At 41.5% G+C, this 51,114-nt stretch overlaps 1 protein-coding gene and 1 long non-coding RNA gene across 3 annotated transcripts; one reads left to right on the top strand and one right to left on the bottom strand.

The window, feature by feature from the left end:
- Positions 1–12,755: 12,755 nt before the first annotated feature.
- Positions 12,756–16,147, bottom strand: LOC118558215. Of its 2 annotated transcripts, none has more exons than XR_004928228.1 (6): positions 15,921–16,147; positions 14,362–14,475; positions 14,148–14,271; positions 13,493–14,072; positions 13,093–13,212; positions 12,756–13,015 (listed from the first exon to the last, which is right to left on the bottom strand). It is a non-coding gene; the product is annotated as an uncharacterized LOC118558215 (long non-coding RNA). The 2 variants fall into 2 exon arrangements; XR_004928227.1 differs by having other exon boundaries at positions 14,148–14,294; positions 15,921–16,145.
- Positions 16,148–26,763: 10,616 nt separating this feature from the next.
- On the top strand, positions 26,764–50,169 carry LOC118558214 (NLR family CARD domain-containing protein 3-like). Its single transcript, XM_036128706.1, has 9 exons — positions 26,764–26,852; positions 27,085–27,204; positions 29,051–29,129; positions 29,289–29,517; positions 29,656–31,447; positions 31,688–31,861; positions 42,675–42,848; positions 49,440–49,486; positions 49,634–50,169. Exons 1-9 carry the CDS (start codon positions 26,764–26,766, stop codon positions 50,167–50,169), a joined length of 3,240 nt encoding a protein of 1,079 aa, XP_035984599.1.
- The last annotated feature ends 945 nt before the right edge of the window (positions 50,170–51,114 follow it).

Below are 51,114 nucleotides of genomic sequence, written 5' to 3'. Positions count from 1 at the left end.
CACACATGGCTGTGTTCAGACAACAGAGCACCTCCTCAGGCAGTGTTGCATTGGATCCAAATGTTGTTCGAAGACCCTCTGATTTCCCGACGTTAGTGGCGGTAGAGTTTGCTCCACCTGCTGCTGTGCAGTTTATGCTGCTTGTGGTAGCTAATGCGGACGTGACTGGGTTGGTTACAGAAAAGTAACTTGACAATGTTACCTGTTGTCTGCCTCTTGCAGCTGATCTGTGGCTGTCCGCAGTGGGGTAGTGGTCCCTGGAGAAGTGGGTATAATCTCAATGTTTGCCCTTTAAGATGTAACTCAGAAAAATGCTGTTTTAGAAACAATGACATTTAAGACTGCTCTATTTAGTTTACCCAAAAATCCAACACTAGGGTTTACTCATTTTAGCCTAATATATTTAGCCTAAAACATTTAGATTAAAATATTTCCTTGAGCTACTACATGGGGTGTGAAAATAATGTCTTTTTTAAAGATTTTATCCAGCTTCTGGCAGGTAATCTAAAATTTTCTTTATATTTAGGGATTCCTACACTATATCCAGAATTAACATTTCATTACTTTATTGTAGGTTTTTCAATATACATCTAGATGATAAGGCATATGGAAAGTCCTAAATTGAATGAGAAAGAGAATCTATAGAAAGAGATAAAGGTAATGACAAGGAGAGCATTAAAACTCACTTTGTCTTTGTAAATCATGAATTGTCAAATATACCAGTTGAAACACCCAAAGAACTGCTGATCCTGTTGATTTAGACACCCTGACAATGAATGTTTAGCCCCTCGATTTTAAAATGGACGGTGATTTTAAAGTTGACAGTCAAAAAGGGACCTCAGTTAAGTAATTGTTATCAGGTAAGGAACAAAGCTATGGTAAAATCTATTCTTTCAAGGCAAAAATATGGAAACACTACTCTAAGCCTTCATTTCATCATGGCTGAATTAGTGTAATTCTCTTTATCTCTGAATCGGTCAGTCCTCACTCAGATTTCTGCAGCTGGTTCAAATGCTGCTGCACACCTTTTAATGGAAAAACAAAATAAAGCATATTGCCCCATCCTGGCCTCCCTTCACTGGTTGCCTGTTTATCTTAAGAGTTCAGTTTAAAGAACTTCTGTTTGTTTTTAAGGATTTAAACAGCTTACTATTATTATAGTAGTTGTTTTAAACTGTTGAGTCTTTACCCAAGTCATTTTATTAGATGTTATTTTGTTTTACCTCGTGTTAAAGTTCTCTTTAAATAATGATGACAATGATGATGATTATGATCACAAGAAACTTTTTCATAATCACCCAGAAGCTGGAAAGAAAAGAGAGAAAAAGATTTTTCACACCTCACTTAGTAACTCAAGGAATTATTTTAAACTAAATATTTAAGGCTAAAATATTTAAAGTGTTTATTGGTTGTTTTTTTTTTCTTCAATCCCACCGTTATGTTTAGTAATTTCTGACAAAAGCTGCAGCATTTTCATTTAATCCATTTCAATGCAGTATTTGCAAGCCCTACTCTGATTGGATGGAAAGAAACCTGTATGTGATTGGCTGGTGAGGTGAATAGACACTATATATTGTGTCTATAGGAGAAACAGCCCAGCGAGCACACAGCTGGTGTTGAGCGTGGAAGTAGCAGGTCACGGCAGACAAGGAACCGAGCGCGAGCGAACAGTGGTTTGAGAAGAGTTTATCAGAGTTGAGCGCGCACATGATGATTAAACGCTGAATACCTGTCTCACTGCGCGCTCAAACAAAAGACACAAATATCGCTCCAGAAGTGGGCATACATAGCGCTGACTGAAAAATAAGTGGCTATACGCCGTATACCCTCGTACACCCTGGACTACACTGTCCGACTTTATGTGGGATCGTAAAACATTGACACCCATTGTGCAAAGCTTAATTTTTTTAACAAACATGGCAAAATCCTTTGTCATCCTTACCGTTGACAGGCTGCAGCCATGTCCCGAATTCCTTGTTTTCCATCCACTTTTGTTGAAATTTCCATTTTCCTGACATTTTCGGACTTCCGGATCACCACAATGGCCGCATAGAGAGCGAGCTCCTGATCGAACCGGAGCAATTAAAGAAATTCCCCCCATAGAACCCAAGTAAATATACCAATATAATAACTTAGAAAGGGGACAAGACCATACCACTGTTTTGAGACATAAACGCCGACTGCAATCAGGAGGGTAAGGGAGAAGAGACGCAGCAACAACTAGCAGCTAACGGGTCGAAGCTAACAAGCCACGAGGATCAGCGTCTAAAAATGGCCGCCACTGAGCTAATCCTGCGAGAACTTAAAGGGTTTCACCAAGAAAATAAAGAACAATTCGAGACGATAAAAGAAGAAATCACCAAGATAAACACAAGGATGGAGGAGGTGGAGGGACGTATGGAGAAGGCAGAAGAAAGGATCCTAAACACGGAGGAGGTCATCACAGCTATGCTAAACTACACGCTAAGCTGGAAAACAAAGTGACGGACCTGGAGAGTCGATCCAGACGTGAGAACATAAGGATGTATGGGGTACCGGAGGGATCCGAGAAAGAATCGACCATGATCTCATTTGTCGAAACCCTACTCCGTCAAGGTCTTGAGTTAAATGAAGACACTCCTGAACTCCACATTGAACGAGCTCATCGGTCAGTGGGACCGCAGCCACCAGCCGACGCGCCACCGCGCTCCATCATAATCAAGTTCTTAAGCTTCAGAACCAAAGAGATGATACTCCGCAAAGCCTGGCAGATGAAGGGGTTTATATGGCAAGAAAATCCCATAAACCTGGACCACGACTATCCACCTCTCATACTTAAAAGACGAAGAGAATATACAGAGATACGCAAAGTATTGAAGGAAAATAACATCCACTTCCAGACACTATTCCCCGCGAAGCTGCGCGTTAGATACGAAGAAGGAACCAAAACCTACGATACGGTAGAGGAGGCATCAGGGGATCTGCAGAGACGAGGCTTTGCCGTGTCAACCATCAAACCTCCGGAGAAGCTCATGGAAAAGGTGCAGCAACTGTCCTGGACAAGAGTGGACCGACGAGCGACGAAAGGCGTGCTCAAAGCCGGCTGGTGTCCCGGCTACAAGGAGAAGCTGCGAGCCTTCAGAAGAACACCTGCGGCCCCCTCCGGAAACTAGCGGATCTTCCCCGGACCAAAGACGGCGGGAGGAATTGTGAAACTTCTACAACCAAATCTGCATCTAGTGGTAGAAATTAATTATAGAATACTTCGGTTTGATCGGGACTTTTTATGTTCTCCCCAACACGCGACTGTGGCACGTAAGGGCCCCTCCCTCCTGTCCGAGGAGGGGGGATTTTCCCTTCGAACCCCTTGTGGGGAATCAACAGGGTCAGGTTAATAGACCCCTACCTAGGAAGTTACACGGACATTTTGTGTTCAGTTTTATGTGTATTGTGTTAATTGTTAGTTCCATGCTGGTTCTCGCGGGGAGGGGAAAATACACCGTATCTGAGTGAGATGAAGGGGGGGGAAATCACATAGATGCAAAACGGATCTTTGAAAATAGCATCATTTAATATAAATGGAGTACTCAATCAAGTTAAGAGGGAAAGAATCCTATCAAAATTAAAGAAAGATAAAATACAAGTTGCTTTTTTGCAAGAGACACACCTCAATGACTCAGAACACGTTAAACTAAATAAACGAGGATTTAAACATGTTTACTTCTCTTCACATGGATCAGGGAGGCGGAGAGGGGTGGCGACCCTCATATCCAAAGCGGTTAATTATGAGCACATTTCAGAATACAACGATAATGAAGGAAGATTTGTAATGGTTACAGGAAAAATAGAAGGAACTGTGACAACTCTTCTTAATGTGTATATCCCTCCTGGAAGTGATTGGTCTCTTTATAAACAAATAGTCGATATAATGACAACAAAAAGCCAAGGGATTTTGATATGTGGCGGAGATTTTATTGTCCGATTAAACCCAAAAATCGATTCATCAAACGGGAAACAGGACGCAAAAAACATTAGCAAAAGATTAAATACCTGGATGAGTGAGGTGGGGCTTGTGGACCTCTGGAGAGAAAGAAACCCAAATAGCCGAGATTATTCACATTACTCACATGCTCACGTCTACTCCCGCATAGATTACTTCTTTATGTTCAAGGGAGATCTTTTAAGGGTTGACAGCTGTGAAATAGGACCTAATACTCTCTCAGATCATGGGCCCATATATATCTCAATCTATCTGAATAATAAGAGAAGGTCCACTTTGTGGAGACTGAATTCAAACATTTTGAACAAACCGGAAATTAAAGATAAACTGAAACGTGAAATTATCTTATATTTAGAAAATAACGATAATGAGGATGTGACTCCTCCTATAATCTGGGATGCATTAAAAGCAGTGATTAGAGGTAAAATTATATCCATAACCTCATATGAGAAGAGAATCAGAGAAAAAAAAACTTCAGGGATTAGAAGAGGAAGTGAAAAGATTACAGAGAGAACATGCGAAGTCTCCCAAAGATGACAAAACCAAACATAACATTATAAAACTAAAAAAAGAAATGGAAGAAATAAATACCCAGGAAATCCAAAAAAAACCCTTACCTTTATAAAACAGCAATATTATGAGGCAAGTGAAAAATCCCTGAGACTTCTTTCATATAGGTTAAGAAAACAACAAGCCAACAGAACTATACACAAAATAAGAAATAATGCAACAAAAGAAATAGAAACAAATCCAGATGAGATCAAAAACTGCTTTCAAAAATACTATAAAACATTATACACCCAACCACAGACAAGCAACGACAACCAGATTGATGCCTATCTGGAAAAAATTTATCTCCCAACGATCACTGATGAACAAAATAAGAAATTAACATCCAAAATTACAAAGGAGGAAATTCAATCGGCAATCAAAAGAACCAAAAAGGGAAAGTCTCCGGGGACAGATTGTCATGGTTTTGACGTGTCTAACCCACATGCAGAATATACTCGAGAGGCGCAGAGCATTTTCAGATATTTATTTAAAGCAGGGGAGCACTAGCCGATCTCAAGCGATTTAGGGTTCTCGCAGCCAGGGAAAGAAAGTACAGCCGGGCTCGGGCGGTCTGCGGACAAAGGAGAAAGTTAGATCAGCTCACGGAGCAACGGGAATGGTGTTACTTAGTTTCCGCTTACCGCCGAGCGCCGCGATCTAGCCGGGGGGAGTGAAGCGGAGAGACGGACCCGATCTGCGACCCTCCGAGATGGCAGATGGTGGTGGAGAGACAGGCGGGCGGTCAGGAGGAATCCGTGCGGGGCCCGAGCAGCAGGTGAATGGATGGGTGGTTTGAGGAGAGCTGGAGTAACCAGAGCGGTTTCGTAGTTGTCCACGGATTGATTCGTTGGAGCCGAATGGGCACCGGAGACAGAGCTCACGGAGGAGCGAGGAACACTCGGGACGAAGGGGTGACCTGAGACGCAGGAAATATTTGTTAAAACTCAGAAAAGGAACGTTGTCATGCAACAAGGGCCTCTTAAGCATACCAACACTTGGCTACACTCTGGCATCGTCCAGCAGTCCAAGTGCTGTCTTTATAGTCCAGCTCCGCGCTGCTGAACGAGCCGCAGGTGTGTACCACGCCCACCTGTCAACTCCAGCCACCTGTGGGGAAAGCAGATCATGCGGGGCCGGCAGAAAACTGCACGACGCTTCCCGCAGGGTCCTGACACAGATGGATTCACTACAGAATGGTACAAAATTATGCAAGACCAATTAATTCCAACATTAGAGAAAACGTTTAACTGGGTTTTAGAAAATAAAAACATCCCCCCCTCATGGCGAGAGGCAGTGATTTCAATCATACCGAAGGAAGGGAAAGACAAATTGGAATGCGGGAGTTATCGTCCTGTAAGCCTTCTGAACAATGATTATAAACTTTTCACCTCCATCTTATCAAAAAGAATAGAAGGTATATTACCAGCTTTAATACATAAAGACCAGACTGGCTTTGTTAAACAAAGACAGACCCAAGATAACATTAGGAAAACATTACACATTATGAGTGAAGTCACACAACGAAAACTAGAGACGTTGTTATTAAGTTTAGATGCAGAGAAAGCATTCGACTCGGTGGTCTTTTTTATATAAAGTACTCTCAAAATTTGGATTCCATACAATGATAATTGACACATTTAAATTGTTATATACTAAACCAACGGCCAGAATTAAAATTAATGGATATTTGACAAATTCATTTACTTTGGAAAGGGAACGAGACAGGGGTGTTGTGCGTCGCCGCTTCTCTTTGCCTTGTTTATTGAGCCTATGAGCCAACTGATCAGGCAGAGACTGGATATAAAGGGGGTTACAATGACAACTGGGGAGCAAAAACTGTCCTTGTTCGCTGACGATTTACTGATAAATATAACACAGCCCACACAGACAATCCCAAAACTGATGAAGTTGCTCGAGGAGTTTAGTTTCATCTCTGGTTACAAAATTAATATAGATAAAACTCAAGTACTAACATTTAACTACGATCCACCGTCATCAATTAAAACTATGTACAACTGGAATTGGGAAGCTGCGTCTATCAAATATTTAGGTGTTACACTACCGAGGGATCTCTCAAAACTGTTTGATATAAATTATGGCCCACTAAATTTGAAAATTAAATCTGACTTACATAGATGGAATGTTATTCCTTTTTTAAGTTTAAACTCCCGCATAGAATCCATCAGGATGAACATTCTTCCACAGTTGCTTTACTTATTTCAATGTCTACCAGTCAAAATCCCACCTAAACAGTTCTTAGAATGGGATAGATTAATAACGAGGTATTTGTGGCAGGGTAAAAAGGCCAGAATTAAGTTTAGAACTTTGCAACTAAAAAAAGAAAAGGGTGGAATGGGCCTTCCCTGTTTACAGGAATACTATCATGCAGCCCAGCTGAGACCCTTAGTCTGCCTCTGTTCACCATCATACACCGCAGCCTGGAAGGAAATAGAAGGCACGACAATAAAAGGAATCCCCATAACAGCCCTACTTAGTGATTAAAAATTATGGGAAGAACAGCAGATCCCAGAGAACTCCATCACAGGTAGCTTTTTCATGTCTTGGCAGGAATTGGCTAAAACTTGCGGAGTAGGAGATACGTCTAAAATCATGAGGTGGTGTGCTTATGACTCAGATTTTGCACCAAATAAAATTGATAACAGATTCAAATTATGGATCTCAAAAGGATTAACTTCCTATCATTCATTTGTCCACAAAGGGATATTTCAAAGTTTTGAAACCTTAAAGAAAAATCATGATCATCATGAATGATTTCTTTAGGTAACTGCAGGTGAGACATTATTTTAATAGGAATTTTAAAGAGGTATTGAGAAAAAATTAGTGAAGTTTCATGGGGGTATTTTTGTCGCAAATTAAACCCAGATCAGATAGCAAAATTATCTCCAAATTATATAATGCCATACAGTTGTCTAAACATGGGAATACAGAATACATAAAGAAGAAATGGAAAAAAGAAATGAAGATTATAATCTCACAAGAAGGCTGGGAGGAAATATGTCGATTGCAGTGGGTCTCGACCAGATCAAACACATGGCGGGAGTTCTGCTGGAAAAACATCGTACGTTTTTTTGTTACACCCATTCAGAGACGATAGAAAAACAACGGGGATGCCTGCTGGAGACTCTGTGGGTCTAAAGGAGCCGACCACTTCCATGTGTTTTGGGACTGTCAGGTCATAAAACCATATTGGGAAGAGTTCCACAAACATATTGAAAATATATTCAATGTAAGCATTCCATTCAAATGTGAAACGTTGTATCTGGGCAACTTACAATTGGACACATGGACCACTAAAGACAAAAAAACTGCTGGCTATACTACTGGCAGCCAGTAAGAAGGCCATCACAAGGAAATGGCTGAAACCAGATCCACCCACTATCAACGAATGGATTGAAATTGTTTTCCAGATTTATGTTATGGAAAGGATCTCTTATTCCCTCCAAATTGAACTAGGAACATTTTATAAGATCTGGACCAAATGGACTGAGTATGTAAAACCAATTAGATCCGACTTCACTTGATTGTTCTTGTGAAATATGTGTCTTACCCCCTTATGTCTTTGTACTTATCATTACTTGAGGTGGTGTAATTCCCATTATTGTTCGATTCTGCTCATTTTTGTTATTGTTTATAACTAAGTTAGGGAAATTCTGTAAAAATACCAGAAAGGCAACATGGATAAAATCACTTGGACTTTATGTTTATATCCTCAGATACAATCTTAAATGGGTAAAGCCAAAATTACTAAATGTGATGGATATCTGTCTTTCTAAATAAAAAATATAAAAGAAATTTGCATTTTCCCCATTCTCTAGCTCTTCCTCCGGCTCGAGCTCCGAACATTGTAAAAACATACGGCTTTACGATCAACCGGAAGCAGTTCAGTGCAAACCTGCGGAATCAGTTATATCTGATAATATATCTGACAAAACTGTTTTTATGACCGTATTTTTTTAGAAAAAAAAATAATGCCACCAATAATCACATTTAATTACTTTTAATGCTAATTAAAGCCTTAATTTTAAAAAAATTCATTTAATGACTTAATGCCCCGCGGAAACCCTGCATCAGAAAAAAAAAGTCTCCATCATTCAGATGTGCTGCTGCGTCAAATAATAGTTTCAGTTATGGGCCACACAAAATCAGTCCAGGGGCCAGAAATGGCCCCCGGGCCACCCTTTGGACCCCCCTGCTCTAAATGCTGAAGCAGATCCAGTTTGGCTGAATTCATCCACCTGCAGCTCGGACCCATCAGAACCTGACGGGTCCTGGGGAGAAGTCCATTTAGTGCTGATAACCGCTGACAGGAAGCTGCAGTCAGATTAAAGCTGCTGATGAGGCTTTTTCTGAGGAATTACCTGCAGTCTGAATGAAAATCATGACAATAATGGTTTATCAGGAGAAAAAAAGTTCTGACTTCTGGACCATTAGACGGTCCGGACCAACGGTTCTCCTGAAGGAACCTCAGTCCTGAACGTTTTACGTGGAAAACATTCATCACGTCTGCAGTAAATCATTTAAAACCTTCAGTCACCGTCCTGACTGCCACCATCTGCTGCAGGTCCAGGTCCGAATCGTCTAGGCCTCCATCCCTGGTGTGTATCTGGACCGAACCGGGCCGGTCCTGCTCGCTGCTAAACGCTGCATTCAGACCCTTTTTATGCATCTCAGCGTTTCCTGTAGCTGCGAGCCGCCAGCAGCTGATTCTCAACCCTCTGATGATCTAAAGCAGCTCCTACGGGCCTGTTGGAGCGGATCAGAACTTTTGGTACCAGCTGACACGGCATCAATAACCCAATCACACATCGTCGCCTGAAGCCGGGCCTCATTAGGAGCCACGCTGGTGTTTGATCACTAAAGCATTTAGCTGTGATGGCTCCATCAGACACACACACCATGTTCTGACCCGGTCTGACCCGGTCCAGATCGCACCCTCTGGGTCCGGTTCCCTGCAGAGCTGAGCAGTCTGGATGGATGGAGGAGTCTCTGTCTCATGCAGGGAACCTGTGGAGAGGCAGGAACTCTGACATGTTGCTGATGTTCTGCAGGCCCGTCTGACCCGGCTTGTTGAAACATGTCAGGAATAACCGGATCATAATTCCACCGTGGAGCACCTCTCAGCACCGGCTGCATGTTTTTCTCCGACCAGAACCAGAACTGTTTGTTTCCTCCTCAGGCTGAGAGGCCACCGAGGCCGTCCTGGTACCAGAGCCGCTCCAAACGCACCCAGAGGTCCAGATAAACCCGGCCTGAATCTGACGGTCTGGAAGGAAATGAAACCATAACAGTGAGAATGGACTTCAGAACCAGAGGTTCTGAGGAACAGATGGGTTCTGACTGCCGGCCCAGATAAAGGCGAGGCCCGCTTCCATCTCAGGGTCGCTCCAGATGAACGGCTTCACTGGACACGGTTCTGTCCAGATGAGGAGATGGAGCTTTACCATCTATGCTGGTGTTTGTGTGTGACCCGTTTCCTGTTTTCTAGTGTGACTGGACCTAATGGAACCAGAACCGGTACCTAAAGCTGCAGGGTTCCAGGTTTGGGTCCAGGTGAACCATCAGAACCAACTTAAACAGCTGCAGGTTCAAATCTGGAAAAGCAGAGAGTTTCTCTAATGCTGCTTTTAGCCAGAACAACAAAGCTGTAATAGGAACAGCGGGTCAGCGCTGCAGTAGAACCAACAGAACAGCACCGACCCAGAATATTCAGGCACTGAGAGACAAACTTCTGAGGAGAGTTTGTGACTGAAACTGTCTCGATATCAGAGGAGAACCGGCAGACTGGTACCAGAAAGGCAACAGAAGCCCAGACAACCACTGGTCCCATCCAAGTTCAGCAGAACTTAGAATCCAACTCATCTCCATCGTCTTATTTCTACTGCAGTAAATCTGAATATCTTAGTTTAGGGGTTAAAATTCTGATTCCATTTGCAGATCAGATTATTTAGCTGCTCAGATCAAGGAGAAATAAACTCATTTTACTTTTTGTTCCTTTTTGCAGTGTTTAGGTACCAGGTTACAGGAACAGAATATTTTCCTTCATTAGTAAACGGACCTTCTAATAAAACCGACCCACCCCTGAAATAAACGTCTGGCTCCACCAACGTGATTCTGGACCGAGCTTCAGACAGACGGACTCAGATCTGGTTCTGCTCAGTGACCCGGGTCCTGAGGCAGCTAAACAGGCCCAACCATGACCCGTCCTCCACCGTGCTCAGCAGCTGACACCGGCTCTGTTTTTAGCTTTCTACCGTCTCGGTGCTGTAAACGGTCCAAAGCACTTTGGTCCCCAACTGTTCCTTCAGACGCAGATTTAGGAACCAGAGCTGAGCTTCGTCTTCTCTTTACTGACGATTTCAGACAATCTGTGAACCGTGTTGCTGCAGCAAAGTTAAACTGGGGTTAAGATCAATTAGTTTATTCCATTTGTGGGAATTAGGCGCTTCTGTAACTCAGCATCCTGTGACGGACTTTAAAACCCAGAGAGACGACATGAAACCTGAACTAAAACCTTTAAACGTCTGAAAGCGGACCCGGCTGGACGAGTGAGACCCTGCTGACCCGTCTGGGTGGTTCATGGACCTCAGCGTTTAGTCTGGAGGAGGTTAGTAATGGATGCAGATGGTGAAGAGGAAGGCAGAGCAGCTCAGACGGCACAAAGGGCCCAGATGTGAGGGAAGTGATGCTAAAACTGCATCATGGCCGCCTCTCCATCATTCACACCACACATCAGCACTTCCTGCTTCACCACCGTTCTCAAAGACTTCCTGAGCTCCCACATGGATGAGGCCCACTTTCACCGCCACCCTTCCTCTCCCTCATCTTCCTCATCCTGTGGTTCCGCTCGTCTCTCCTGCATTCATCCTCTGTTCCTGATCAGGATGCCTCAGGACGACGGCCTGCGCTCTGCTGCAGAGATCCTCCAGCAGGTGGACGTCCAGCAGCGCCTCGTCCTGTTAGTCATCAGGATCGCTAACATGGTTCTGGATCTGGAGGACCGTTTGGGACCCATCAGGTCAGACTGTGGGAGAAAAGCTGCTGAGGGACTCTGAAGGTGGTTTTCTGGACCGGTGGACAAAGCTGGACCGGCTCTGTAATTCACTGACCATTGATCCAAAGAAGTTATTGAGGTACTGGTTGGTGAAAGAAACTAGGTGTGGACAGCGTTCTAAAGATAAATTTAAGAACCTCATTAGCTCCACCCACAGGTGATGATGGGTAAAGTTCACTGTTGAAACTATTCCATGGTGATTCGTCTGCTTGGTCGACATTGAAAGAAATATGCATCTATTAGCAAGACATTAGAGAAAGACTCTAGTATGGGTTTGATTTTTTAAATATCTGTTGATGTCATTATTTAAGATATGTTTAATTTCAATATATATATATTTGAACATGTAATTTAGTATGTGTTGTCCATGGATATTTTTGTCCTTTTAAGTCAGAAATGACAATTGTTACATTCTAACTGGTATTTTTTTTTACAGGTGAATTCTGACAAATACAGGAGCATTGTGACATTTGTCAATGTCAACCAGAGTTACTAGAAGCTTCTGGTTAGTGAGCAAAAGTTCTACCTAAGAAACAAGTTGTGTCATTTCACAATGCTGTGATGTCAGGCACTAAATAGCTTCTTTCTATCAGTCCATAAATCAGGAGACAGAAACAGTTTGTCTGGTGGATCAAATCCGGCAGAAAAAGATGAAACTCAACTGGCTGCAGATAGATTTACGTCAGTATTTAATAGAAAGAGGACGAAAGTAGATCAAGTCAATATGTTCACAGAGCTTCACTGACAATCAGAACTGCTCTCTGACGGTCTCATCAGGTCAGGGAAGTCTGAGGCCAAAGGTCAAGGTTCAAGGTCGGGTCCAAAAACTCTTTCCATCCATCGGGTCCAGCAGGAAAAGCCCAGCCTAGGAACTAGAGACGGACTTTTATCGGACCGCTTCCTTTAAACAAGAAATTATTTTGACAGTCAAACTTGATTTTAAACTAAAACGATCGTTCTTCCTGTTTTCTCCAACCGAGCAGCAACAGAATCAAACATCAAAGCTGCATTTGGAGCTTTAATCCATCGCCAGAGAAAACTGGGATGGAGTTTAAATACGATTTGTTCTCGTTTTTATTTATTATTATTCTCATCATTATTAAGTAAATACGATATCAGAGGCTGGGATCTGGACATGCAGACTCTACCACAAGCTGCTTGGTTTCCTGCAGAAATCTGCAGCAGCAGCTGATGAAGAGGAGGAGGGACGAAGCTGCGGTTCTGACGTCAGAATGAAGGTAAACGTGGCGCCGCCTCCAGCAGGAAACCCAGCAGGTGGATTCATGTCAGGAGAAATGTGGAGCAGCTAAAACCACTGACCTGGTGAAGCCTCTTATTAATGACGACTTCTTCACCTTGTCAGCCGTCTCCTCCATGCTGTCCTCCATCAGACTGGAGTCTTGGTCTTCACCCTGCTGGACGGATGTTTTAGATATCAGGGATGACTGAGACGTCAGCAGCTACACGGCTAAAGGCGACTCCTTCCCACCTGAAGGTCTTCCAGACTGGCTTCCCAGCCGGTCAGGGAGCTGCTGCTGCTCTGCAGCGTCTTCCTGCTGCAGGAAGCAGGAGGAACGACGGGGAGGAGCCTGGAGATCAGAACCTCCACCTGAAACAAAGCCAACAAACTACCTTTCACATTTTTCTCTGTTCTATCCACCTTATTTTTGAACGCTGAAGTAACTCTGGGTCCAACTTCTGTTTTTTTGTTCTCCACTTCCGTTTCAGCGCTTCCCTCGGCCAAATAACATCAGCTTGACTGAAATGATAAACTGTTGCAGCAACATTTCCCATAATTGCAGAGCGATGGAAGTGGCAGGTCAGCGCCGCAGCCTTAAACTATTCATGACTGAGAGGATGACATGAAGAAGTGGCCTCTTAGAACTTACCAGGACATTTTAAACCATCTTGGGTCGTCACTTGGTGCGGACGGCTCTGCTATGTGAATGTACCAAGGCGAGCCTCCACAGTGGAAAAGTTAGCACGGTGTTAATGAACAGCAACATGGATGACCTGGTATTCATGGAGGCTGATGTCCGTTCAAGCCAAAGCAAGTCCAGCGTTCACTCTGCTGGATCCTGACTACATCAAGCGGCTCTACCGAGACCTCAGAGCGCTCTGGTGCTGCGGCTCCAGGGGAAGTTCTTCAGTCATGCAGCGGTGATCTTAGGGAAGGTAGGCTGATGAATCGTCTGAGTCAAAAACATAATGGCTGCTTCCCCGTTGTGATTAGATTGCTGCTCAGTTCATTTTACAAAGACAGCAGTGCTAAATGTTTGGGAGTGAACTGATGCTCTAACTGGATATCAGAACTTAAGGCTCAACAACTTGAGGACGTTGAGGGTCTCGTCGTACATGGAGGCACACTGGCTGACGTTGACCACCATGCAGGCCTTGCTGCTGCTGCAGAAGAAGCCCTGCAGGTAGTGGGTCAGCTTGCTCTCCCTTAATGGGACGTGCTGCAGGAGCCTGGAGGCAGCAGACAGCGGGTCACTCAGGACGCTCCAGGACCAGAACTGGTTCCCAGAACCATGAAGGTCCTACCTGGTGTGCTGGTTGTGCTGCAGAGCCTTGATGCATTTGCCCAGAATGAGCAGCGAGGCGTTGATGTTTCCAGCCTCCTTCAGGTCCTCTCCTTTGTTCTGGGTCCTGGAGCTGCGCTCAGAGCCTGCCAGGTCGCACAGACACAACCTGCGGGACGTTAACACCGTTAGCACAGCAGACGCTCAGAGACGCTGAGGTGGCGCCGGCTACTCACGCGCTGACGGCGTGGACTGGTGGCGGCTCGCCGTCCTCCACTCTCAGGATGCGGATGGAGAAGATGCTGTGGCTGCAGCAGAAGCTCAGACTTGGAGCCCAGCAGGACCAGAACCTGCAGCCCCATAAATACAGATAATCCCCATAAACACATTTAATAATGTAGCTTTTATTAAAACTAAACTTGTTCCATTAAGAAATTTGATTTTTAGCACTAAAGTACTTACCTGACTCCGCCAGATAGATTTGCTCCGCATATCCATCTGGAAACCTTCCGTTGAAGTAATTTTGGGAAGGGGCGAAAATACTGGTTAGCTGATTGGCTTATGTTGGTGATAGACGGGCCAAATGAACCAATCAGATTCGTCGTCGCTCGTAACAGAGCGACGACGAAAACACAACCACAAGCCAAGCTACTCTTGCTGCTGCAGGTAAAGGGACGTTAGCTCAGCAAAGAAATACTCTGTAATTCCGATTAAACTTGCTCGATAGCCACGCTAACGCTAGTTTCATCGGCTGAAGCCGCCATGTTCTTTAGACTGAACTGACGCGCTTCCCGTTGCGTCACACCTCAACCCGCCTCAAAGCCAACGCTGATTGGACGTTCGTTTGGTGAACGGCTCCAAATTTTCTTTAACGGAGAGTAGCCAGATCAGGATGGTCTCACGAGGCTACTAAACTACACACAGTAACATTTGATTTTATTTTTCAGTGTAGTGACATTTATTGATGACTTTCTCAGTACTTGATAGTTTTAGAACATAACATAAAAGTATATGGCATTTGACATTTTAAAAGTTTTAAGCCCCCCTGAACACGAGAAAATCCTCGTTATTCGATGCTGTAGCGCACATATTCCCTAGTTACTGGAGGAAAATAGGGAGTACCAATATGGCGGCCGGTGGCTTCACAGTGACTCGTTCTAACAGCGGCTATTAGCACTCCAGTGTATAATAGAGATCAGTGATCAAAACCGACTCATACAAAAAAAAACAACCTGCATAGAGCAGCAGCTTTTACATTAATCTCTTTCTCTTTTTATACATTTACCCAAATCAACTGTTCAGTATTTATACTCTTTTTAATCTTAAATCAATGAACGTGAACAATTCAAATTGACAAAGTATCACATAGAGCTATAAAATTAATTTTTAAACAGCCCACACACACACAATGGTGTATATGAATTATTTTAAATCACATTTCAATCATGTTTGTTAATCATTCATTAAATTACTGTCTCTCAATAACTCAAAAGCACACTGTTGCTTGTTTTAGCTCATAAAACCAGCTCGCTTAACTATATAGCATTAGTTGGCTTATAGTAATAGTACAAATCACATGCAGCAATAGCTCAATTAACACAGATAATTTACACAAAACACAATTTTTTACATCCTCAATTCACTTATATACCTTCATCTATATCCAGCTGGTTTTAAACATCGTCTCCAAGCATAACAATATAACAAAGATACTTTCTCCATGTAATCAGTGAGCAATCAGCCAGAATCAGCAGTAGTTAGCATGCTATGCTAAGCGCTAATCATCATTACTCACCGCAGTTTTCACTCGACAAAACACAACAACACGGTGATGTCCCGCAACCAGAAACCCTCCTGGCAGGTGCAGATAATCTCCTAAGATCAATAACTCAAGATATAACACAGTTTTAATCAGTATTTACTTAGTAACTAGTTATATTGACGCCTCCTGTTCTAACTCTCTCCAAACTGCAGTAACGGCATCAGCGAAAAGAGAAAAAAGACAAAAGAAGAAGCGCGTAGAGCTTGTAGTTGTGAATACGCTCCCTGCTGGCAGAAATATGGAACTACAACAGAAACAAACTATTGAATATTACAAATATTACAAAATTAATATTCTGCCTTTTTTAAGATCACAAGGGAAGTGAGGAAAGCTTTTCCAAATATTCCAGCCATCAGCTTTTCTACATCAAAAAGAACATGGAAAAGGAAAGAGTTGCTCTGGGTGAACAAATACTGACGGCATCAGGTAGGACCAGGCAGGGATTTTAGGGCTAAATATTGCCATGTAGAGCTAATATATAGAATATGCAACTAGAGTATATTGCAAAGTGGTAAACCTTGTTTCAGTGTCTAAGCTCTGTTTAGGGAGATGCTACAAAATCTGCTGGCCACGCCCACATTAAGACATTTATGTCATGTGGAATATGAAACGCATGGAAGTGATAAAAGCCGACTATTTGATGACATTTATAGTTACATAGAGACAAAGAAAAAGAAACTTCATGTCCTGTTAAATCCCCAAAGAATGTTTTTTAGCCTGTGGAACAAGCAGGGATCAGGTAATGCTCCACAATAACCACACTAAAATGTTTTCACTTCAATTAGATTTTATTTCTATAGCGCCAGTTCACAACACGTCATCTCAAGGCTCTTTACAAAGTCACATTCAATCAGATCCTAAAAAGTAGCTGTCAGTGTTTCCAGTCCAGAGTGCATGTAGGAGGGAAACATTTGGTACTAAAACGCCTCTCACTGCATGGCAGAAATTGTGGCATTAAGCACATCTGTGGTCAGAAGCTTTGGGCATTACGCCATCCAGTTGAGTCCCAACAGAAACAGTTTATGAAATATGGAACCTGGCAACTTCTCCCCTTCATGATACGCCTTCACTCAAGGCTTTGGATGCAAGCATAGAGACATATGCAGCAGCTTCTTCTTATTATTTGATTATTATTCTGCTTCCACACAAACATGAGTGTCAGCCGCATCTTGGCTGAAGGAAGAATGATGAGGGCGGACTGCAACAAGTTTGGAGTTAACACGGTGAAATCTAGCCAGAGTTGAACTAAACTGGAGCATTAGAAGACAAAAGGGCAGCTAGAGAGAGCAACGGCAACGACATAAAGCAACTGGAATCATTCTAGAGCTCCGTATACTCATGAGGTGTTCACTGTCAACATCTGGTTGAAATCACTAAGGTAGTTGAAAAGATGGCCCAGACAAAAAAGAATTTAAAAGGTGCACCAAGAGGTAAAAAGCTATTTATTCAAGGATTCACAGCACACCTTCATAAATATGAAACCATTTACTATTTACATAAACTGCATTTATTTCACATTTCAAACACACATCACTGTCACATTTAACTCTTCCAAAGAATGTCAAGAATCTTCTTCAAAATGAGCAGAGCTTAAAATGTTGGTCTATATGTAGTAATAAAGATTCTCTGCATGTGTAACAAAGGCAGGTTTTTAGGTTGGCCCTGAAGTGTTAAGCTTTACTGTAAATGTCCCAGCAATAGGTTGGATGATGTGGGCAGAGAAAAACAGCGTAGCTGCATCCCTGTTGCCTTGCTGGCCACATCTAGCTTCAGCAGATCATTTGGTTTTCACAAACTCTGTCACACTTCATTGGGATTGTCTGCAAACTGCATTGCTTCATTATAAATATGATCTGGATGTTGACAGATAACAATGATCCTGTAGTTTAACACATAGCAGCAAAAGAAAAGGATGGAAGCTTGTTTTCTATGAAGATGTGGTAGTGTGACCTCTGAACATGGAGCTGATCTTAGTGGATGGAACACATGGAACCATAAAGGTGATGTTACCTATTTTCTGCCATTGTAGACTTTGATTCATGGAACAACTGCTCCTTGTGTTCTATGGTAAAAGCAGCCAGAGCCTCCAGTTACAAACTGGCTGAGTAAATGTATTGTTTGGTGCTGATTTTCTGCCGTTTAGTAACTGAATCCTCAGCATGTGGAGCATTTCATGGTGTCATAATGGACGTGTGATCATGCTATATTCAGCTAATCCTCAGCAGGATCTGCAACATGAAAACAGTAGATGGCTTTCAGATTGTCTGCAGGTAACTAAATGCCAGCTTAGTCAGCTACTAAGTCAGATGAAGGCCTGATTTCTCACTCGCATTAGCATTTGTAATTATTTAGTCATTTGTAGACCTGTACCTCAGTAACAATGCTTATTCAGAACGTTGTGAATCTGTGAACTGACTTAGTTTTAGAGCATAAAGTAAAAATACAGGTCTAACAGTCACTGAGGGAAAGCAGATCATCAAGGGTTTTAAAAATAAAATAAAATAATATCTCCTTTAATTGGATGTTATTGGATGTTCTGTTATAGTGGAATATCAGAAATGAAGCCATTTGTGTTCACATGTTTTATGTGCCATTGTTATAGATATATCAGTATTTAAAATACGCTGTAAAAAAGATAATGATGGTAATGATGATGTGGTGAGGGAAAATCCCCAGGGATTACTTCAGGAGAGTTTCCTATGAACATATTACTGAGATAACTTCATCAAAGAAGCAGCTGTGACTTTTAAAAGTCATTTCTCTGTGTTCCAAAGGTAGTAAAGTGATTGGCTGTTAAAGTCAGTGTTTGGATGAAGAACATTTACCTCCACAGAAATCTAGAAAACAATACATGTGAAATTCTTTGAGTTCATTTCATTAAGCTTCCCAGTAGTTGAGCTGATGTGGCGGCCATCTTACCTGGGGCTGACTCCCAGATTTGAATCATTTATTGATTTGATAAAAACTCATTTTCTGGAACATAGCTTGACCCGTTCTGTAGTTGTTCAATAACCAAATGTGACGATGAAAAGATAGTATGAAGCCAGCAAAAGCCACCTCCTTGTCCCCTAATGTGTATATTGTGTAAGTTGTTGTGCAGATCCAGGGACACGTGTGGCAGATGGTTCCATGAGCCGTGCCTAGGCTGACAAGAAGATGTCCTGAAAGCTCTGAGGGAATCCAGCTGGAACCGTCTATTGTGTTGTTGGAACCAAAGTTCTGTGGCAGCAAACTATGGAAATGTTCTTCATCATTTCAACATTTTATACTTACCTGTTTCTAGTTCAGCTTTTTCTGGACCTTGTTTTATTTTCTGTGTAATTAGTATGTACATAGTGTGGCAATGTAAACCTCAGCAGTTTTGATCAATAGAATTGTAAAGTCACATGTTGATGAGCTTTAAATGTGAAATTCCACATCATATCTTAATGAAATGTGTTGAGTAACATCTGGAGGTGTTCTCCTGTCAAGCTGAATCCAAATTGTCCACTGAACACGTACTAAAGGTTTACTAGCAACATTGACAGCAAGCTAACATGTGAACTGTGGAGCTGGAATGTTCCAGATGCTGGAAAAGTGCAGAAATCAACGTTCCAGAGCCGTTGTTCAGGAACCAGAAGCTGCTCTCAGATCAGTTTTAGTCCAGATGTTTGTGTTGCACTAAAAGCTGAAAAGATGAAAGCCATGAGTTGCTTTTAAAAGCAGAAGCTTCATGTTTCTACTGTGCTGTGTGTGATGTGTTGCCAACAATCAATGAGCTTCATGGAAGGAAAGAACGTCTGAGTCGCTGCTTTGATTTTCTTTTGCAGCTTTTCTCTGACTTCTAACTTCAGCTTTAAGCAACAGTTCTGGTTGCTGCTGAAGCTCAGAAATCTGATCCACACTTGGAGCTTTTTACTAAAAGCCATTTTCCATCAATACACACAGAACTGTTAGAGGCTTTTTCTTTGTGCTTAGAAATCAAATGGAGTTGATTCAGATCAAGTCCTGCTGGGTGCGCTCCATTGAGCCCACCTGAACACCACTGGATGGGAGGAGTGAAGATTTCAGAGCTTTCCCTCTAAAGAAGCACAGCTCTTCACAGCTCTGAGAGACATTTTCTTCACAAATCCCAGTCAGTGGCATCTGCAGACCTGATCACATCCAAACATCCCATTTTTCAGGACTCAATGATTTCATCTGTGCAATTGTTCCAGCTGCTGTGGGAAGAATCCAGCTGTGAACATCTGGAGCTTTAATGTGCCGCTTCTCTCCTCCCAAACATCCAGCCTCCACCTGTGGAGAACAGCTGGAAAACAGCTGCAGGTGGAAAGGAGGAGTTTGGACCAAGCTGCCTCCTCTCTGCTCTTTTCTCTGACTCTGACTTTAAATTCACTTTGATGGTTTGAAATGAAATCAGGGTTTCAACCTGGATCTTCAGAACATCCTCAGCTGATGCTGATTTTAACCAGAGACTGTCGACACTCTGCTCAGCAGCACTAAAATAAGGAGAAATAATTCTCTAGGAGCTCTAGTAATAATCTGCATTAGAACAACGACTCATTTTAGCAGCAGCAGTGTGCTGATATTAAGGACTACAGTTTACTTTGTTACTTTGATGGATTTTTAGCATTATTTGGTGTTAGTTTGTAGTTTTAGTGGATTCTTGGTTTTTATCTTGTTTTTCTGTTTCTGTCTTGATGCCATAATTCCAGCAAAGCATCAACTAATTGTTGTTTAGTGTTAAAGGGCTAAAAATGGTTAAAGTGCAGATTGTCATGTGATCAGCAGCTCCTTGCAGCTACTGAGCCTCTGACCTGCTGTGGAAGCAGAAAGGATGGACTTAGTTTTTCACTCACTGCTTCAGGGTTCTGCTTCTGGTTCTGTTCACTAAATAATGACCCAATGGAATCTGTGCTGCTGTTGTATTTCCCTCATTTTAAGAGCTGCTGAGGAACAGATGATCTTTTATTCATGTCCTGATAAATGAAAGCTTAGAACTGACTGTGGTTCTGCTAACTTTTTACCATCACTGACATGTTTGGATCATTTAAAAACGCAGCAAATGGGTTTAATAATTAGACATCATGCAGTTTATCTTTTCACCACCAGAGGGATTTAATTTCTGATTGACTGATGGAAAATATAGAAAGAAAAGTAAATTGTTGTGGAAATTTTAATGCTTACAGTCACTGTGGGGTGGAAATGAGAGGTGGTGGTAAAAATAAATTATTTTAGGAACTTTAATGATGGAAGTGGTACCAGAGTTAAGATCAGAAATGGATCTGAAATAGCTGTAGACCTAAATCTGATATCTGAAAACTTTAGCAATTAGATAGATTTAAGAGAATCAACCATACAAAGTGATCAATATCCAATAATAAGTGAAGCGAGTTAAGAGATAGGACGATGTAATAACAAAGGTGTAGAAAGATCAATATTTCAATGTGCTGATTGAGAAAAATACAAAATAATTATCATAAAGAAATGCAAAATATTAATCTTGACTTGGATCTTGATTGATTATTTAAATCTTTATATCTGTGAAGCCATTTTAGGTGCAGCACGACAATCCATCCAAAGCAAAAAAAGTAAATGTAAGAAAAAAATATTACTAGTGGACAAATGATTGTGACGTTGTAATAAAATATTGAAATAAAGCTTTTAGATTGTTAAAGAAAAATCAGAACTCTCAGAATTTATTGAATATGAAAGGTTACAAGCTCTTGTTAAACGAACTGGTGCCATAAAAAGGTTTATTGGGGACATTTTTGTAACTCAGTTGGGAGAGACACCAAAATTTCAAATATCTATAGAATGTCACTTTTTATGTCAACACGTTTTGTGAGTCTCTCCTTTTGAGCTTTTGACTTTCTGGCAGCAGATGACTGTCACTGTCACAAAAAGTGAAAGTATTAAAAACTTAGCATCCAGTTCCAACTTCACTGTTTTCAGTCTACATCGTGTGTTCTTGAAGCCATAGACTGGTCTCAAATAGTGTTTATTATCTATTCCTGTTTTAATTTTGTTTTGTTTTTTTCTGGGTTGTTAAATGTTAAAGTTTGGACCAAATAATCCATGTTTACAAATCATCAGAACTGAAGAATGTTCTCTTCTCCAAGTAAAGATCAAATCATCTCCATTATGATCAGTCAGCTCATCTAAACCGGTTTTATTGGAATAACAGAATCTGGGAAGAAGGTAATTTACCTAAAGCTTGGAAAGCAGCGATCATTGGACCAATCCTGAAAGCAGGAAAAGAGAGATCTGATCCAGGAAGTTATAGATCCACAGCTTTAACTTATCATGTATGTGAATTGATGGAGAGAATGATAAATGAATGATAAATGAATGAATAAAAGGATAGGTTTGTTCTCAGGTCACATATAAATGTCATTTGTTAATTTAGCTCCATGTTTTAACCACAAATTCTTTTCCATGTCCGGAGCTTGCTGTTGCATATCTTTTAAAATGGTGTGGTCCAGAACAGTATTGTATCATGGTTGTAACATAAGGGTGTGAATGGGGCCAAAAGCAGCTTGTTTTGCAGTTTTGTCAGAAAGGGCATTTCCCAATTACCTGACTCCGCCAGATAGATTTGCTCCGCATATCCATCTGGAAACCTTCCGTTGAAGTAATTTTGGGAAGGGGCGAAAATACTGGTTAGCTGATTGGCCTATGTTGGTGATAGACGGGCCAATTAAACCAATCAGATCAACGAAGCATATGACGTACTCGTCAACATGCTTCGTCGTCGCTCTGTTACGAGCGACGACGAAAACACAACCACAAGCCAAGCTACTCTTGCTGCTGCAGGTAAAGGCTCGTTAGCTCAGCAAAGAAATACTCTGTAATTCCGATAAAACTTGCTCGATAGCCACGCTAACGCTAGTTTAATCGGCTGAAGCTGCCATATTCTTTAGACTGAACTGTCGTGCTTCCCGTTGCGTCACACCTCAACCCGCCTCAAAGCCAACGCTGATTGGACGTTCGTTTGGTGAACGGCTCCAAATTTTCTTTACCGGAGGGTAGCCAGACTGATCTGCGAGTGAAGCCTTGAAAGCTCCCGAGATCAGGATGGTCTCACGAGGCTAATTTCCCAAGGACACAATGTCTTTGCCCGCTTTGTGTGCAGCACATTTGCAAATGGCCAATGTGCGTGGATATTTTACTGAAATCAATAATTTTTGCAGTAATACAGCATGTGTCACTGGTTTGCCAGTAGAGGTCACCATACCACGATTTTTCCAATATTGAGCGAAAGAGTGCACTGTTGAAAATGAGTACTGGCTGTCTGTGTAAATAGTTACATCTTTCCCTTTCATAAGTTTACAAGCTTCTGTTAATGCAACTAATTCTGCAGCTTGAGCTGAGTACGCTGAAGGTACAGCCCCTGATTTCAAAACCTTGTTAGAGGTAACAACTGCATAACCTGTTTGAGTTTTCCCATATTAATTTTTTCGAGATGACCCATCGACAAATAATGTTTCACCCTGAGGTAGTGGTAAATCTTAAAGTTCAGGTCTGCTCTTAGCTGTTTGTTCTGCTAATTCTTGACAGTCATGTTTAGAGCCTTCATCTGGAAGTGGAAGTAAGGTGGCAGGGTTTAAAGTGGTACACCTTTCAATAGTCAGATGACGCTGAGAGAGCAGGGTTGCCATACAGGAAAGGTGTGTAGCTGGAGAAAGAAAATTCATGTTTGTCTGGAGCAGCAGGGCTGAAACTGCATGTGGAACTCTCAAAATCAGAGGATGATATAAAACTATTGTAGCACTACTTTCAACAGCCATAGAAGCTGCAATAACAGCTCGCACACAATGGGGGAGTGCACAAGCCACACTGTCTAGTTTTGAGGAGAAATAAGCAATGGGTTTCATTTTGTCTCCATGCTGTTGTACCAAGACTGAGGTCATAAAATGCCCTTTGCAGTCCACCATTTGAATACAAGGTTTGTTGTAGTCTGGCAGGGCTAAGGCTGTGCTGGAAACCAGACTTTGTTTGAGGGCACAGAAAGCATTTTCTGCTTCTGGGGTCCAGGTTAAAGGTGAGGTCATTTTTAGTTCCTAATCATAAATAAGTCTCTGAAGAGGGGAGGTTATCTCAGCATAATTTGGCACCCAGGTCCTACAATAATTAGTGAGACCCAAAAATGACATCATTTGTTTCTTAGTTTGGGGTTTAGGTGCTTGTAAAATTGCTATTTTTCTGTCCTCTAGGATGGTTCTTCCTCCTGCGCTAAGGTTGTGACCTAAATACTTAACCTGTGGTTTATAGAGCTGCAACTTGTTTTTGCTAACTTTATGGCCCTCACTGGCTAAATGTTTAAGCAGCGCTAAGGTGTCTAATTTGCACGTTTTTTCATCTGGGGAGGCCAAAAGGACATCATCAACATAGAGAAGTATTTGGCTCCCACCTGGTGGATGAAACGTGGACATGCTGGCACTCATTACTTGGGAACAAATGGTGGGACTTTCATAGTAACCTGAGGGTAATCTGGTGTAAGTGTGCCTCTGCCCTTCAAATGTAAATGCAAACCAAAATTGACTCTCTTTCTTTATGGGTACAGAGAAGAAAGCATTGCTGATGTCCACTACTGTGAATATGTTTGCATCTGACCTTAAAGAGTTCAGCAGAGTGTGGGGGTCAGGGACACAAGGTGCTCGCTGAATTACTGCATTATTTACTGCCTGGAGATCCTGTACCATGTGCCAGCCAGTGGATGGCGCCTGTTTCTTCACTGGGAATATGGGGGTGTTACATGGGGAGTCACTACATTTAATAATTACTCCTGCCTTTATCAAATCTGTAATTGCAGGTTTTATCCCTTCACATGCATCTTGTTTAAGGGGATACTGTTTTACACGGGGCCTGTATTCTGTTTTTGGTCTAATTTGTACAGGTAATGCTCCTTTAACTAGCCCTACATCAGTGGGGCCTTGTGACCACAAGTTTTGAGGAACAGGTGCCGAAAACTGTTCCTCTTCAGCAGTAAGGAGAAATGATCATGTCACTTTTTCTTGTAAATGGATCCCCATGTTTACCGAAACTGTCCAAAACAATGCTTTTTCTAGTTGACTCACTGGTCCATGTGTTCGATGATGTTGCTGTCCAGTCTGAGGCAGCCACCCCCTATTGCACAATTTTTCCCAAATCTTTCCACCGTATAAGTTTACCTGGGAAGTGTGTGAGGTCTTTGTCAGATATCCACAGAGCAGTTCTTTTGTTCTGGAAAGCTCTGATTGCCCTCATCATGTCACTTGGCAACTTGTCTCTTCCCTGGAGCTGCAGGTTGACAGAGTTCAGGTGATGGTAATATCTGTTAGAAAGGCCAGCTGATGATCCAGTGTGGCTCTTTAACTCAGGCTAGTGTTTCCATGCTTGGAGCTCCATCAGTACACTTGAAGGTTGGACCAGCTTAGATGGTTTTGATAAAAAAAAATCAACAGTGCATTCAGAACATCCTCACCTGTGGTTTGGCCAAGAAGCAGAAGTAAGGCCAACATTTGCTCCTTCAAAGTGTTTTCTTTGGGGAAGCTCAGCCAAACACACAGCTGCTCATTATGGCTGATATCCGTGCTTTCATCCAGAGCCATGCTGAAACAGTATGTAGATTCACATATTAATATACAAAGAACTTTGATATATATTCCAAACTGTTAATTGGCCTCACATGATTTAAACCAAATGTGTTGTTGTTAAAAGAGATGATGCTGTGTACATGACACCATTGCCAAACATTTATGAAAGGGTCTAGAACTTGTTCAATAAAGTGAAGTTAATTTTTTTCCTCTGTATGTTTTTAGATAAGTGTAGATTAATTGAATTGAGTACATGCACTATTTACTATAAACATTTAAAATTCAGCACTATGTGATCTTGAACATGCAAGTTTATAACAGAGGTGATATCTCAAAGTGTGTAGTGGAAAATGGAAATGTAACCATTAGTAAATGACTCAACCTGATCCTGTACTGAATTAAGATATTCTAGTTTTAGCACTTTGTGACTGAAATGTTCTCGTAGTTCTCAGCTGGCAGTAGAAAAAAAAGCTGTTGATCGGGAATGAGCCATATTGTATTTCCTTTGTTCCTCATTTGAAAAGCCAGAAAGGAACAGAAAGTGCCTGTTTTACATTTCACTTTCACACTTCAACCTATCCAGTTGGAACCCAGTCTGGTTCTACGGTGGTTCTGTTTGGTCTCAGTCTGTTGTTCAGATCTTGTTCTTCAGCACTTTGGACCGTCTGAACAAACTGTAAGTTTGCTTTGTTTCCTACCAGAACTTTGTCTTGAGGAACTTTCCTCTTTGTTTTTGCTCTCTGATGTCTGGAGAACATGTTCACTTCTGATTTCAGCACAAAATTTAATCTCTGCTGTTTGAAGACTAATCTACAGGATTATTAGATTATTGATTAATGACATTAATGTTAAAATGTGTTTGATTCAGTCAGATTATTAAATAGTTCAGCTTTGATGCAGCAGATAATCCACTTGTAGAGTTTGATGATTGTGAAATAAAATAGTTGCTGATGTTCAGTCAGAGTGAATCAGTGTGAGTGGATGAAATGTTGCTCCATGGCTCCATCTAGTGGACTGATAGTAGAAGTACAGCAGCTGATGGCAGCTTCCTCTGCCTCTCACTGCTGTCTGACTGCATTCAACTGACACTGATATGAAGCAGAGAAGAAGAGCCAATCAGAGGAGGAGCAGCTGATCTTTTTCCAGCACTAATGATGTAAAGGATGATCAGAGTTGATGTGCAGATGAATGATTTGTGTTTCCTCTGCAGGTGAAGGTAGAAAGTGTGTGTGAGCTGATGTGGATGTGAATTCAGCAGCATGGATCAGTGTGAGGACAGAGAGGAGGGAGTCCCTCCCTCTAAAACCACTCTGTGTGGGGAAGCTGAGAGCCAGAGCCACGCTCAGAGGTGAGATCAGCATCTCTAAGTGTCCAGAGCCCTTTTCACACAGCGTTCTCACTATATCAGGCCAGAAGAGACCAAGTGGTCCTGAAGATGCTGCTGTTCCTCTTTGCTGCTTCATCCAGACTGAACAGAGCAGCTCAGCATGGTACCAGTGGGTTCTGACAAACAGCAAGTCAGTGTTGCACAACCAGCTGGTCCATCTATGGAGGTATTAAAACAAGTATTCTTCTTACAGTATGCTTGAGAGACTAAAATGCAAACCTCAACCAGAACCCAGCTGTGTGTCCTTTAAGAGCGACAGGTCAAAGGGTCTTCCTCTTAACTTCAAATCTTCTGGACCTCCATCCTCAGAGAGGTGAGCTGTATCTAACTGCTGTAACTGTGGAAACTGAGTCAGTCTGAAATGTTTTTATTCCAACATGTGTTTAACGTGAGCTCAGCTCTTTTTCCCACATTTCTATGTTCATTTGTGAAGCGGTGTGTGTTGGATGTTCTCCAGAACCACAGCAGTGAAAGTGGAAAGAATGGATGTTGTTGGAGGCGTCCTGGATGCTGCTACATCATGTTTAACAGCTCTGATCTGTTTGCTTTTGGGCCTCATTGATTAGTCGCCATCATTAAACACTTTTGTCTGCTTAAAGTCAAAGATTTAGTTTGGACTGGAGCTCACTCTGATTGGTTCTGTTCCATGTTAATGAGCTAACTGGACTGTTTAGTCCCTCTCCCATATTCATAGTGATTGAATCAAATCCAACATGGAACCAACTGGACTTTCTTTCTTTGTTCCTGAACCGTTTTGTCATCGTATCTGAAAGTCTTCCTCAGTTTTAGTGACTGAAGAGTTTCAGTTCTTCTCAGCTGGAGCTGGAACAATCAATGGGATCAGAACCAGAGACTTGGTGTTGTTCCCTCACAGGAGTTTAGAGCTGCAGCTGTTCTTCAGCTCTTAAATATCTCAATGGATTTATTACATTTCAGTTGAGCTTCAGACAAGTTAGCAGAACTGCAGCAACTCATTAAAATGGGTCCAGAAATGCTCTGGTCTAAATGCTTCTCTAGATTTTTCTTCAACAGCTTTATTGTTACTTTGGGAAACTAATAAAATCCTGATTTCACTGCAAGGAATCATTTTGTGATATTTTAGCCAATCACCACCCCTAGTATGGACCGGTCTCCTCAGTCGGGGTCTGAGGTTCTGGAAATGACCCGTTCCATTTCTTTAAGAGCCAAGAACAGAAACCCAGTTCCTCCCAGTGAGCTCTCAGATGTTCCAGTTCTATTTGCAGACAGAGGTTTGATCCGTTATCTCCAGAAATCAGCTGCCCTGTTCTGATGAAAACACCTTCATGTCTTCATGTCTGGAGTGTTGATGCTGATCAGGAGGTTCTGCTGCTTCCTGGCTCCATGTCAGACTAACAGTGGATCACATTTCCACGACCCGCTGGGAAATAGCTGCTAGAGCCAGTCTGACCCATCAAGACTTGATTCCTGTGTGCGTTGTGAGAGCAGTTCAGCAGGGAAGGAAAGCTTCATCATGTGGTTGGTGGAACCAAGCTGAGCTGAAGTGGACCATCAAAGGTTCTGCTGGTTCTTAGTGGATCAGCAGGAACATTAAACATCTCCACCTACCTGGATCCTCTGGTTCTCTGCTCACATCCAGATGTCCTTCATGGACCTTTACCTTCTGATTGTCTCTGTGTGGACAGATATAATGTGAGCTCACTGGCTTCCAGGGACCTACAGGATCCATTTTAAAATACTCAGCATCACATCCAGGACAGAACCTTACATGGACACACAGCCACATATCTCAGACCTCCTCCAGGTCCACACCACCTCAGATCTAGTCATCAGAACCTGCTGGATGTCCCACACACTGTCCTGAAGACCTGTGTGGACAGAACCTTCACCTCCACTGTCTCCAAGCTCTGGGTCACTGTCCCCACCAGCATCAGATCTGCTGACAGTGTGGACAGTTTGAAGTCCCAGTTCAAGACCCACTTTTTAAAATGTCTACTGGGTGGTTCTGGTCTTCATCCTTTAATTTCATCTTCCTCTTATTAACTTATTTGTATCGTGTTCATTTGATGTTCAGTTTTTCTGTTTTAAGGACTTTTACTCTGAAGCTCTTGGTGATTTCATCTGTGAAAACTGCTGGATGAATATTTCCTTCCTTCCTAATTGTTCTGGTTCCTCCACAGAGTGGACCAGCAGAACTCAGAGGTTCCCAGAGGTCCGTCTGCCCGGCAGCATCAAACCCAGCTGGACTCCATATTTATGGTCAGTACATGTACAACAACTACTTTTCCATCGGTTCTGTTCAGTCGTCTCCATGCTGGACTTTGTGGACCAGTGGACCGTCAGTCTGTCCAACATGGTTCTGATGTTTGGATCCATGATCTCAGTCTGATGTGTCCTTCATATATTATTCTGTTCCAGCTGCTGGAGGACAACATTGTCACTTTTGTGAAGAAGGAGCTGAAGAAGATCCAGAAGGTTCTGAGTCCAGATGACCCAGACTGCTCAGAGAGTCAGAGAGATGATGAGGAGGTGTTGGAAGGTGAGGATGAAGAGCAGAGGAGGAGCAGCAGAGAGGCACTGATGAAGATCACTCTGAACTTCCTGAGGAGGATGAAGCAGGAGGAGCTGGCTGACCGTCTGCAGAGCAGTAAGAGGATTTCTACAAAGATTTAACCTGATGGATAAATCACACATTTACTGATGTCTGAAGAGATGGAATCACATTTATTCACATCATCTTCAGAAGATGGTTTCCTTCCTGATTTCACTTTTTCTGTTCATTTAGAACATCTTGCTGCAGTTCAACATCAACTTAAATCTGGTCTGAAGGAGAAGTTCCAGTGTGTGTTTGAGGGGATCGCTAAAGCAGGAAGTCCAACCCTTCTGAACCAGATCTACACAGAGCTCTACATCACAGAGGGAGGGACTGGAGAGGTCAATGAGGAACATGAGGTCAGACAGATTGAAACAGCATCCAGGAAACCACACAGACCAGAAACAACCATCAGACAAGAAGACATCTTTAAAGTCCCACCTGGAAGAGATCAACCAATCAGAACAGTGATGACAAAGGGAGTGGCTGGCATTGGGAAAACAGTCTTAACCCAGAAGTTCACTCTGGACTGGGCTGAAGACAAAGCCCACCAGAACATCCACTTCATATTTCCATTCACCTTCAGAGAGCTGAATGTGCTGAAAGAGAAAAAGTTCAGCTTGGTGGACCTTGTTCATCACTTCTTTACTGAAACCAAAGGAATCTGCAGCTTTGAACACTTCCAGGTTCTGTTCATCTTTGATGGTCTGGATGAGAGTCGACTTCCTCTGGACTTCCAGAACCAGGAGATCCTGACTGATGCTACAGAGTCCACCTCAGTGGATGTTCTGCTGACAAACCTCATCAGGGGGAAACTGCTTCCCTCTGCTCGCCTCTGGATAACCACACGACCTGCAGCAGCCAATCAGATCCCTCCTGAGTGTGTTGGCATGGTGACAGAGGTCAGAGGGTTCACTGACCCACAGAAGGAGGAGTACTTCAGGAAGAGATTCATAGATGAGGAGCAGGCCAGGAGGATCATCTCCCACATGAAGACATCAAGAAGCCTCCACATCATGTGCCACTTCCCAGTCTTCTGCTGGATCACTGCAACGGTTCTGGAGGACGTGTTGGAGACCAGAGAGGGAGGAGAGCTGCCCAGCACCCTGACTGAGATGTACATCCACTTCCTGGTGGTTCAGACCAAAGTGAAGAAGGTCAAGTATTATGGAGGAGCTGAAAGAGATCCACACTGGAGTCCAGAGAGCAGGAAGATGATTGAGTCTCTGGGAAAACTGGCTTTTGATCAGCTGCAGAAAGGAAACCTGATCTTCTATGAATCAGACCTGACAGAGTGTGGCATTGATATCAGAGCAGCCTCAGTGTACTCAGGAGTGTTCACACAGATCTTTAGAGAGGAGAGAAGAGGACTTATCCAGGACAAGGTGTTCTGCTTCGTCCATCTGAGTCTTCAGGAGTTTCTGGCTGCTCTTCATGTTCATCGGACCTTCATAAATCATGGTCTCAACCTAATGGAAGAAACACAAACATCTAAGAAGTCTTCAATCTTCAAGAAATCTAAACTAAAGTCTCTTCACCAGAGAGCTGTTGATCAGGCCTTAAAGAGTCCAAATGGACACCTGGACTTGTTCCTCCGGTTCCTCCTGGGACTTTCACTGCAGACCAATCAGAGACTCCTACAAGGTCTGCTGACACAGACAGGAAGTAGCTCACAGACCAATCAGGAAACAGTTCAGTACATCAAGGAGAAGATTAGTGAAAATGTGTCTGCAGAGAAAAGCATCAATCTGTTCCACTGTCTGAATGAACTGAATGATCGTTCTCTAGTGGAGGAGATCCAACAGTCTCTGAGTTCAGGAAGTCTCTCCACAGATAAAATGTCTCCTGCTCAGTGGTCAGCTCTGATCTTCATCTTAGTGTCATCAGCAGAAGATCTGGATGTGTTTGACCTGAAGAAATACTCTGCTTCAGAGGAGATTCTTCTGAGGCTGCTGCCAGTGGTTAAAGCTTCCAACAAAGCTCTGTAAGGACATAGATTGTTGCTGCTTTTATTTCTGATAGTGAGAAATCTGCTAATGAGATAAATATTGATTCTTGTTGCTTCATTTTATTTATAATGAACCAGTTCACAACAAAAGGCAAAATAAAGACGTGTAAATCAGACAGATCCATCAATCTTTCCAAAGAGAACTGTGACTGTAAAGAAATCAACAATACTTCTGATGAATTGTTTGATAGCAGATTTTTCTCCCTGTCTCCTCAGACTGAGTGGCTGTAACCTCTCAGAGAGAAGCTGTGAAGCTCTGTCCTCAGTTCTCAGCTCCCAGTCCTCCAGTCTCAGAGAACTGGACCTGAGTAACAACAACCTGCAGGATTCAGGAGTGAAGCTTCTCTCTGCTGGACTGGAGAGTCCAAACTGCAGACTGGAAACTCTCAGGTACAAAGTTCTGTTATTGTTTCACCGTGCCGTGTGTACGGTGAAGCACCCTCGGTGGACCCCGTTCGTTTTACCCAGTCAGGCGACCCCCACTTACTTTACTACCTTGAATGTAGGACGCATAAAACAGACAAGTATGCTTTTAGTTATATTTTATCTACGTAAAGACAGAGAAATAGTTACAGTCACACCAGCGCTGATGGGCCCCTGATCGGCAGGAGGCCTCGAGTGCTCATCACACAAACATTATAAAGGGATCTCGGGACACTCCCATACAAGGGCGGTACACATCCAAACTGTGACATCAGCATGGAAGCTGTGTCACCTCCGGGGTGGTATCTGATAGATATGTGCCAATCTTTTGGGTCAGTGCCATCTAAGTGTGCCATGCAGTTCTGGGATAAACAGCTCGTTCCACTTGACCTTGTTGATATCCTAACAGACCCCCTGATGATGTGTCATTATGGCACGTCACCAAAGATGATCAACCAGTGGAACGACAGCTCTCAGTCTGTCCCTCTCCCAGAACAGTCGGTCATTCCGTCCAGTCCAAGCAATCCACGCACGTCAGCTTCCGGCTTCCAGAGTCCATCCATCCGTGATCTCCATGGCAGTCGATAGTGCGGCTCAGTCTCTGGGGTCACACAATCTCTGCTGGTGTGACTGAAAAGCACTTTGTAAAAACCAGTCCAGTTGTCCGTTAGCCCCCCCTGTTGGTGTGCCCCAAAGGCACATCACAACGAAAACAGTTCCAAGGAATGGGCCGGACAAACCACAATGGAAACATCTTAGCATCAATCAGCATGAATACTTCATAATTCAGCATTTTTTACTCAAGCCCACAGTCCAAGCATTTTATCTACAATTCAGGGTTCAACTATTTGAGCTAGGCCTGTTTTAGGTTCCTATGCGCACATTATTTTAAGTTTACTTTAGACCAGATAAGCTAAATATGTACCTTAATCAAGGCCAAATTCGTCTACTCTACCCCCACCCCAAGAAACCTCCTACTCGGTCCTCCACTCTCCATTCCTATGGACAACCATCCATCACCTAGCCTCGTGAGACCATCCTGATCTCGCGGGCTTTCAAGGTTTCACTCGCAGATCAGTCTGGCTACTCTCCGTTAAAGAAAATTTTGGAGCCGTTCACCAAACGAACGTCCAATCAGCGTTGGCTTTGATGCGGGTTGAGGTGTGACGCAACGAGGAGCGTCAGTTCAGTCTAAAGAACATGGCGGCTTCAGCCGATGAAACTAGCGTTAGCGTGGCTATCGAGCAAGTTTTATCGGAATTACAGAGTATTTCTTTGCTGAGCTAACGAGCCTTTACCTGCAGCAGCAAGAGTAGCTTGGCTTGTGGTTGTGCTTTCATCGTCGCTCGTAACAGAGCGACGACGAATCTGATTGGTTTATTTGGCCCGTCTATCACCAACATAGGCCAATCAGCTAACCAGTATTTTCGCCCCTTCCCAAAATTACTTCAACGGAAGGTTTCCAGATGGATATGCGGAGCAAATCTATCTGGCGGAGTCAGGTAATCCATCACCTTCAATCCTCACAAATCCAAGAGTACCAGTAGGGGGCATCAGAGGGCAGGCTGAGTCTTCATCACAAAAAACCATCTCTAAGAAATGGCAAAAAAGTGATGGAGCCCAGTCTAGGGGAATCCCACTCTGGGCCAATCTGAGCGAGAAGACACCCTGTATTGAATCTAAAAATTAGCCTTACCAAGTAATTTATGGATCTGTGATAGCCATCAGATCCTGCTTCTCTATATAACAAAGCAAAAAGATTGCAAGAACTGTAGGTCTTGGTGTGTGTGTCTGTAACAGAGAGTTCTCATTCTTAATCATAAAACCATAGCGATCAACATAATGCAACATCACAGTATAAACATCATAACACATAAAATCAAACATGGAAGTCAGTCGAAAACAGAAAGGAGAAAGAAAAGAGAAAAAATCAGTTTTGTGATATAAAAAGAGTCTGTACGTCAATAACGCAAGTAAAAACGTCAGCCAGTCTGAGCACGTGGCAGACATGAATCTATTCGCGCATAAGTGGTCAGCTCAGTGTTCTCAGGCAACTGCTCCTTCATGGCAAACAGAAAGAAAAAAACATTAAAAAAATCATAGGTCTCTGGCATGTACTCCCAAACTTCTTAAGTCCTCTTCTTATTCCTCAGCATGGAAAAAAACGATTTAGTTGGATGGTAATGAGTGTCCTGTCCTTTTTCAGGCAATAAGCATCTTATTCCCAGGAAAATGCTCTGTTGAGATGGTTGGCAGACACCAGGCCTCGTTTACTGTTGAATAACAGAAGCAAGGTGTAATTAGTGTTCTTATCAAGACTCCCAATCCTTCTTTCATTTACCTTCTTCAAACACTTTCACTTCCAGATATTTCCGTTCACAATTATTATGCTCTTAGCTTAACCTCCTTTACTGTAATCATTAGATCTTGCATTACTCTTATATAAAAGGAGAAATCTGAAAGTTCAACGTTATCTGCAGCAGCATTTCTCTATAATTCTTTCCCATGTGTGTCTCACCTTACAATTGTCCAACAGTTGAAAAGATCTCTGCAATAGAAATTTATCATCATATGTCTCATGGCTACTGTGACACGGTTCATCTCAATTTATCTAGCACACAGGGAATTGTACTAAAACCTTTCAGAAACTTCTTACTGAACCAGCTCTAAAATACTTCACATTTTTCTAAAAAGTCCAACAGAAAAACCCTTAAGTTTGTAAAAGAAAGCTCTACTATATATATTTGCAGAATAATGTTGTGATATTAATAAGAAGCAGCCCTATGTACTTCTTGTCTTATTTTGAAAAGCTCAGCTAAGAGAAAGGAAGGGTGTGCATGCCCCTCGCCCACACAGAGTTGTGATTGGTTGCTATTCAGGAAGTGGGTGTAGCCCAGGGCGGAGACAGGAAGTAGTTCTGTGAATCAGTTTCAGCTTGACATGCATCAAACAAAAAGACTTGTAGTTGAATGCGCCCTTCACCTGTGAAGCAAAGCAGTCATGCATAGTCCTGTTCAAGATGTTTTTTAGCACAGCAGGAGTGTCACTGTCTGATGCCATTGCAGCTCTGATGTTCCTCAGAGCCAACCTTCATGCATTGATATCATGTTGAAGCTGTTATCCTCCTATCATCATCTTGTGTCCAGGAGTCACTTCTGCTGTCCTGACCAGATACCAAATGTACAACTAATCTAATTGACCTCATTACTTTTCTGCATGTACAAGAGGACGATCGTTAGATTATCCTGGTCTAAAAGACCACTAGGTTAATAGATGGCTAAACTATGTTTATGTGTGGTTTTTCTTCTGGATGTTTTAACATTTAGTTAAAGTACAACTATTGTGCTATTTTGTGTTCAAACAGATAGTTGTTAAGTCTCCTCAAACCTTTTAGGTAACTGCGTACAAATCCAAACTATTTACACTGGTGCTTTAATCCCTAATTTACCCAAGTTATTTATTAGAATAAGGCATTATTCTAAACTTGCAGTTTTATCCATTTAAGTCCTTAACCTTTGTGTTGCTTTACATCCTATTAATTAATTTCTTAGTTGCGCCTCTGCATACTTTAAGATACCCAGTAAATGCTGTGCTCACAATTTCTCCTTTGCTTGAACAAGGTTAAAAGGTTTAGAGTTTATTCTGCTTATATTGAAAAATTAGCTTGCTCACTCGTCCGTTCATTCGTTTATGCTATTAACTGTTGCTGTAATGCCTACTTCAACTTTTTCGCCCACTAGTTTTTTCATGATCATAATTGTCGCTTATTGATGTAGATGTATATATATATATATATATATATATATATATATATATATATATATATATATATATATATATATATATATATATTTTTTTTTTTAATATATTTCATGTCGTCTAAATTGCATACATTGTTCTTATCCATATTCCTTTTACGATTAAACGGCCCCCCTATGTATCCCACTCCTTACTTTAATCACCAATACTCATAAGCTGTTGAACCTGTTTTAGGTTTAGTATAATTACTTAAGCTGCTCTATGCTCTCATCCCGTAACTTAATATTTTGGTGCAAAATGGATGTCTTTCAGCGGTTTCCCCCTATTTCTTCTCATGCATGATGTATTTTATGAAGCTTATTGTATCTTAAAGGTGCCTCTTTGAATCTTATTCAAAAACCCCTGTGGGGTTAATAAAATTCCAAAACATATCTATATGTATTTTAAATGATTTAAATAAAAACTTTGTTAGAAAAGTAAAAGAAAATCCTTCTTATCAGCGGCCCAAAATCTCTACCAGCTTTGTTTCCAGACCAGTACCACTTGTCCGAATGCGTTTGACCCTCTTATCGCTCGCCAATAACAGCTCTGACTTAAAACAATTAACATCCTAGGGGTTTAATAATAATCTTGATTGCTTTTAATCTGAAAGTTTTCTTCTAAGCGCATCCGCCAATGTGTATGTTTCTAATGTGTGTTTTGTGTTTTAATTATGTGCAGGAAAATCTGATGTGAAATGCAGAAGGGGTGTCTGCCAACTCATCTTTGTTTCGTGTTGTGGTCCATTGAAGGTTATCCGATGCCTCTGTCTTTGCCCCTGCAATAAGTTGTCCATTTTCAGTCCTCATGTCTCAGTTCAGCAGCACAACATCGTTCCAGGACGAGCGTTGTCCATGAATCTTCTTTCTCCAATCGTTGTCTGAAACCACAAGGAATTCTGCCAGCATTTTGCCAATATGGATTTTGTCCAAAATCAAATTGTCCAATACAAGAATTGTCTATCTTCATCCGTAGTGTAGTGTAAATAAGTTGAAAAGAAAAAATCAAAACAAAAATTACAAGAAAACTGTCTCAAAACAAAATCAACCACATTGTTCCCTCTAAAACAAAATTATTCTTGAAGTTCTTCACCTTTACCCCAGATCTTGATCCCTTAGAAATTTATCCAAGCAAAATATTTTACAGACAGTTCAACCTCTTTGTATAAGTTCATTAATAAAAAACATTTCTCTTAACCTTGTAGCATCACATTCCCCATTAAACCTCTATGCAGCTTCTGCAAAAATTACTGATTTTTTTGTCCAAAATTTGATTAAAAACTGGATTAGGCAGGAGTCAAGTACGTCACCTTTTTCTCCATCCCCTGGACCAGTGTGGCACCGCTTGGTACTAACTTGTCTCTGAGAATGCCTAAGAAAAAAGCAGAAAACAGGATAGAAATGTTAATGTGAGTCAGTAGAGAGGGCAGCAGTGGGAAGGGGTACATGAACAATTTCCAAAGCCACCTTCTTACCGCTAGAAGGATACTGAATACTGAATTGTACTTTATAACTAAATTTGCCTTGCCTTGCCTAGAAGGTCTCAATATTACCTGTCATAAATTTGTTAAACTTAGCATAATTTAGTCACTTTTGTCAATCCCTGCACGTCCATTTTAGATCATGACTTCTTACCATACGGCCTGAAAGAGCTCACTTTCCAGAGTCTTCTGTTGGAACAAAGGTGGCTTTACAGTTTTATCTCACATCATCTGAAAGAAGTAACTCAGAGAAAAACAATTCTGTTAGTGTATTAGGTGACAAAAGAAAACCTGATCTTTTTAGTGTCTCGGCCTTTTTAGTGTCTTGGTTCTTAATGTGATGTGTCTAAGTTCTTGGTTGGTCCAGGGGAGGTAGGAATCTCTCGTTCCTTTACTTTCATCATTTTGTATTAAAACTTCTCATCTTCTTAAATTATCTGCCAAGCAACCTCAAATGTTGTCACTTTTTTGCCACTGGTGATGCAAAAATTAAAGCAAAGGAATCATTTAACAAAGAAATAATCAAAATACACAAAACAATAAAAACCCGAAAGTAAAAAGTCTCCCAAGGAGTGCATTATGTGTGTTCCAATATCTTATAGCATTCTTTTGATTTCTTTCTAGCTCTTTCGACCATGCAAACTTAGTTATTAATGCTTTTCAATCTTAATTGGTCAAGGGTGAAACTTTAAAGCAACCATTTCCTCTTTCAGTGTTTTGAGCTTCTGGTGTTTTTCTATACATGATAAGAGTTTTCCCCGTAATTCAGCACATTGAGAAAGCTACCCAGAATTTAACCCTTCAGAAGGTGGCTTTATTTTATTTTTTCCCTCTGACATAGTTTCCGTGCCCCCAGGCCAGAACACACAGACCCAGCCTTGCCATAACATTCAGATGTTTACATCATGGTCAGATTTGTTTATCATATCTATTGTCCTGTTTCAGGTTAAACTGACCCTCTGAGGCTTGCCTCAGCTCAGCATAACTAATAACATCAGATGCTTTTGTAACTGATGACATGCTTAATGTGGCCTTGTGATATCTTGACACTTCTCTAAATTTCTCATTAGCTGCATTCAAATCCCAAGTAAAAAGAAATAAAATAAATGAATAGAAAACCCTTAGAAAAGCAACCATATTTAGTCCCATACAGTTTGTTTAAAGCACAGTTTGTCTCATCTATTTAAATCAAAAATCATGTATATCTTAATGCTCTTAAATTCTTCTTTTTAGGCAGTTGTAAAATCCTTAGTAAAAAATCTCCCCTTAAACATATCCCATCCGGTTCCATTTCTCCCAAACATTCTCCCATATGCTCCCCATATGCTGTTTGCAATTTTATTAATGTTCTAAAATTACAATATAAAAGCTTTTACTCTGTTATTATTTCAGCTGTCATGAATTCATTGACAAACACAAGCCAAACGCAATCTAATAGCATAACTGAATACACCCCAACGCCTCTGTTTGCTGTAATGCATAATTAAGCTCCAAACTAAAAAAACTTTATCCCCAGTCCCAAGTATTTCCTACAGCCCTGGGATATTTTCTGTTTAAGACACGTTAGCATATCTCAGTATAATAATTTAATTTGGCCAGATATTTAATGTTAAAAAAACAAACTTTGTTATTTAAATCTCTTTTACTTTTACCTTTTTGTTAACCTAGTCCATGCTTAAAAATGTCATTTGAATTACGGAGCTGCAGTTCTCCCAAACCAAATGAACATTCTGAAACCATGAACATTACTTCACACAGACGAACGTTTAGTTACATGTGATACACAAATACATACATACAGTAACATAGAACTGACGACATTCAGACAAACAAACACACGCAGGCCTTTACTTCTGACAGGGAGGAAGGGCTGGTCGGATCCTAACGACGGTTAGGGCAGCTTCTTTCAAAATGCCCTGGGTAACCACACGTCCAGCACAAGGGCATATCATAATCTTTGGTTGGTCCCTTTCTATGATTTCTGTACTGCTGTGTATCTCTGCTGGGAATTTGTCCCCATGGAGGACTCTGATACACCTGAAATGGGACATCTGGAGGGAGGGATCCCACAAACTGGTCTGAACCAAACACAGGTGTCGGGGCCATAACCATCTGAGTTTTTGCAACATTCTCTCCTCATTTTTTCACACCACTCCTCAAATTGTTTTAAATGGTTTTCAGCATCTTTGTGTGGAAAGCTTGCCATTATGCTCCTTTTTCCTGCCTCCAGCAGTGTTCCTAAAGAACACCCCTGGAGCTCATTTTCTGCCTGATTCTCAGCCATTCCAGCACTCACACGTTTTGGCCAACCTGCTGGGACAGCGTCCTGACCCCGGTCCAATGAGAGCTTATTTTTTATCTCTCAGACACCAAAACTTATTATGTTCCTATGTGCCTTATTATAGTGTTTTTACACGGCAATTTCAATGAGCCAGTGTACTCAGGATGAGCAGGTTATATGTCACCTGAACAGGTGCACCCTTACCCTTCACTTCCAAAGGCTCAATGTAGTAACGTGTCTCACACACCCACACACACACACACACACACACACACACACACACACACACTCTCTGGCCAATCTTTAGTTAACTCAGTAGGTACCTCCGGTCTCAATCTCATACGCGCTCGTTTTTCGAAAAAGGCTGCTTTTATATTACCGCAAAAACGAAGATTTTTATGTTTGTCCTCGCGGAAAATAAGGGAGCTCTAAACCCACATTTTCTAGGCTACACAATGTTTAAGAAGCCACGCGTAACGGCGTGCCTGTCAGAATGGCCGCTTTTATGCTAAACACAGAGGAACACGTATTTTCCTCTGTGCCTAACAAGGGACCTCTAAACCCAATATTCTCAAGGTACACAGTATTTTCAGAAGCCTGGCCAAGGCTTCCCGGACTTTCACCTCTGTGACCGCACGCAAATCCCAAGTTCTTATCGACACGTTTGCAAACAATTATCCTCAAACCTTTCTCTGCCTTTAGGAATACAAAAAGTCGGCCCTCCAGGAAGAAAAAGACACTAGGAGATGAATGAAATCTCCTTACCTTTTGTGCGGCCGCAGGCTGTGTGTTTTTCTTCCGGAATGACGTCCTGGCCGGAAAACGGAAGGTGGTACGCCGCCTTTTGGGTCCGGGCGGAAACACCATTTTGTTATTGTTTCACCGTGCCGTGTCTACGGTGAAGCACCCTCGGTGGACCCAGTTCGTTTTACCCAGTCAGGCGACCCCCACTTACTTTACTACCTTGAATGTAGGACGCATAAAACAGACAAGTATGCTTTTAGTTATATTTTATCTACGTAAAGACAGAGAAATAGTTACAGTCACACCAGCGCTGATGGGCCCCTGATCGGCAGGAGGCCCCGAGTGCTCATCACACAAACATTATAAAGGGATCTCGGGACACACCCATACAAGGGCGGTACACATCCAAACTGTGACATCAGCATGGAAGCTGTGTCACCTCCGGGGTGGTATCTGATAGATATGTGCCAATCTTTTGGGTCAGTGCCATCTAAGTGTGCCATGCAGTTCTGGGATAAACAGCTCGTTCCACTTGATCTTGTTGATATCCTACCAGTTCTCCATCCTAAATATTGATTCATGTTGCTTCAGTTTATTTATAATGAACCAGTTCACAAAAAAAGGCAACATAAAGATGTGTAAAATCAGGCAGATCCATCAATCTTTCCAAGGAGAACATTGGTGACTGTAAAGAAATCAACAATATTTCTGATGAATTGTTCAATAGCAGATTTTTCTCCCTGTCTCCTCAGACTTAGTGGCTGTAACATCTCAGAGAGAAGCTGTGAAGCTCTGTCCTCAGTTCTCAGCTCCCAGTCCTCCAGTCTCAGAGAACTGGACCTGAGTAACAACAACCTGCCGGATTCAGGAGTGAAGCTTCTCTCTGCTGGACTGGAGAGTCCAAACTGCAGACTGGAAACTCTCAGGTACAAAGTTCTCCATCCTGTTGAAACCAGATTTCTGTCCATTATCTGATAAAACATGATGGAAATCTCAAAGATGTTAGTTCACTGACATATTTGTTAACTTTTGTCTGCTAAAAAGTTTATGTAAATACAAGTTTATTGTCATTATTCATCATTCAAAAAAACTGTAATTTTGACACTGTACAATATTTACAGTTTCTGTCCTGAAATATTTACACACATATTTAACAATCTATACAGCAACATATATTATATCTCTAATGTACATAACACTACTATATATTGTACTGTATATATTTTTGATAATCTGGCATTTTGATATGAGTGCACTGGTTGGAGCTGGCTTTATTCTTGTTGTACATGTGTGGAACATGATATACAATGACAATAATAAACATTCTGATTCTGATATATTCATAAACAGACAACTATACGTTACCTCAATGCAGAGAAGCTGAAAACAACCACCTGGGCCCCCACCAGTAAGGGGACCCACTGGTTACCCAGCAGTTTAACACTACCCATTAATTATTTATGTATGTTTAAATAAAATAATTAAGATTTACAATCACACAGGTAACAGAAAAATGTAACATAATGCATCATCAACTGCTGCTCCCCTTTCCATTTACTAAAATGTATTATTCTGTCTGAGCACATAAAAGATCCCAGAATGCAGTGTGCTGACTGCGCAGCAGGAGAGATGAGAACAGAGAAAGATGAAGCAGAGCTATCAAAGTAGAGCTGGAAGCTGAAGAAGTGAGAGAAAAGAAAAAGCTCTTGTTCTACCAAAATGGTCTGAAGCCCTGGATGTTTTCGAAACAGCCCCAGATCCCATTAAGTAAGATATTTAGATGTTTGTTAAAAAGATGGATTAAACCCAAAAAATGGCATTTGGATTAAGTAATTTAAAAACAATCAGATTAGTTTTTATTGTATTCCATATAGTCACTACCTGCTCCACCATAACCTGGCAATGAGTCAAAAGAAAAAGACAGAAAAGATTATTTGTGCACAGGCAACACCACAACTGCTCAACTACTCCCACAACCAGGACCCAGTGTTTTTGAAGGTGAAGTTGTTTGTTTGGGCTTGACTTTCTGTCTGAGAGAAATAATTTAATTATCTCTCAGTTTCCCACAATAAAGCGGAATATCAGTGGTAGATAGTTTGTCCTTTCCATGTCCCAGTTTTCTGGTCATCACATCCACCAGAGTTGATTCAGCACATGCCAAACACACACAGGCCAGAGCCCAGAGTGACAGGGAAACTAGTGATGAGACAGCAAGAGAATGAGATGCAGTAAGTGGTGAAAATATGGGAAAAAGTTTAACAAAGAGTAGAAGAAAGAGAGCGCACTGAAAGACTGGATCTGTCCTCAGATGGGAGTTTGTGTCAGTTTGCAGTTTCCAACCCAGTGAAGCTCTAATCAGGATTCATCCATTTAAATGTGTCAGATGTTACTTTTTATAACCTACAGAAGAAAATACAGTTTGATTTCTATTTTTTGCTTATTAAAACAACATCTTGTGTTGAATCGTGTGTCTGCAGCTTGTCAGGATGTCTGGTCTCAGAGGAAGGCTGTGTTTCTCTGAAATCAGCTCTGAGCTCCAACCCCTCCCATCTAAAAGAGTTGGACCTGAGCTACAATCATCCAGGAGACTTAGGAGTGAAGCTGCTGTCGGCTGGACTGAAGGATCCACGCTGGAGACTGGAATCTCTCAGGTATGGAGGAATAAAGGTATAGAGGTACTTTATGACAAAGTTTGAACTGATTTTACAGATCATAAATCAAACCTCTTCAATTAAATCCCACCTATCCCTCTCCTACTCCTCTTATCACTTGCAGTTAGAATAATTGCAGTTTATTTAAATAAGTCTAAAGGTTAATTAGGAATAGTTTAATGCAGCGTCCCACAGTGGGAAGATTCAAGATGATGATGCAAATCCTGGTAGGCTCAGCATGATGCTCTCGTAGTGGATATTAATAATTATCAATTAAGTAAGCACACCACTAATTTTTAATTAAGAGAAAAGATGCATCTTTGTCTTTGTATGTTATTTAATTCAAAGGCGAGAAACGTCTGAATGTTTCTGTCCCCTAATGTCTCCTAAATGCTGACAACCCAGGGTCCAGACCAGGAAGCAGAGCCGTAGTTTAACACTTCTCTCTGCAGCTTCTGTACTGTTACCCACTCATTATCCTATTGAGACGGTGTCTTTCCCACGGCCAAAACTGAAAAGATCAAAGGCAGATTTAAAAGGTGCAAATCATAAAAATCTAATAAACATCAATATGACTCAACTTTAACCAAAAAATAAAACAATTATATGTGGTCTATTGAATATAAGGTCTAAAATTCTAGCTTCATCTAAACCTTCTACCTGTATGTTAGACCCAATCCCAACCAAGTTGTTTAAAGAGATATTCCCTTTGATCAGTGGCCCTATTTTAGACATGATTAATCTATCCTTATTAAATGGATATGTACCACAGGCTTTTGAAGTAGCTGTTATTAAACCTTTACTTAAGAAACCTTCTCTTGATGAAGATGAGTTAATACATTACAGACCTATATCTAATCTTCTTTTCTTATCTAAAATTCTTGAAAAAGTAGTTGCTAATCAACTTTGTGAACATTTACAAAGTAATGACCTACTTGAGGAGTTTCAGTCAGGCTTTAGAGCTCATCATAGCACTGAAACAGCTCTGGTGAAGGTCACTAATGATAATCTCATGGCCTCAGATAATGGACTTGTGTCTATACTTGTCCTGTTAGATCTCTCTGTGGTGACTTTAATGCACATGGAATATTATGGGGAGGAAACAGACCAGATGGAAATGGAGAAATGGTAGAAGAACATTTAGAGGCTAATAATTTATTCTGTTGAATGATAGAAGATGGACCAGAACAGATGTTCGTCCATGAAATGGATCATTCCTTGATTTAACACTAGTGTCCAGGAATATTTCAGCTGGTTGTGAAATGGGATTTATTAAACGACTCGTCTGCAGGCAGAGATCATTTCCCAGTTTTCTGTAATATTCTCCTCACTAAGAACGGCTCACAGGGAAAATTAAAGGGCGGAGGGTATTTAATGGTGCTGACTAGGAACTCAGAATATATTTGTGAAAGAGAAGTTCACCAGTGAGATTCACATGATGAAACCCTTTTTAAATTAAATTTTATTGAGTTTTTTCATTTTCTAAACAACAAAAAGAGAAAAAGATCAACCAGATCATCAACCAGTATTGGGTCAGAGCTGTGTTGTCACAAAGTCTCAGATCCTCCATCTAACAGTGATCCAATTACTAATTACTACCTTTAGTTTTATTGCATCAGTAACATTACTGCAGGTTCCCAACGCCTATCGAACACATTCATTTAAAGTCTGGTCAGGTTGGTTCTTCTCTCCATTTGGTACCTGGCCCAAACTTTCAGCACCACCAGTTGTAGGATGGAGGTTCTGCCTTCAACCAATCAGTTGATCTGCATTTTAAGGCTGCAGTGAGGAGCAGATTGAAGAGGTAGAACTTTGTTGGTCCCTCTGACCGTCTGAGGTGAGACCCAACAATGAAGAACTGGGTTCTGGTGATATGTTGGCTTTAAAAGCTGCTTTGAAGCCTCAGATCCATCCATTCAGAACTCATCCAGCTTGGATCAGGACCATGTAGCCTAGATCAGTGGTTTTCAATAGGTGAGGCGCTCCTCCCCTGGGGGGCGCCAAAGAGTTGCAGGGGAGGCGCTAAGAAATATAAGACAGCGCTGCAGCTCAACTGTGAAACTGGTCATCAGCATCTGAACGGGCTGAATGATCAGTTCTGACAGTATTTTGGAGAGGAGCCACTGGGAAACCAGTGGGTCAGAAACCCCTTCTCTTCCCCACCCACAGTCCGTGATGAACTGAGCATCCAAGAGGAGGAGGCTCTTGTTGAGCTCAGCTCAAATGCGGACTTAAAACAGAGAATGGTGGAAATGACGATTACGCGATTCTGATTGAGTGTCAGAGCGAGTTTCCCCATATGTCCACCAAAGCCATGAGTCCTGATGCCCTTCACCTCCACTTACCTGTGTGAATGTGGGTTTTCCTCTCTCATCCTGATCAAAAACTAATATTGGTCATGGCTACAAGTGCAGGATGACTTGCTGCTGTTTCTTTCTTCTCTACAACCCAACAGAACAGCTTTGCACATCAAAGGCGCGTCCTCATTGTTCGCATTGAGAATGCTTGAGAACATGGTTGTTAAAAAAACAACAGGTTTAAATTGTGTATAATTGGCCTAAAAAGTAAATCACAATATGGAATATGTTGACGTCTGTTAAATTCAGGTTATTTTTTTTAATTTTTATTATTTCAGTTGACGTCTCCTGTTGACGTGAGTTCAGTTTGACGTTGGCGTCTGTTTAGTTCAGTTTGTCTGCTGTTGAAAACAATTGTTTATGAATTTGCTACTTATCTTTAACTATTCCAAGGGGAGGCTCACATTCAATGAATTTGAAAACCCCTGGGCTAGTTAAATAAGAGCTGTAGTAAAAAGTCTATGAAGTAAACACTAATAAATAAGAAATAGTTTAAACATGGTTAATTAATTTATTTTTGCTTTATTAAAAGTATTCATCTTTAAAATATGTTTACAATGTGTTTAAACATCTATTTGCATAGTTGTAGTTAATTTTAATAACTGTACATGTGAGAAGTGTAGAACTCTGAGCCACCCGGAAGCGTTTAGAGGACCTCTGGAAACGTTGGAGACAAGGACCAAAAGTTAAGAGAGAGAATATGTTAATTTTTGGGGGTCTGGGGGCAGAGCTTACAGAAACCCTGTTCCAGTCTACTCTCTATTTATTCACTGGAGTGCTGATTGGCCCGAAAAACTGAAGTCACTGGCCGCCATCTTGCTACTCCCTACTCTCACAGAACCCCATAGGATTTGGTTGCAACAACAAGCAGTTTTCTGGCTGTTTCACAGGTAATTCTACAGTCAGTGGATGTACTAACACTATCAACTACTAGAAAATTAGGTGCTGAAATATTTACATGTTATTCATTTTATATATATATATATATATATATATATATATATATATATATATATATATATATATATATATATATATATGTGTTTTTGTATATTGTTATTTATATATTTATAAATGTTTTTTATATATAAGTAAATAACATGCAAAATATTTCAGCACATGACTTTCTCAGTACTTGATAGTTTTAGAACATAACATAAAAGTATATGGCATTCAACATTTTAAAAGTCTTAAGCCTCCCTGAACATTCCTCCAGTAACATATTCCCTAGTTACTGGAGGAAAATAGGGAGTACCAATATGGTGGCTGGTGGCTTCACAGTGACGTGTATTATATACGACCAATCCAGTGAATAAATAGAGATCAGTGGTTCAGTCAGCTCCGTCTCATTTTTATCCGACCAGACATGGAAGTAAACGTGTATTTTGTTAAAAAGTGAAAAAGAAGTGTTAACATGTTAGTATTCAGTTAGTGGGTTAAAACAGAAAAAACCCACAACTGTTTAAATAATACTGAATAAAATGAAATAGTTTTATTTTATTGACCGTATTATTACACTGTTACACATTAATCTATGGGTTTGTTTATCAGTGTAGATCTATAACCACATTGGTGAATAAGGCTGAGTTTCATCAAGCCTGTATGGTCTGACATTTTCCCCTCAGCAGGAACACTTAAAGCACTCAGGGGTTCACGCTGCGTCTTTATGCTGATCCAGCTGCTGATGTTTCCCTCTTTTCAGCTCCATGAACTTCTAGCCTGTTACAGTTTATAACCTTCATCACCTTTCACAGCGACAGGTTTCTCATCTCAGTCTCTGCTCTGACCAGACAAATCTCCTCTATTGCTCTCCTCAGGGCGCTCTGGTGCGTAATTACCAAGCTGAAGGCTCAGTTTAAAGTTGTTCTCTGAGCGTTTTGTTTGTGGTCAGAGCGGACGGAATAATGACTTTCTGCTTCACTTTTAGCCACTAATAGTCTTTATTGGGGAATCCTACAGGAAATATAGCACTTTTTATGCATGGCAGCCCCAGAGTTGATGAGTAAAGGCGCAGCTTTTCAAGCTCTGCGTCTCTCTGGTTCCTAAGTGACTGTAGAAAAAAAATACTTTTTTGGTAACGTCTGGTATCAGCATAATTTATACTAATGATATCAGTTTGAGGCGGTGAGGTGGGCAGATTTTAGCCCCATTGGTGCTCTGCACGCGAGGAATAAAAAGTGGGAAAAATGGATAAATAAATAGTGTAAAGGGCTCCTTTAGAGGGAAGAGGAGGAATAATGGGTCTGAGCTGAAGCCCCTGATGTTACAATTTCCTTAAAATGACCCTTAAAAGTCCACACCTAAATTACATTTAACGTAATTATGCTCGCCTGAATTAACGAGCAAGGCAGCATTCCATTTTAGCACCGCTGGTTCTGTGTCGTTAAAAACAAAATAGCATGAAACACAGCTACTGACTCTCCTATTGACTTTAATTGGGACATTTTGGTACGAGTGGAAGGACATTAAACGTAGTGATTCATGTTTTGAAGGCTGGCCGCTGATAAAAGCACCTGGGTCTGAGGGAAGGGAGGAGAGAGGAGCAGTAAGAGCGTTGAGGCACAGAAACACAGCGCATGTAGTTAAAATAATGCAGAATAAATAAAAATCAAACTTATAAAGCAGGTGGCCTAGTGTTGGAGTCAGAGCCGTGACTGTGGGAGCTGAGTTTTTTCCACAGGAGAGGAGGACTAAACGGAGCAGAGCGTTTCTGTTAGGATTATTATTCATCTGGTACAAGGGACCTTTTTAGTTTATTATTTGCTCTTTGAGTGAAGCGACCACTGAGTTTGGTCTCCATATTCACAAGCATGGAAACAGGCCTGCAACGTAGGGTTAGCTTGGTGTTTGCTGGCTTTAGCTTTAATTAATCAGCATTTAAGCAAATATTATTGAAATGTAATTTTAGATTTACACCCTGAGTGTTTTTATTTTAGTGTTTTATGCAGAGAAGCACTTGTTACTTGTCTTTATGTCATTTAAAGGTCCTAAAGTAGATTTATTTTATTCACCTTTTTTATCTTCCTAAATAAAAGGGGAACATTAACACTTTATACCAGGGGTGTCCAAACTTTTTTAGTGAGGGCCAAATCCAGAAAACTAAGCAAAGGGCCACACTAGAGGTGCCATGTTGCCACATGAATACTGTGTGTATTTCTAAGTCAGCTATAATGTGAAGAACATTGCAGTCAGTGGGAGCAGTGATGCTGTCTTTTGATTGAAGGATGGCTGACATGTCAGCAGAAAGTTTGGTGGTTGAGACACGAAGGACTTCACAGAGATGCTGTCAGTCATTCTGCTTCTCAGTCTGCTTTTGATCTGATTTAACAGAGAAAATCTTTGTTCACATCTGGATGTTGAGCCCAACAGGCTCATCATTGTTTCTGCGTGGCGTCTCATCAGAGGAAACTTGGCATTATCCAAACTCTGAAAGAATTCAGGGAGGGAGAGAAGCTGATGTTGACTCTGCAGAGAATCATCACATTGCATTTCAATCAGTTCTAACTGCAGACTCTCTTCCACTTCTTCTGCATCCACCAGGAAGGAGGTGGAGAACAGCTGGATTTGTTTTTCAATGACAGAAAAGTCTTGGAGACGCTGGTTGAATTCTGTCACCAGAGATGCAATCACAGACACATATTTCTCCTTTTTAGCAGAAAGGTCGGCCTTTGGAAAAGCAGACGTGATTTCAGACAGAGCAGGGAAGTGTGCAGCATTAAAGCCTCGTAGTTGTGTCTCAAAGAGGCGGAGCTTTACCCAGAAGGCTTTCAGGTGTGCATACAGGTGTGGCACCAGCTGTTCTTTGCCTTGTAGCTTCTTGTTCAGTGTATTCAGACGATGCGTAAGATCAACTAAAGATGCCAGGTCTGCCAGCCACAGAGGGTCACTTAGTTCATGAAGAGGTCGGCCCTTCTCTTTTAAAACCTGCTCCATTTCTGCTCTCAGCCAATCAGAGCGCTGCAGCACAGAGCACGAGAATTTCCCACAGCGACACTAAATCCACTGCAGGTTGTAATGTTTCATCATCATCATCATCATCATCATCATCATCATTAGAGCCCAGGTGTCTGTCTGCTCTCAGCTCTTCTTTCTTTCTCTGGATTTTTACAAGTGGACGTGTCCAAATGTTGGACTGGTCCTTTCTCAGTGGAGGACAATGTGTGTCTGAGAGACATGTAATGTCCATGTTTGCTGCTGAAAGAGACTGATGGTCTGACCCCCCTCCTCCTTTCAGGGTGGAGCCTGCTGGAGTCCGATGGTTGACACCAGGTCTGAGGAAGTGTAAGTGTGTTTTTATTTGATTCATGACAACAAAGCAGCTCACATTCAACCATCTTCAAACTGTCCATCACTCATTCAGGAGTCATCATCAAAGTGTCAATAAATGATCAATAACTGCAGCTGGATTGTCTTTGTTCTCTCCATCAGATTCCTGTCAACTCACAATCGACACAAACACAGTGAGCAGAGACCTCAAACTGTCCGAAGACAACAGGAAGGTGACCCATGTGGAGGAGCTTCAGTCATATCCTGATCATCCAGACAGATTTGATCTTCCTCAGCTGCTGTGTAGAACTGGTCTGACTGGTCGCTGTTACTGGGAGGTCGAGTGGAGAGGAAGAGTTTATATTTCAGTGAGTTACAGAAGAATCAGGAGGAAAGGAGACCTTGATGACTGTGTGTTTGGATGGAATGATCAGTCCTGGAGTCTGATCTGCTCTGATCGTCATGGTTACTCTGTCTGTCACAATGACAGAGAAACATCTATCTCCTCCTCCTCCTCCTCCGTCTCCAGCAGAGTAGCAGTGTATGTGGACTGTCCTGCTGGTATTCTGTCCTTCTACAGAGTCTCCTCTGACTCACTGATCCACCTCCACACCTTCAACACCACATTCACTGAACCTCTGCTTCCTGGCTTTGGGTTCTTGTGGTCCAGTTCTGGTTCCTCAGTGTTTCTGTGCTGATTGGGTCTAAAGAGTCTCCTCCTGTCAGAGAAAGCCTCTCCCTGTTGAACAGATAGTTCATTCTGTTCATGTCTGTCTCTTTCACTCAGAAACACGTTTTCACATTCATGGATTCAATTTGTTTCTTTGTGAAACTCTTCTAAATGATTCCTTGGAAACTTCTTCCTCTTCCAGTCCTTTAAAGATGGAAGCTGGGATTATTCCAGGATCCACATGTTGTTTTTCTGCCTGTTTCCAGTCAAAGCTTCACTCTGAATATCAGCATGTTGACTTTCTCTCTTGTTTTTTTACTTTCATTCATCAGTCAGATTTCATTGAAATGTTGGCCAGTTTTTCTCAATCTCTGGACATTATCTTTTTCTGTCAGCTCCTATTTTTCTAAACACATTTTACATTCACATGTTAAATCTTCCTTTTGTTGATTTGCTGCAGTTCTACTTCATGTGTTTTAATGTGAAATAAACAGATTTTCTTCTTCTGTGTTTGATTCATTTGCTGCTCATTCTCTTTTGTTCCTCTGATCAATTTTCAATATTTCAATAAAACTCTGATGCTTTTTTCAATAAAACAGATTTTTTCAATCAACACTGACTTTCAAAAAGTCCTAATTTACAGTAAAATATTTCCATCTTCTTTTTGACATGTTTTTAAATGACAGATTTTGTTATTTAGTTGAATAAATCAGCAGCAGAAACTCAAAGCAATGATGAAATGATATTTTTGCTCCATCTTTCCAAACCTTGAAAATACGTTGAGAATGAAAGAAGAGCCGACGCTGACAGTCTGGGACTAAAATCAGCTTCTTTACTTCCAAACTGCTGACTTGGACAGACTGAAGACCAGTTTTTCATTTTCTAGCTAAACTCCTGCGGCACCAAACCAGAAGCTGAACCAACACCAACAACAGAACCACATGGAACATTTCCACATCACAGCTTCTTCCTA

The sequence above is a fragment of the Fundulus heteroclitus genome, unplaced genomic scaffold (genome assembly GCF_011125445.2).
Source record: "Fundulus heteroclitus isolate FHET01 unplaced genomic scaffold, MU-UCD_Fhet_4.1 scaffold_111, whole genome shotgun sequence".
NCBI lineage: Eukaryota > Metazoa > Chordata > Actinopteri > Cyprinodontiformes > Fundulidae > Fundulus > Fundulus heteroclitus.
The sequence above is the reverse complement of the archived record's forward strand: the minus strand, read 5'-3'. Positions and strand labels throughout refer to the sequence as shown.

Excerpts from the sequence above, each read along its gene's own strand:
- LOC118558214 (XM_036128706.1), top strand. The coding sequence starts at position 26,764 with ATGGATCAGTGTGAGGACAGAGAGGAGGGAGTCCCTCCCTCTAAAACC. Across the intron at positions 31,448-31,687 it reads AAAGCTTCCAACAAAGCTCT|ACTGAGTGGCTGTAACCTCT; the intron begins GTAAGGACATAG and ends CTGTCTCCTCAG. Across the intron at positions 42,849-49,439 it reads TGGAGACTGGAATCTCTCAG|GGTGGAGCCTGCTGGAGTCC; the intron begins GTATGGAGGAAT and ends TCCTCCTTTCAG.